The 71729-nt window shown below is 46.4% G+C and overlaps 2 protein-coding genes and 2 pseudogenes across 2 annotated transcripts; 1 reads left to right on the top strand and 3 right to left on the bottom strand.

Moving 5' to 3' along the window:
- Window positions 1-1212: 1212 nt before the first annotated feature.
- LOC127687852 (serine protease inhibitor A3N-like) lies at window positions 1213-6312 on the bottom strand (annotated as a pseudogene).
- Window positions 6313-12666: 6354 nt separating this feature from the next.
- LOC127687851 (serine protease inhibitor A3F-like) lies at window positions 12667-18450 on the bottom strand. Its single transcript, XM_052186691.1, has 5 exons — window positions 18333-18450; window positions 15875-16493; window positions 14890-15163; window positions 13800-13950; window positions 12667-12867 (listed from the first exon to the last, which is right to left on the bottom strand). The coding sequence occupies exons 2-5, from the start codon at window positions 16479-16481 to the stop codon at window positions 12667-12669; spliced, it is 1233 nt and encodes a 410-aa protein (XP_052042651.1). The 5' UTR covers window positions 16482-16493; window positions 18333-18450.
- A 5907-nt stretch (window positions 18451-24357) lies between these two features.
- LOC127687850 (serine protease inhibitor A3B-like) lies at window positions 24358-37980 on the bottom strand (annotated as a pseudogene).
- A 19133-nt stretch (window positions 37981-57113) lies between these two features.
- On the top strand, window positions 57114-64430 carry LOC127686989 (serine protease inhibitor A3N-like). Its single transcript, XM_052185159.1, is given in 6 exon segments — window positions 57114-57135; window positions 60619-61227; window positions 61939-62130; window positions 62133-62211; window positions 63150-63300; window positions 64230-64430. Coding segments are annotated over 5 exon segments (1230 nt in total). The 5' UTR covers window positions 57114-57135; window positions 60619-60620.
- Window positions 64431-71729: the final 7299 nt, after the last annotated feature.

Below are 71729 nucleotides of genomic sequence, written 5' to 3'. Positions count from 1 at the left end.
GTTGGCCTGTAAATTTTCTTAGTCCCATCATGACTGAAAAGCTGAAGACAGACATAACCAGAGTTTGGGGTTATGGCTGCCTCCGAGGCCCAGGCTTTGGGGTTGATGCAGATACAGGGGAGATAGCAGAGACAGGGAATAACACAAATTTCAGGTCAGGAACCTGAGCTAGTGTTGTCAGGATGAGATGACAGGGAGTTGCCACTGACCATCCACAAGCACTGGTGCATGAGGGAGTCACACAGTGTCACTGTGCAGTCAAGTTATGCTATAGTCAAGCAGAGAATGGAAATCAAAATGAGCACAGAGACCTACACACAGGCTCAGCTCCCAGCTCTTGGGAAGAAGACCCCACCCCGCAATTTGGGAAGTTCTAGTCTCCCTTAGGATTCAGGACTTTGGTTATTAAGTGTGGAATCTGAGTGTTTGAAGAACCGATAATAATCAGGAATGGCTTATTCAAATTCACTTTCACAGAGTCCAATTTTGCAATCAGTGGGATAGTTTTGGATCTTGTGGCAACATCTGCTTCTGTACCTGTCTCAGCCATGTCCAGCACAGCCTTGTGGACCACCTGTGGGGAGAGAAACACATCACTCACTGGAGAGGAGGGAGGGTCTGGAGCATGCAGTGAGTGCTGGCCTCATCTGCTGGGGAATTTCTTTGCTCCTTTCAAGATCTCTCACCCTGGTTTTCTAAGTCTCTGCTCAGGGTGTGAGATAAGGCACACCCTGGGTCCACTCAGAGTCTGAATACGTGCTGCCCTCTAATGCACTACAACAGGAGGACAGGAGTAGGCAATGCCGGGCTGTCGCCACAGGCAGCCTCCTAAAAGCACCACAGGGAACAGCCATTATGCTGGCCCACAGTGCAGGATTCAGCAGGCTCCCTCTCCAGCCTCCTTGGGATATGCAACAGCAATGCACAGGGCAGGCTTCACTTTCCCAGACTGTCACATCCTGCTGGTACAGATGTGAGCCCTGAGCTCCGAGTGGGCACTGGACAGAACATTAGGAACCAACATCCTAGGGCTGTATGATGAGGGTCTACAGGCATCTCCTTAGATATTACATAGTTAGTCAGTGTCACTGTCCATTTCAGGCATGCCACAGCCAAGCAGGGCATGGAAACCAAAATAAGCACAGAGACCTACAGACAGGCTCAGTTCCCAGCTTTTGGGAAGAAGACCCCCACCCCCCAATTTGGGAAGTTCTAGTCTCCCTTGGGATTCATGACTTTCATTATTAAGAGGGGTATCTGAGTATTTGAAGACTCGATACTAATCAGGAATGGCCTATTGAAAATCACTTTCACAGAGTCTAATTTTGCAGACAGTGGGACAATTTAGCATCTTGTGGCAGCAGCTGCTTCTGTGCCTGTCTCAGCCACATCCAGCACAGCCTTGTGGGCCACCTGTGGGGAGAGAAACACATCACTCACAGGAGAGCAGGGAGGGAAGGAGAGAGGCCTGAAGTACTGCTGGCCTCATCTGCTCATTTTGTGCTGCCCTCTAACCCACTACAGCAGGAGGACAGGAGTAGGCAATGCCAGGCTGTCCCCACAGGCAGCCTCCCCAAAGCACCACAGGGAACAGCCATTGTGGCCCACAGTGCAGGATTCAGCAGGCTCCCTTTCCAGCAACAGCAATGCACAGGGCAGGCTTCACATTCCCAGACTGTCACATCCTGCTGGTACAGATGTGAGCCCCGAGCTCTGAGTGGGCACTGGACAGAACATTAGGAACCAACATCCAAGGACTGTATGATGAGGGTCTATGGGCATCTCCTCTCCTCTCCTCAGGGTTTTCTTCAGAACTGCTATTGATCCCTTCTTTTTACATTTACCGATGCTATTCTGTGTGCTGGTAAAATAGTAATGGCCTGGCGCTGCATTGAAGAAGCTAAGACCAGAGTTGCTTTGGCTGTACAGTAGATTGTGAATGGCAATGCACTGGATTGTAGGTGTCCCTGCAGTAGATTGTAGGTGTCCCTGCAGTGGATTGTAGGTGTCCCTGCAGTGGATTGTGGGTGGCTCTGCAGTGGATTGTGGTTGGCCTGCAGTGGATTGTGGGAAGCCTTGGAGTGCAGCATGGACTGGGAAGCATGTGGACTAAAACCAAGCACAGGCGCTTTCCCCATCATTGACTTTGGATGAGTTCAAGTCCAGAGGGTAAAGGAGTGACTGGCTGCACACTCTGAGAAGGAGTATCTGAGGAATGATTTTTCTCTCCCAGGCATGAGGGATCTCAGGCGTGCAGGTTTTCTCCCACATTGAACATCCCCACATGCCCACATGGCCTTCACTGTCTACACTCAGGACCCAAAGTCAATGACCCCATGTTTCTTGTTTTACCTGAGAGACTCTTACATCCTTGGCTCCAGTGATCCCAGACAGGTCAGCCTGTGTGGAGAAGAGTTCCCTGATGCCCAGCTCTGGAAGGATGCTCTCTACTGTGTAGGTTTTGGATACGGAGAACCTGGGCAAGTAGAGCTCATCTATCATCCTGAGAACAAGGAAGAGAAATGTAAGTCACTGTAATCTGTGTCCAGCTCAAACCAAATTATGTCTCAGGAGCAGCGTTCTATAAGAATCCTCTCACCGGAGCAGAGTTCTTTTTCTACCCACGCCAAGACCATGAGGTTTTGCTCTTCCTAAGGTATATTAACTCTCCATCAGAGCTTGACAGTGTTTACAGTGGACAGGCAACCTGGCCTGAACTTTCAGCTGTTCCGTGACTGAGAATGCTTTTCTAATAGATCCACAAATGCAGGTCTTCCCTGTTGTGTCCACCTTCAGACATCACCTAGTGGCCCTTCTAGTCACACTGGACACTGCATCCCTCTCCAGCTCTCTTTGCCATGGCTGTCTTCTTCTCGTCTGCCACGGCAATTCACTATCATCTCCAAATTATTAAATAATGATTAGTTCTATTTTCATCCCTCTACTGTCTCTTTCTCAATTACAAGGTAGCCCACAAGGATGAGAATTTTGGTCCATTCTTCTCTGATTCTGGGTCTAAGTCAGAGCTTTGCAAACGTTAGGTTTTCAAGTCACCATTCCATGAATAGTGAATGAATGACTGATAAGTGGATGAAAATCTACACAGGACACAGGTGATTCTCAAAGTTAATATCGCACCACAATTCTCTCTGCCTTCCAAAGACACATTTCAACATTCCCTGTCATTTTCCTCCTTTTAGAGACACAGGACACCCCATTCCTTGTTCTAGCAGATCTTATCTTGTCAACAACAAAACCCACAGTAAAATCAGGCCTCATACAACTGAGACAGAGGAGAGGAATTCATCTCAACTCCACATGTCCCCAGCTGACACTTTAACCATTACATTGGGTACAAGTGAGACTCTGAGGTACAGGGACACTGGCCATCAGGACAATTGCAGGACAGGAATCAATGACAGTTTTGGGTCCTGAGGACATGCACCTGGGCCTCAAAGATTTCCTCCACTTCCTCAGGGTCTCTGGTTGCAAGCTGGTTTCCACCTGTTGCATGTTGCCCTGGTCAGGGAGGATGAACATGGCCTTGCCATTGCCTGAGTAACTCAGCTCCACCACAGTGCATTCCAGCTCTTCATCCCGGAAGTAGGGTGTGGTCAGGTCCTCAATTTTCTTCATGGGCACCATCACAGGCCTCATCCTGTCCAATATGAAATTTCCCATGAACGTGTCATCAGAGTCAAAGGGCTCCTTCCATTTGCCTAAAGATGAGGCAAATCATCAGATTGTAACAGCAGCAGAGACGCTCCTCCCCCTCCCCATCTATGCTCAGCTTCTGAGTTGTGACAGCAATCCATGCATCTTCAGTCACTCGGAATGTCCCTCAGGGTGGCACATGCCTAACTAGAAAAATCTCAGCAGGTAGACAAAGTGTTAGCAATGATGATTCAGGCTTAGTTTGGAAAGGAGAACCTCAAAATGACAGCCTGGCTGGTTGGGCTCCTGACACAATGAGGGAATTAGGGTGGAGTGTGTAAGAGAGACCAGAGTGACGGTGGTGAGACTTGAGACAAGGGAGAGTTGAGGGTGCTGCCTTCCTTAGGGGAGCCATGTCTAGAAGGTGGTGGCTTATGGGACAGGTTTTCGTGAAATAGAACAGTGCATACTGAGTATTCTCATATCAAAATCAGTTCACAGTCCCATAGATTGTGGCTAATACATGGGTAATGAAGCCTCATTCAAAGCATGGACTATGGCCACCACCAAAAACAATAGGTTCAGCTCAGGCTTATCTCAGATTTCTAATGTATGTCTGCTCAACCAATGCACACTCTGGGAGTTGGTGACAAAAGAATTTCTTGCTCTTGGTATCTCTTAGCCTAGACATACATCCAACCCCACACCAGCAGCCTGGAGCTGGTGACCAGTGAAGAGTTTAGAGAGCCAGGTTCTTCAGTCTAACCCTTCAGGATGTCACTCTGCCTCCACCATACCCTGCCCACAGCAGCTCTGGGCCCATCCTGTCCTGTCCTCTGTCCTCTGTCCTCTGCCCTCTCCTCTGTCCTGTCCTCCTGTCTTCTTTCCTTCTGAGTCCTGAGGACATGCACCTGGGCCTGAAAGATCTCCTCCACTTCCTCAGGGTCTCTGGTTACAAGCTGGCTTCCACCTGTTGCATCTTGCCCTGGTCAGGGAGGATGAACACGGCCTTGCCATTGCCTGAGTAACTCAGCTCCACCACAGTGCATTCCTATATTTATGTGCATTGTCAGTCTGATTTTCTGCCGAGAGCCCAGGCCTGCCCTCCCTGTATCCTGGACTAACTTAAATTTATACCAAATGACCCAAGGCCTATTACATCACGAACTCTGTCAGGCAGAACTTTCTGGGATGTCACCTTGCTCCCTGATCTCTATCAGAATTTCCTCCAACTACCCTTACCTATGATGCCTCCAGGTGAGTCTCTGACTAGCATGGATCCAAGTCCCAGCAAATTCCCTGTCCTAGGAATGTGTCTTGGGAATTCTGACCCTTTAAATATTAATTTTATAAAATTAAAAATCCAAGAAGCTGCCAGGCATTAACACAGAACACTGCCTGGCCAACATTTCTCTTTTCTGATGACTTTTCCCCAATCCCTGCTTCTCCATACCCCAAACCACCAGCTCATGACACAACAGACTCAGGGGAAAGTCCTGTGTAGGTGCTGCCCACAGGCCTCTTCACTACTTTTGGGTTATGATACTTTCCTCATTAAGATTGCTATTGCTAGTCTCCTTTAGGTCAAGAAGTCCCAGACCACCAGGGCCCTGCTGGAGACCTAGGCTCTACAGAGGGATAAATACCTCCTAGAGGCGCATACTAGAAATGCCTGCTCTGGACAGACCGAGGGATACCATTTGTGTATAGAGTAGCCATGGCTTCAGCCTGTTCAAGAGGGCAGGCAGTGGAAGACATGGCATTCTGACAGTCATTAAGTTTAAGTCACAGCCCAGATGGCCTTCCTAGATCGACAGTCCAGGTTTTCTGTTGGACTTGTCCCAGTGATTACATCAATAACTTAAAAAGATATCAGAGTAGAAGTAAGGGCTTTGTGTAATAAGCAGTTAGACACACATGGCTCTGAGGCCATGAGCACCTTCTTTCCAGTGGTCAGGGTAAGGGCACAGGTTACCAGGCAACATCCTCTCCCTCCATTCACCAACCATTCTCCACTCTCACCTCTAAAGAGGAGATAATTCACTGCCACCATGGATGTCCTCTTAACCAGATCTAAGACCAGTTCCTTTATCTTCCCCTGGGTCTCATTCCTCACATAGTCATTGATGAGCTTTCTGGCCTCAGGAGGCTGCTGGAAGTCTGCTGTGAAGGCGTCAGTTTGGTACAGAGCCGTGGACTTCTCTTTAAACTCTGTCAGGATTTGCAGGCATTTTTCAAGAAACATGGCACTGCCTGCGTTAATCTGTACCTGGTCCCCAGGCTGGCTGAGCTCCTGTAGGAGTTGCCTAAATCCCTGGTGGATGTCTGCCTCAGGGGTCTCTGTGACATTGAACTTGAGACCTTCTAGAATCTCTTCCAGGGTGTTGCCCTTTGCTCCCAGAGACACAGAGGCCAAGGCAGTAGCAATGCCCAGTGGGGAGAAGACAATATTTTTATGTATATTATTCAAATTCAGCAACTTGTAAAGGATGAAGGCAAAGCTTTCGTTGACAGAGGCCAATGTGAGACTGTTCAGTTGTTTTTTAGTGTCTTGGCCTTTCTGGACCACAGTGTGACTCCCTAGTGTTCCATCTGAGTAGCAGAGGACAGCAGGGCAGATCCCTGCTATCAAGAGCCCAGAGATGCAATGAAGGCCATCTTCTCTGTTCTCCAGGCTGAAAGGAAAACATCCTTTGAGTCTGGGACTTCAGCTGGTGCTCCGACCATCTCCTAGTTCTCCCAACCTGGCCAGCATTGTGCCCTGTTCTGCTGCCCTTCCTGCCTCTATGACTGTCTATGAGAGATGCTCTGGCCTCTCAGATGGCAGTTCTACATCATGAGATCCCTACTACCATGGAGGAAGTGCTGTTGCAGAAGCCAACTTTTCTTTTTTTTTAATTTATTTTCTATATTCTTTGTTTACATTCTAAAAGCTTTCCCCTTTCCCAGTGCCCCCCCCCATATGTCCCATAAGTCCTCTTCTCTCCATCCATTCTCCTATCTTTCCCCCTCCCTTTTCTCTGTCCTGGTACTCCCCTACAATGCTGGATCAAGCCTTTCCAGAATCAGGGCCCTCTTCTTCCTTCTTCATGGGAATCATTTGATATGCTAATTGTATCTTCAGTATTCAGAGCTTCAGGGCTAGTTAAAATCCACTTATCAATGATTGCATTCCATGTGTATTCTTTTGTGATTGCGTTACCTCACTTAGGATGATATTTTCCAGTTCCATCCATTTGCCTAAACAAATTCATGAATTCATTGTTTTTAATTGCTGAATAGTATTCCATTGTGTATATATACCACATTTTCTGTATCCATTCCTTCATTGAGGGATATCTGGGTTCTTTCCAGATTCTGGCTATTATACATACATAAGGCTGCTATGAACATAGTGGAACATGTGTCCTTATTGCATGCTGGGGAATCCTCTGGGTATATGCCCAGGAGAGGTATAGCAGGGTCCTCAAGAAGTATCATGTCCAGTTTTCTTAGGAACTGCCAGACTGATTTCCATAGTGGTTGTACCATCTTACAATCCCACCAGCAGTGAAGAAGTGTTCCTCTTTCTCCACATCCTTGCCAACACCTGCTGTGTCCTGAATTTTTAACCTTAGCCATTCTGACTGGTATGAGGTGAAATCTCTGGGTTGTTTTGATTTGCATTTCCCTAATGACTAATAGCTTGTGCTCTAAGATCAAGAATTGACAAATGGGAACTCATAAAATAACAAAGTTTCTGTAAGGCAAAGGACACCATCAAAAGGACAAAATGGCAATCAACAAATAGGGAAAAGATCTTCACCAACCCTACATCCGATAGAGGGCTAATATCTAATATATACAAAGAACTCAAGAAGTTAGACTCCACGGAACCAAATAACCCTATTAAAAATGGGGTACAAACCTAAACAAAGAATTTTCACCTGAAGAAATTCGGATGGCCGAGAAGCACCTTAAGAAATGCTCAGAAGCCAACTTTTCTATTTAAGAGAACCAGCATCCAGAAAGGGAAGGGGTCATTCTACTCTCACAGATAAATGGAAAGAAAAACCTGGAGCTGGGCACAAGGCATATCTCTTCTCCCTTTCTAGATTGGCATAAGGCCCCCTTAGAAGGCAGGGAGTGCTCTTCCTCTGCACTTGTATCCTCTCCCATCAACAACCCCTAGTGCAGACTGAAGGAAGGAACCTTGCATGAATTCTGTAACACTAATTTCCGGGAGTAGGGAGATTAATTAAATGGAAACACTGGAGACATCTGGCTCAGTGTCAAAGCTCCTTTAACCTTAGAATATCTATTTGAAGGGCCAATAGGGAGAGGTCCTTTAAACCTAACCAATGTTCTACGTGGCTTAAGGATAGGAATGCCTCCTGACCAGAAGAAAAACCATTTTCAAGTCTCTAATGCCTTGTTCCAGACTTCAATTCATCGGTTGGGGTGGCTGCGCGGTGGCAAGCAAATATCTACACCTCTGTGGACAGCCTGTTGTGTGACCCAGTGACATAGTTGACAAAAGAATCTGGCTCATCACAGATGTCAGAGTGCATGTGGAGAATGTCCTGAGGGCCAACTCATCTCTACTCAGCTTCACTAGTGAGCACATTTTGAGTCCTGTGATCATGGGAAACATGGCTTTCCACTTGTTGTCTTTGTCCATGCTGGAAGGGAGTTTAGCTGTGAAAGTTGATGAGAGAGGAATGGAAAGGCAAGGAAGGACAGGAAAGAGAAGGGACCAGAAGGGTTATGGGAGAAGGAGGAGGGGGAAGTGCAAGGAAGAGAGGGCAGAACTACAGGAAGGAAAGGAGGGGATAGGATGAGGGAGCCAAGGAGAAAATGGAGGAGAGAGGAGAGCAGAAGAGTGTAGGAGAATGGAGAGCAGGGGGAGGGAGGTGCTGGAGCTTTGCTGTCTTTCTGGTGAGTTTTTCCTCTCACACACTAATGTCCATTTATCCCCAGGGACTCCTCTTCTTATGAAATACATATCAAGATAAGCTGTGCTCTGTGCTCACACTTGAGATGGGCAGACAGGATGATTTGTGGTGAGAATGACTTACAGGCTATATCTTGCAGAAACCCCTCCTGCTGTGAAATCCCTAACAATGTTCTAAACAACAGGCCCAGTGGATGTCCTCATTGTGGCTTCTCTTTCTGTAATAGTTCAAAGGTCAGTATGGAACAGGTGAACATTCAAGTCTTAAAGACAGGGCACCAGCCCTGACCCACTTGTCACCAGGGAGCTGCAGCTAAGCTTTGTTCTGGGATTCCCAAGTTCCTTCAAAGAGGATACAACTCTATGTCTGTGCGCCTTGGTCTCTTCATGGAAACTCACAGAATAATAAACACCCACCTCAATGTTGACTGGCTTTTGCCATCCTTTCTCCAAGAAAGACTTTCTGAAGGGAAACCACCTCTGCTTGGCAGTGGAGGATATCAAAAAGTGTCTGTGTCTGCCAAGACTGACTGGCTGATGAGAATTTCAGTTTGGCGGAGAGATTGGAAACCTGAAATTCCTGAGGCCATGCTGAAGCCTATGATCTTATCACGTACTACGTTCCCTGCAGAGAGAATCTCTTGTGTACTGCATGAATGGAAGCATCAACTGTCAACAGAAAACTGGTGGCCTATCAGCTGAGTCAGGATATAGAAGCTGAGCCTTTTGCTAGGGAGAGAGGAACTCTGGGATAGAGTCAGGTGGGGGAAGAGATTCACCGTGAACTTTGAGGAGATAGATCTCAAAACAGAGGACAGATTGCCAGCCTCCTGGTAGAATTTAGACTAGTTTAAACAGGACAATTGAGTTACAAGCTAGCTGAAGTGATCCAAAGCTTGTGACCTCTGCATTTTATTCATAAATAATGTCTCAGAGCCACTATTTTGGGAACTGTGGCATGGAGGAACAGTTCACAGTCACAGTTCTGGCTCTGTGGAACATTCATGTTCTGCCTCCCTGTGTGTCAGAACCAGTGCCTGTGACCATAGAGACGATGACCTCAGCAGATGACTAGCTGCAACCCAAATGCTAAGAACAGCAGCGGATGACAGTTTGAGAGAAGCTTCCCCCATCTTGATGCAGCTGCCTCTCTCTGGAATCCACCCATATCTCTTAAACCTGCCTTCATCTGTGACATTCTTTCTTTTGTAAAGCCATAAAACTTTTGTGAAACTGCTTCAATGCTTGGTTTTTATGGAAAGGAAATCTGTGTTCTCTGATCACTGTCTCCCAAATGGCTCCAGACTGAAGGATCTTGTTCCCTTTTGGATGAGAGTTGTGGTCTTTTTGTCAACACTGCTGTGAGAGACTTAGTAAGACACGTGTTAGGTCCAAAGTTGCTGTCCCCCAAAGGGAAGTGAGGGTCCTAACCAGAAGAAGTAAGGCTGGGGAAACAAGGTCTTTTTTGTAAATTTATTTATTTATTTATTTATTTCACTTTACATCATTTTTATTCAATATTTTCTTTATTTTTTTTTAATTTTTTTATTCGATATAATTTGTTTACATTTCAAATGATTTCCCCTTTTCTAGCCCCCCACTCCCTGAAAGTCCCGTAAGCCCCCTTCTCTTCCCCTGTCCTCCCACCCACCCCTTCCCACTTCCCCGTTCTGGTTTTGTTGAATACTGCTTCACTGAGTCTTTCCAGAACCAGGGGCCACTCCTCCTTTCTTCTTGTACCTCATTTGATGTGTGGATTATGTTTTGGGTATTCCAGTTTTCTAGGTTAATATCCACTTATTAGTGAGTGCATACCATGATTCACCTTTTGAGTCTGGGTTACCTCACTTAGTATGATGTTAATATTTTCTTTATTTAAATTTCAAATATCATCCCCTTTTTAGGTTCCCTCTACCCCTGAAACCTCCTATCCCATTTCCCCTGCCCCTGCTTCTATGAGGGTGTTCCCCCGACTCACCCACTTCTGCAGCCCCTCCCTCACATTGCCCTACATTGGGGCATTGGGAATTCACAGGACCGGGGGCCTCTCCTCCCATTGATACCCAACAAGGCCATACTCAGTTACATATGCAGCTGGAGCCATGGGTCCTTCCATGTATACTCTTTGGTTGATGGTTTAGTCCCTGGGAGCTCTGAGGGGGGTTCTGAATGGTTGATATTTTTGTTCTTCCTATGGGGTTGCAAACTCCCTCAGGTCCTTCAGTCCTTTCTCTACCTCTTGCATTTGGGGACCCCATGCTCAGTGCAATGGTTGGCTGCAAGCATTTGCCTATGTGCTTTTCAGGCTCTGGCAGAGACTCTCAGGAGGCAGCTATATCAGGCTCCTGTCAATAGGTGGTTCCCCTCTTTTCTCTCTCCATGGTCCTATGTGTGGTATCTCAGCGCTCACTGGGAAGGGAATCCTGTGTGTGATTCTCTGCTGACCACAGGTCCACCTGTCACTGTGTGTTCTCAGGAGCCTTGAGGCTCAGGTGTGTCTCATCCTGGATGGACAGCTTTCCCTCAGCCTGCAGCCTCTGGCTGTGTGTCCATGCTCACAGGATTCTCCATGGATGTCCAGCACCTGACCCAGATGCACCTTGGCCTGCTCTTCTCCTCTGTCTAGGCTCTAACCTGTCTCAGCCCTTTAGACACCCCCTCCTCTCTCCACTCTTGTCCTGATGTTCCCTAAAGCTTCTCTCAATGACAATTCCCAGAAACCCTTCTCTGCCAAGTTCTCTGCCTTGTAGCCACCCATGTTACATTCCTAAGACAGGAGCAATGGTTGACCCCTGCACTGCTCCCTGTGTTTCTGAGACACTAGAGTATCACACAGGGCCAGGCTCCTTACCATCTAGTATCTCTTCTGCCCTTTTCCTAATTTGACTTTATCTCAGATTCTAACAAATGGCTCCATTTTCTTTGCCCTGCACAAAATACTCATTTTTTTGTCATCATACCACCACAACTGCCTCTTCCTCCTATTCTTCCCCCTCTTCCTCCTCCTTCTCCTCCTCTCCACCACCATTATCCTCCATCATCACCACAGGCTAACTTCCTAAACCTATGTCTCTTTGGGTGCTCTATGTGAAACAGGAGCGGTCTCAGTGCTGGATGAAGCTTGTCCCTTGTCATCAGGAAACTTGGAATACCATAATGTCTAGCTGTGCGTCACGGGGAAATAGCTAAACTTCTCTGTGCCTCAGTTTCCTCATCCACATTGGGGCTCATAATAGCATGTAGGTCAGAGGGCCATCCCAGGAGCCTCAGAGTATGAATGACAATCTATTCTGCCTTGTTGTCACTAGAGGCCACCCTCTGCTAACAGGAGCCCAGTGAATTCTGCCTGGACACTTTCTGTGCAGGTAGACATTTATTGATCCTTTGCTCCTACCTGTTCATTTTGGGTCATGAAAGTGGAGGTCTCCATATGTCCTGTGAGGTTGGTCAGCTGGAACCTCATGGTAAATCTACTTCTCTGCCCTAGGTAGGAGTGTGAGGGGGAAGTGAGCTGGTTTGACCCACATGCCTTATAGAACTGTAGGAGTGAAGGCTCCAACTGTCTGGGTCTGGAGACTCTACAAGGGTCAGTGATTGGCAGAGTCTGGAGGAGGGAAAGAGGAAGGCAGAACTGGGCACCAAATGGCCCCAGATGCTGCAGATAGACACAGAGCAGCAGGTTCCCTTTTTAGTCCACATGAGTTGGCCTGTAAGCTTGCATAATCCCATCAAGGCCACAAAGCTAAAGGCAGACAAAACCAGAGCCTCAGTTGGAACCAAGTCTTCCTGCAAGGCCCAGGCTTTGGGGTTGATGCAGATACAGGGGAGAGAGCAGGGACAGGAAATCACACATATTTCAGGTCAGGAACCAGAGCTAGTGCTGCCAAGGACAGGGAGCCTGCCTCTGAGAAGCCACAGGCTTCTCTGCATGGGGGAGTCACAGAGTCAGTCAGTCAGTGTCACTGTGCAGTCCAGGCATGCCACAGCCAAGCAGAGCATAGAAACCAAAATGATCAGACAGACAGCAGGCTCAGTTCCAGCTCTTGAGAAGAAGACCCCACCCCCCAATTTGGGAAGTTCTAGTGCCCCTTGGGATTTGTATCTTTGGCCATAAAGAGGGCAATATGAGTGTTAGTGTCAAAGAAAACCATCAGGAATGGTCTGTTGAAATGCATTGTCATATCGTAGTATTTTGCACATAATGGGACTAATTGGACTCCAGTGGCAGCAGCTGCTTCTGTGCCTGTCTCAGCCACATCCAGCACAGCCTTGTGGACCACCTGTGGGGAGAGAAACACATCACTCACAGGAGACCATGGAGGGCAGGAGAGGGGTCTGGAGGAAGCAGTGGCTGCTGGCCTCACTGCTGGGGAATTTCTCTGTTCCTTCCCTGAGCTCTAACTCTGAATTTCCCAAGTCTCTACTCAGGGTTGGAGATAATGCATGTCCTATGTCTGCTCAGTGTCTGAATCTGTGCTGCCCGCAAACCCACTAAAATAGGAGGACATGAGTGGGTGATGCCAGGAATTTTGACACAGGCAGCCTCACAAGTGCCCCACAGGGAACATCCAGTGTGCTGCCAGCCAGGGCAGGAGTCATCATCCCTCCTGCCTCCTTGAGATATACATCAGCAATGCACAGGGCAAGGTTTCACATTCTGAGACTGCCATGCCCTGCTGGTACAGATCTGAGCCCAGGGCTCTGAGGGGGCACACAGCATAACATTAGGCTCTGCCAGGCTGTGTATCTAGGAATGTAGTATGAGGATCTAAGGCATCTTCTTTCCTATTCCTAGAGTTCTCAGTGCAACAGTCATAAGTCCCTTGCTATTAACTTTACTGCTACTAGAGTATATGGTAGAGAAGAAGTATTGCCTGCTGCAGTGAAGAAGCTGAGGGTGGATGTGCTTTGCCCCTGCAGTGGACTGTGGGAGGCACATGCAGTGCAGCACAGGTGGGTACCCATGGTGATTTAAGACCAAGTACAGGCACTTCCCCACCATGGGTTCCTTGGTGATTCCAGTCTTAGGGATAATGTAGGGACTGGCTGCATGCTCTGAGCAAGAGTATCTAGGATGGGATTAAACTCTCCCCAGCTTGAGGGAAACAGAAATACAGGTGTTCTCACACATGAGCCAATCCCAAATGCACACATTGCCTTAACCATCCACATTCAGGACATAAGCTGGACCACCTGCTGTTTCTTGTCTTACCTGAGAGACCCTCAGATCCTTGACTCCTGTAATTGCAGACAGATCAGCTTGTGTGGAGAAGACTTCCCTGATGCCCAGCTCTGAAAGGATAGCCTTCAGGCTGTAGTCAGTGGAGACTGAGAATTTGGGCAGGTGTAACATATCTATCATCCTGAGAATGAAAAAGAAACAAATCGCCCTGGGACTGTGTGGCTCCTTCAATCCACCACTTAGCTGGGGCGCCTCTCCACAGACAGCCCTTTCCCCAGAGTGAAGACCTCTTCCAACCCATGCCTAGACAACATGATTTTGTTCTTCCAAGTGAAATAATTGTCCATGAGTGACTGAGAGTGTATACATGGACAGGCATCCTGACTTGGTGCTAGCTGTTCCTTGACTTAGAATGTTTTCCTCATAGATCCAGAAATATAGTCTTTCCTGCCACGCTGACCCTCAGACCTCAGACATCACTGACCAAGCCTTCTATTAAACACAGTGCACTGCATCAGACTCCAGCTGTCCTTATCCTCTCACACCCCCTCTCCACCTCACCACTTCTCACCTGTATTCAAATACAGATTCCCTGTATTAGCATTCCCACACTTTTCTTTCCTCAATTACAACAAAGCCCATAGGATAAGAATTTGGGGGCTTTAATCTCTGATATACTCTAAGGGTCTGAATCACAGCTTAGCACATAGTAGGTCTTGAAGTCACAGTTCCATGGATGGTGAATCAATGACTCATAAGAGGATGGCAGCATGGGGCACAACTGATGCTCAGAGCTCATCTCCTGTCAATCACAATTCCCTCTGCCCTACAAATAATGACTCACTCAAGATTCCATGTAATCTACAGCCTGTTAGAAAGGAAGGACACCTCAGATCCTGGTTTGAGCTGGTCTCATATTGTGAAGAACAGAAGCCACAGTAAAATCAGGCCCCCAAGCAACTAAGACAGCAGAGGGGAATTCAACTCAACTCCCCCATCTTCTGCTGACACTTTAACCATTATACTGGGTACTAGTGACACTCTGAGTTACAGGGACACTGGCCATCAGGCAACAGCAGGACAGGGATCCAGGTCAGTTCTGGGTCCTGAGGACACGCACCTGGGCCTCAGAGAGTCCTTCCACTTCCTCAGGGTCTCTGCTTGCAAGCTGGCTTCCACCTGCTGCATCCTGCCCTGGTCAGGGAGGATGAACAGGGCACTGGCATTTCCTGTGTACTTCAGCTCCACTACAGAGCAGGACAGCTCCTCATCCTGGAAGTAGGGTGTGGTCAGGTGCTCAATGCTCATCATGGGCACCTTCACAGACCTCTTCTCATCCAGGTAAAACTCAGAATGTAAAGTGTCATGGGGGTCAAAGGGCATCTTCCATTTGCCTAAGTGTGGAGCAAATAATCAGAAAGTAACAGAGACAGCATCTCCACTGTATTTCTTCCCAACTGTTTAGTTTTGTCAGCTGCCAATCCATGCTTAACAGCATAGTGTCCCTTAGTGGTTTCTTATTCTGGATAGGAAATCATTGGCCAATACAGAACTATGAATGGGAAATGATCCACAGGCTTGGTGTGGACAGGACAACCTCTAAACCTCAGCCTGGTGAATTGAGCTCCTGAGACCCAGCTGTGTCAGCAAGAGATGAGAGAATAAACAGTGAGATCAGAGCCTGCAGGGAGATTGGGAGCCTCTTGTCCTCGTGGGGAAGCCTGTCTAGAAGGCATTGGAAATCAGCAAGACACTGAGTCCTCCCTCTCTGAGGCCTGGTGATGTTGCTCCTCAGTGTGAATTATGTTAATGGAAGTCAGGACTCAGAGCCAGGAGTGGGCTGAGAGTGAACTCCTGGGTCCTGCAGTCAGACTTGGATTACCAGGTTTCCATTGATAGTGGGCCTAGTAAGGCATGGATAACGTGCATGTACCAGGAATTATAATTATATCTAAATAGTTTCAGAGAAGAAGGACCTGTATGTGACAAAGTTTAGGTACTCCGATTTTGGCTTCAAAGAACACCTTTAAAATGGGCAGCATAAAGGACACAAGTTACCCCACCAAGATCCTCTCCCTCCACTCCCCAGGCTTGACCCCTCTCACCTTTCAAGTAGATGTAATTTGCCAGCACCATGCATGTCTCCTTCTCCAGGTCTGAGATCAGTTTCTGGATCTTACCCTGGGTCTGTCTCCTCACATAGTCATTGATGAGATTTTTGGCCTCATGAGGCTGCTGGAAATCGGCTGTGAAGGCCTCAGCCTGGTACAGAGCCCTTGCCTTCTCCTTGAACTCTGCCAGGATCTGCAGGAACTTTTCAATAAACATGACACTGCCTGTCCTAATCTGCACCTGGTCCCCAGGCTGGCTGAGCTCCTGTCGGAGTTGCCCAAAGCCCTGGTGGATGTCAGGCTCAGGGATCTCTTTGAGATTGAACTTGAGACCTTGTAGAATCTCCTCCAGGGTGTTGCTCTTTGCTCCCAGGGACAGGAAGGCCAAGGCAGTATAGAGGCTGAATGGGGAGAAGACAATATTTCTATCCGGATTCTTCAAAACCAGCTCCTTGTAGAGGCTGAAGGCAAAGGAAGTGTTGCAGGAGGACAGTGTTAAGCTGTCCATGTGCATCAGATTGTCCTGGACTTCCTGGATGGCGGGGACCCTCCCCAACACGCCATCTGGGCAGCCAAGGACAGTGGAGCAGAACCAAGCCATTACTGTGTTCTCCTGTGTGAAAAGAAGATCCATTAAGCCAATGAGAGCCGGTGTTGTCCTGACCATCTCCTAGGTCTCCCATCCTGCCTGCATTGTGTCCCTGATGAGCTGCACTCTGTTGCCTTGTGACCATCATGGGAGATGCTCTGGGCTCTCAAGTGAGTAGTATGTGCCCTGTTTCCTTACCAATGGAGGAACTGCTGTTGCCGTAGCCATTTTCCTAATAGAGATTCATTATCCTGAGAAATGAAGAGACTTGCCAGGGTCACAGTGAAAAGAAGAGAAGAATGTGGGGCGGAGCAGGAGCCTGTGTTGTCTAAATGTCTCCTCCCCTTTCCTAGATTTCCACATGGGCTCACTAGGAGGCTGATGCCATCATGCTTTGCAATTGTGGGCCAAAACCTCATCACCACCCTTTAGTCTGGACTCGGGGGAGGAATCTTGCTCCGGTGAAGAGGACAGGACCCAGCCCAACCTCCAGGTGACTTGTCTAAGAAATCTCCGGGCACTGAGCTGAATACAGAGCATGTTTCTGCGAGTGGGGATGTCAACTGAGAGGAAGCACTGTAGATATCTGGCTCAGTACCAGAAATTTGGGACCTCTGAGAACAGGTACTAATTAGAAGGACCAATAGTGGAAAATTCTTCAACTCCTGCCAAGGTACCACATGGTGGTATGTACCTCGGGCCTAAAAGTCTTTCTAGTGGGAAGAAAACTGAGTGAGTCTAAATCTTTTCATACCTGGACCAGATATTATTCTGGCTGTGTGTATTTCTGTGTGGTAGCAAGCAGATGGGCAGCCCTCTCTGGGGAAGCTGTGGAGGGGCCCAGGTTACATAATTAGCAGTAATATCTGTATTATCATCAACATGGCAGTGGACATGGCAAATGTCCAAAGGATCATCTACACACACAGCTGGAGTGGGGTCACAGGTATCCTAGAACGCTACACCTGATGGCGTGTGATCATGTGAAACACAGCTGCTTCCCTTCAGGCTCTGTCCACACTGTAGGTGAGCTCAGAGGGGATACAGATGCCATAGGAATGGGAGGGAGAAGAATGGAGAGGGGAGAAGCAATGGGAAGGAGAGGAAGCAATGTAGAAGTGGGGCAGGGGCAGGAGGATGTGACCAGGAGAGGAGAGGATGTAGGAGCCAAGAGGAAAGTGGAGAAGAGACTGGAAGACTGTAGGAGAATAGACAGCAAGAGAGGGAGGTGTTGGAGACCTGCCTTATGTCTCTAGGGCAGTGGCCTGTCTGCAGAATACTAGGGGTTTCACAGTCTGTCAGACTGAGAACCATTTCTTTGGAAAATCATAAAATAATACATTTTTTCAAAATTATTTCCCCAGAAAACAGGCCAGTCTGTTTGTGGAGCAGTGGAAAGGACTCAGTAGCTGAGCAGTTGTCTTCCCCTGCCATGGAGAGAGCCTGGACCTTCTACCCTGCCCATGGGATTTACAGGGGAAATGGGGTCCCTAGATCTGAGGTCTGTGCAGGTAATGGTAGTGGTGCTGATTCTGCAGAGAAACTCTGTGACAGTCCTGTCCTGTCCTGGACCCTGTACCAGAACCTCAATTAGCACGGTCTCAGTGTGGACTTGTGGAGGTCAGAAGGTCAGGCTCCATTCACTTTCCGGGAGCATAGCCCACGGCACCTGCACCTTCCATATCCATGGGGACCCAGACTAGAGTGAAGATTTTCATGCACTGCAGAAATGTCCATGGAATCTAAAGTAATGCCCCAGATAAAACTCCTCACCCTCTCAAAACCAAATCTCCATGGCATAGACATACCACCCAGTCCTGGGAAGACTCCTCCTGTCCCCAGAGAGAAGGGTCAGGGCTTTACCTGCAGAGCCGAGCCAGCTGCCGGTGTCTGTGGTCGCTCACTCCTGATGCTGGTGTTCAGGGTTGTGCCTTCCTGGTCTGTTGTTCTCTCCACTGCATGCTGATGACTACTTATCCCCACCAAGGACTCCGCCTTCTTCTTAGGAAATGCTGGTCCAGAAAACCTATGGTCTGTGCTCAGATGGGAAGTAGAAAGACTGGGTGATTTCTAGAAACAAGGATTTACAGATTTTACATTGTAGAAACATTCCCGCCTGGGATAACCCCAACTCTGTGCTAAATAACACACCCAAGGGATGTCCTGGTGTGGCTTCTGTTTCTCTAATTGTTCAAAGGAGAGTGGGGAACAGAGATGTGTAGATATGGCAAATAGACTAGGCACAAGCCCCGACTGTATGTCACCAGGAGGCATGAAGTTGACATTTGTCCTGGGCTTTCAAAGTCACATCAGAGAGAATACAATCCTATGTCCATGCTGCCAGGTTTCTATAGGAACACATAAATAAACGTGTTCCTAAATATTGACAGGCCTTTGCCTGCAGCTATATAACTGTCCTGTAGTGCTAGAGTGTGTAAATACTGAGGAGAGATGTGCTCTCCACTGTTTGTCTGTCTGACTTCTGAAGGGAAGCTGCCTGTGTCTGGTAGTGCTGGATATCTGAGAGGAGCCTTGTGTCTGCAGACACGGACTGGCTGATGAGAATTTCCATTCTGTAGAGAGACTTGAGCATTGCAGGTCTATATAGAGGCTTACTAATACCTTATCTTGTGCTAGGTTCTATCTCTAAGGGACACCCATGTACTACTGCCTGCCTTTGTCTGAACTGACACCTGCGTACAAATACAGTCATTAACTTAGGGATACCAGCTGCAACCCAAGAGCTAGGCATGACATCAGGTGACACCTGGAGCCTGTGGAGAAGATACCTCCATGTTGGTGCAGCTGCCACTCTCAGGTAACCACCCATCCCTTTAAACTTGCCTTGATTTGTGACTTTCTTTCTTTTGTCAAGCCATAACATTTTTATAGAATTGTTTCCTCATTGGAACATGGAATTTGGATAATGGAATTCTGTGTTCTCTGACAACTGTCACATGATCTGGCTCCAGAATGAAAAAATCTCTTACTCTCTTTAGGATGAGAGCTGTGTGTTTTGTGTCAACAGTAGGGTGAGGGAGTCAGCAGCTTGCTTTTGGTCCAAAGCTGCGTTCCCCCTAATGGAAGTGCAGATCCTAACAGAGAGGATTCTTCATGCCTAAGGAAAGCCTCATGGTTTACATGTATTAGACAAAACATTGTCTGTGGTGCATTCCTGTTTGCCAGTAGGAACCTTACATTCCCTCAAATATCAGCTACCTCAGGGAGGGACCTAGTTCCCCTTCCATGCAGACAGCCTGAATCAGCTCAAATCAGCCTACCCTGCTGTCATTTAAAATCTATTTTCTTCTTTAGATGTTGCTTCTTCTCTGCCTGCAGGCATGTGTGTGTGTGTGTGTGTGTGTGTGTTTGTGTGTGTGTGTGTGTGTGTGTGAGAGAGAGAGAGAGAGAGAGAGAGTGAGAGGGAGGGGGAGGGGAGAGAGAGGGAGGCAGGGAGGGAGGGAAAGAGAGAGTGAGAGAGACAGAGATAGAGAGAGGGAGAGAAAGAGAGAGAGAGAGAAAGAGAGAGAGAGAGAGAGAGAGAGAGAGAGAGAGAGAGAAGATAGGTTGCCAATTTGATCCCCAATAAGGTCTTCTTCCTGACCACAGACATTCTTTTAATGCCTTCACTGCTTCTTTGCCTGGGACAGAACACTGGGCACCTTTCACAGGGCCCCATCCACCCTAACTTAAATGCCACTTTTGACACTTCTGGATGTTTCTGCTTGATTCTGTTGGCTCCAGTTGTCCACCACATTCAACATCAAATTTTAGAGTTGGCCTTCCCAGCTGTTCCCCTTCCACTGTGAAGGCTAGATTCATGTCAACTTTAAACAAAGTGGAGCCTCCTGACAGGAAGGTATCTCAGTTGAGATTTGGACCTGGGCCGCAGCGTTCAGAGAATTTTCTTAATTAGTGACTTAATTATATTGAGCGATTGCAGATGTCCCAGATGGTTCATGCACCCAACTTGGAGGATCTCATTCTAGGGTTCCATGCCCCTGCCTCAGATCACAGGCACTTCTCTAACCCATTTCCATCTCCCACTATCATAAACTAATGCCCCTGCAGTAGTGGTTACTGTGTTTGGCTTTCTTATTGCCAGAACTTGTCACCATGCCAGCATATTCCCTGATGCCATTCTTCCATGTGACCTTGGGCAGTCTGGAACTTTCTGGAACCTGGTTCATATCTGTGTAGGGGGAGCCCAGAGAAGCTCAGGCCTTCTGGAAGCTGAGCTTGCCAGGAAGCCTATGGTCATCAGGGCCTCCTCCATGAAGTGGACCTGTCTGTTTTTTCATTGCATGGCCTTCTGCCTCGGTGCATGTCCTTGCTTGCTGAAAAGATGTGGCTTCATTGTCATCATATTAACAATCATACACTCCTCATACATGCATGCCTGCATTTGTTCGTAAGTTCCTGCACTCATTCATATTTTCCTGCATTCATTCATATATTCCTGCATTCATTCTTTCTCTGCTGGTCTTCATCTGTGTATGTGATGCAGACAAAAGGCTGGGCTTAGTGCCATAGCTGCTGGCCTTTGGTCGTGGGTCTGGGAGGTGTGAACAGAGGCATGGAGATTGTAATGGTTTGGTAGCTACTGTATAGTAATGGTGATGATAGAGCATCTAAGTCTAGTGTTCTGCCAAGGGCTTATGCTCTCCTACTTAAGTGTGTCTTGTTGGGAAGTTCTGGTTGTAGACAATGCATTCTTCATGGTTTCCAAATATCAGAGCCTTTGAGTCAGACCTGCCTTGCTCAGTGAAGCTCAGTGAGAAGCTGCTCCCTTCCCCACTGAGCCCCTCCTTAAGTGGACGCTCAGCAGTCATGGCGGGAGGCGTGGCCGCCTGCATCTTCCTGGCAGCATCTGTCCTGGCAGTCACCCTATGTCTCTGTTAGTATGGGAAATGGCAGAGAGCTGGTCAGCACTCTGTGAGGGGAAGGCAAATGCAGTGTACTAAAAGGAGGGCAGAGGCATGGTGGGTAGGGAGCTCCAGCAGGCTGCCCTGAGGAGGAGTCTCTCTGCTGAGAAGTCTAGAGGAAGGGAAGGGTGAGGGACTTCATAGGATGTGGGCACATGCTGGAGGCCACAGGACAGGGGGAGCAGCCATCACTGTCTGTGGTGTGCAGCTGGGAGTATGGGGACTTTTGGTTCAAGGTATGTTTTTCTCCTGTGAGAAAGTAAAGGAGAGAGAGGGGAGGGAGCCTTTACCCCTTCACCTGTCTTCCTCCCTTTTCCCTCCCTCTCCCTCTCCTCCTCTATCTCCCTCTCCATCTCCCTGTCCCTCTCCCTTTCTCTGTCTGTGTACACAGGAGTTGAGCTGTGGTGGACTGTTTCATGATGATCTGGCTGAGACATCCTGGCTCCTTGTCCAGTTGAAGTGAATTTTTAAATGAAGATTGCAAGGATCAGCAAAGACTCAGGAGGAGAGCATGGCCTACACAGAGGTTTGTTTGCAGCACAGTGATGGCAGGCTGGACAAGTGCAGAGGTTGAGCAGAGCCTCCACCTGGTTCAGAGTCCATAGCACACACATGCTGAGGACAGCAGCCCTGCCCTGCCCCTTCACATGACAGCTGGGGAGCCTGGGCACTTTTGGGTGAGTGCTGAGCATGAGGCACAAAACAACCTCTTGCTTGCTGTTTGATGCACTCTTGATCCTCCTGCTCCAGGCTGCCATGAGGATTACATCTAGGGACACTCACATCCTGAGCCGCCAGTGTCACCTCTGCTGGCTCCCTTTATGCACTGCACACTGTGGATGCCTGCTGCTCATGCCTGGGACAGAGCTGCCTGGGCCCATGTTCTTGTGTTCACTTAGATCTGCGGCTCTTAAAGACATGTCCTAATGTCTCATCTCCCTGGGCTCTTGTGTTTTCCACAGTGTGATGGGGGTTACATAACAAGCTAGTGATGGAAAAGGACCAATCAGTAGGACTTGACCCTCAGATGCAGAAAAGTGAGTATGTACTTGGAGAAAGGGGAGAATCCTCAGTAGGCCTTCGAGTGACAGAGAGGAGCTCTGCTCCCCACTCCCAAAGGCCCTGGGTGGAGGCTGGTATTCCCCACTCCATACTTCACAAAAGTTCTCCCTGCAGCTGGGCCTTCCTCTGCTGCCCAGCCCTTTCACATCCTTAAAACTAAGAGAACCTCCCCTCAGGACTCACATTTCATTCCTGCTTGGCCTTGTGTAATCACCTTACCTATCCACCTATGACATAATTTTTCCAGTGTCTTGTTTCAACCTACTTTAGTTACTTCTGAACAGATTGGATGGCGTTGTAAGACTCTGGTGAGTCTTAGCTGACCAGGGACTGCCTGAGTGAACAACGCAGAGTTGGTAACTGATGCAAAAAGCAAGAGGAATTCATTATTCCAACATGTTGGAGTCTCCCTGCACATGGAGAGAGAGGACATCCCTGTGCAGGCCCTCTGACATGCAATTATAAAATTCTAAAAGCAGCAGCCATTAGCCACAATGTGATTGGCAGAACAGTGTGACTTTTAAAGTGATTAGTCTTTAGTGAATGAAGTTGGTGTCCAACGGTGGGGGAATGTGTCCGTGAGGTATGGGCCTCCACTACCCACAGGTGGCCTGTGGTCAGTTCTTACTCCCTCTGGTCTGAGGAATGTAATTAGTCTCTCCATTCTGGACAGGAGGGGAACCTATGATTTTTATGACCTTTCATTTCCAGGAGGGGAGAGCTCTGGTGGAATTTTCCAAAGTTCCTGAGTTGACCTCATCAGCATGCCCATTGATTAGTCACCCCATCTTCCCCTTTCTACTCCCGTAAGAGGTGGACTCAGAATTTGGCCACAAGTTTTATATCTAGCCCATAGTCAAAGGAGACATGTTCAACACAATGCTCCTCAGACAGATGGGCTGAAGTCTCAAGAGGATGGAGGGATACAGTAGGGTCATGTCAATACTCGTGGAGTGGATGTGGTGTCCAGCTCAGGGCCTTGACTGAAAGGCACATGGTCATTGTGGGGACACTTGCTGCTGTCAATAGATGGGTCCCTTCTTCTCTCACCCCATGATCCTATGTATGGAATCTCAGTGCTCACTGGGAAGGGAATCCTGTGTGTATGATTCTTTGATGACCACAGGACCACCTGTCTATATGGGTTCTCAAGAGTCTTGAGGCTCTGATGTGTCTCAATCCAGATGGATACCTTTACTTCTGCATGTAGGCCTCTGGCTGTGTTGCCAGGGACACAGGATTCTTCCTGGATGTCCAGCCCCTGACCCCAACACACCTTGGCCTTCCCTTCTCTACTCTGCTCTGATTAGGAATGTTAGCAGGAAAGGAGCTGGTGTGACCAACGGAGGCCGTGCAGCTGCAGAAATGAGGGCTCCGATTGTGTGGAGAGGGTCAGTAGACCTGCAAGGGTCAATAGGACATATAGACCGCAGTAGGGAAAAATGAAGCAGAAATTGAGCACCAAGTGTTCCAGATGCTGCAAATAGACAGGGCAAAAAATTCCTGTCTTGTGCCTTGGCCTGATGTCCACATGGGTTGTCCTGTAAGCTTTCACACTTCCGCCCAGGCTGCAGAAGTGTAAGGCAGACATGTTCAAAACATATCTGGGGCATGGGCATAGTTGTTGGGTTCAGGCTTTTGGTAGAGGCAGGTAAAAGGGAGTAAATAGGGGAGTGGAAGAAAGGCAGAGTTCAGGCTCAGGAATGTGAGCTAGTGTTGCCAAGAGGCCTGGGAGCCTGACACAGACCATGCACAGGCTCCTGTGATGTGTGACTACTAAAGTTAGTCAAGGTCACTGTTTAATTACAAGCATGTCACAGCCTATCAGAGGATGGAAGTCAGAACAGCACATCGAGACTCAACCTGTAAACTTGGAAAGAAGTCCCGCCACTAAGGAAGGTCTAGTTTTCTAAAGGGTTGATAACCTTGCCTAAAAACCAGATAAATTCAGAATTTTGTTCTAAAACAATGTATATAAACTTGCTATCAATGTTTACAAACGTAGGATCAATCTTTGCAGATAGAGTATTATATTTGGCTACTGTGGCAACATCTGCTTCTGTGCCCATCTCAGCTATGTCCAGCACAGCGCTATGGACCATCTGTGGGGAGAGAAACACATCATTCACTGAAGACCAGGGAGGGCAGGAGAGAGCCCTGGGGCAAACAATGACTGCTGTGCATGTACCGGGGAATTTCTTTCTTCCTTCCATGAGCTGAATTTCTCAAGACTCTGCTTAGGGTGTGAGATGAGTCATGCCCTTGATTTTCTCATGTCTAAATCTGTGCTGCCCACAAAGCACTACAACAGGAGGGCAGGAGTAGTCAATGCCAGGTGTTTCCTCATAGACAGCCTGCCAACAGCCCCACAGGGAACAGCCAGTGTGCTGGCAGACAGTGCCGGTTCTGTTGAGGTTTGGTCTTTTGCTATCTATTATAATGCTCAGTGTGGGCCTCCGGGACCAGGTTGTTCCAGAGAAGATAGAACATACATGGAGAATAAGTGAACCTGTCCCCACATTATTTTTGTTGAGTAAATAAAGATGCCAAAAACCAATAGCTGAGCAGAAGAGACAAAGTTGGGGTTTAGGTTCCTGGGCTTGAGGTCCAAGGAGAAGGACAAGGAAGAAGCAGTGCAGGAGGAGGAAGGAGAAGCCACCACCATGGGTTCACAGTCAAGAGAAATATAATGTCTTGAAGTATATAAGGAGAGAGCGATATAAGTATATTTATTAACAGAGATATTTATGTCCAAAGAAGGGAGAAATAAAAATTTGATATACTTGTTTTAAAGAAAGAAGGGGGTAATAAGAGTGACTGATGCAGAGGCGGCGGCAGCAGAGGTGGCGGCAGTGCAGCAGTGGCTGGTCCAGCTGAAGGGCCATCAGCAGTGGAACCAAGGCGACACAGGGTCCAGTTAGGCCCTGTGCCCACGACCACTGACCTTCACTGACCAGCTGGGCTGCAAGCAGCTGTGGATTTGCGGTGCCTTTTGCTCTACTGAAGCCACTTCGGAACTCGGCCTCCCGCCAGTCAGGAGAGGCTCACCTCCATGTTGGTTTCGGACTCCAGAGAGATCGGACAGACTGAGGTACACAAACATAACCCGAGGCCAACATTGCGGGGGTCTGAGCCCGACGGGCATTGGCCTGCACCCAGGCCCTGGGCTGTTTGGGGGGCCATCGGGGTGCCAACCCAGCCAGGAGGTTTTTTTGCCCAGGCCGGCGTGCACGCTGCCATTTTGCCTACAGGACGCCAGAGAGCTCTGGCGGGCAGAGACGGCTAACAAGCATAGCCAGAGGCTAACAAAGCGGGGTCTAGGCCCCAACAGGACCTGGACTGACCCCAAGAACTGGGCGGCTTGGTGGGCCATCTGTGTGTCAACCCGCCCAGGAGTTTGTTAGCCCAGCAGACTCTCCCAGCGCTTTTGAGAGCGCGAGCGCGCACGCCCGCCATCCTGGTCACCTGGTGGACCCCGTTGACAGTCATAGCACGAGGGGAACTTTGCTTAGACCTTGGCCTCCCAGGCTTTTGCCTGGACCTAGGGCCTGGGCGGCCAGGCTAACCTTGTGTGAGCCAGCCCGGTTGGGGGATCAGCTGCCCAGCGGAGTAATCAGCACACGGGGGAGGTCCCGGCAGCATACACCTTCTGCACTCCCTGGGGGTGCACACGGGCTCCATCTGGTTCACAGACACAATCTGGGGCAAAGCACACTAGAGCTGCAAGGGCACCCAAGAGCACATCAGCAATCTGCTACAGGGGAAACCCAGCCATATAGTGTTGCATTAATAGCCCCAGAGCCCCTCAGGAGGCCCAAACACCAGCCAGGGACAAGACCAAATAACTCCAGAGAACAAGATGGCAAAGGGCAAACGCAGGAACGCTACTAACAGAAATCTAGGCAATATGACAGCATCTGAACCAAACTCTCCAACATCAGCAAGTCCTGGTTATACCAACACACCAGAGAAACAAGATTTGGATTTAAAATCACTGATCATGATGCTGCTAGAAGAACACAAAAAGGACATAAATGAATCTCTTAAAGAAATACAGGGGAACATGAATAAAAGCTAGAAACCCGTATAATGGAAACACAAAAATCACTTAAAGAAATGCAGGAGAATAAGGCTCAAGAGATAGAAGCCAATAAAGAAGAAAGGCAAAAAAACCTTAAAGAAATGCAGGAGAACTTGAGTCAAGAGGCAGAAGTCATGAAAGAGGAAACGCAAAAATCTCTTAAAGAATTACAGGAAAACACAAACAAACAAATGATGGAACTGAGCAAAACCATCCTGGATCTAAAAACAGAAGTAGAAACAACTAAGAAATCACAAAGGGAGACAACTTTGGAGATAGAAAACCTTGAGAAGAAATCAGGGGCCATAGATGCAAATGTAAATAACAGAATACAAGAGATGGAAGAGAGAATTTCAGATGCCGAAGATACCATAGAAACCATTGATGCAACAGTCAAAGAAAATGCAAAATGCAAAAAGCGTGTATCCCAGAACATCCAGGAAATCCAGGATATAATGAGAAGACCAAACCTAAGGATTATAGGTATAGATGAGAGTGAAGATTTACAACTGAAAGGGCCAGCAAATATCTTCAACAAAATTATGGAAGAAAACTTTCCCAACTTAAAGAGAGAGATGCCTATGAATATACAAGAAGCCTACAGAACTCCAAACAGACTGGATCTGAGCAGAAACACCTCTCGCCACATAATAATTAAAACCCCAAATGCACTAAACAAAGAAAGAATATTAAAGGCAGTAAGAGAAAAAGGCCAAGTAACATATAAAGGAAGACCTATCAGAATCACACCAGACTTCTCACCAGAGACCATAAAAGCAAGAAGATCCTGGGCAGATCTCATGCAGACTCTAAGAGAACACAAATGTCAGCCAAGACAACTATACCCAGCAAAACTCTCAATCACAATAGATGGAGAAACCAAGACATTCCATGACAAAAACAAATTTAGACAATATATTTCCACAAACCCAGCTCTACAAAGAATAATAGGAGGAAAACTCCAATACAAGGAGGGAAACTACACCCTGGAAAAAGTAAGATAGTAACCTTCCTTCATCAAACCCAAAAGAAGATAATCACTCAAATATAAAAATAACATCAAAAATGACAGGAAGTAATAATCTCTATTCCTTAATATCTCTTAACATCAATAGACTCAATTCCCCAATAAAAAGACATAGACTAACAGACTGGATAAGAAAACAGGACCCTACATTTTGCTGCATACAGGAAACACACCTAAATGTCAAAGACAAAAACTACCTTAGAGTAAAAGACTGGAAGATAATTTTACAAGCCAATGGTCTCAGGAAACGAGTCGGAGTAGCCATTCTAATATCAGATAAAATTGACTTTCAACCTAAAGTCATCAAAAGAGACACTGAGGGACACTTCTTGCTGGTCAAAGGAAAAATCCACCAAGAACTTTCAATTCTGAACATCTATGCGCCAAATGCAAGGGCACCCTCATTCATAAAAGAAACTTTACTAAAGCTCAAAGCACACATTGCACCTAACACAATAATTGTGGGGGACTTCAACACTCCACTCTCCTCAATGGACCGATCAGGAAAACAGAACCTAAACAGGGACACAGTAAAACTAATTGAAGCTTTGGACCAATTGGATTTGACTGATATTTATAGAACATTTCACCCTAAAGCAAAAGAATATACCTTTTTCTCAGCACCTCATGGTACCTTCTCCAAAATCGACCATATAATTGGTCACAAGACAGACCTCAACAAATACAAGAAGATCGAACTAATCCCATGCCTCCTATCAGATCACTATGGAGTAAAAGTGGCTTTCAATAGCAACAAAAACAACAGAAAGCCCACATACACGTGGAGGCTGAATAATACTCTACTCAATGACACCTTGGCCAAAGAAGAAATAAAGAAAGAAATCAGAGACTTTTTAGAATTTAATGAAAATGAAGGCACAACATACCCAAATCTTTGGGACACAATGAAAGCAGTGCTAAGAGGAAAACTCATAGCCCTGAGTGCCTCCAAAAAGAAAATGGAGAGAGCATATACTAACAGCTTAATGACACACCTGAAAGCCCTGGAACAAAAAGAAGCTATTTCACCCAGGAGGAGTAGAAGACAGGAAATCATCAAACTCAGGGCTGAGATCAATCAAGTGGAAACAAAGAGAACCATACAAAGAATCAACAAGTCCAGTAGCTGGTTCTTTGAGAAAATCAACAAGATAGATAAACCCTTAGCCAGACTGACCAAAGGGCACAGAGAAAGTATCCAAATTAACAAAATTAGAAATGAAAAGGGAGATATTACAACAGAAACTGAGGAAATCCAAAAAATCATCAGATCCTACTACAAAAGCCTATACTCAACTCAACTGGAGAATCTGGAGGAAATGAACAATTTCCTAGACAGATACCAAATACCAAAATTAAATCAGGACCAAATAGATCATCTAAACAGTCCCATAACCCCTAAAGAAATAGAAGGGGTCATAGAAAGTCTTCCAACCAAAAAAAAGCACAGGACCAGATGGTTTCAGTGCAGAATTCTATCAGACCTTCAAAGAAGACCTAACACCAATACTCTTCAAACTATTCCACAAAATAGAAACAGAAGGAACCCTACCCAATTCCTTCTACGAAGCCACAATTATGCTGATACCAAAACCACACAAAGATCCATCAAGGAAAGAAAACTTCAGACCAATCTCCCTTATGAACATCGATGCAAAAATACTCAATAAAATTCTTGCCAACCAAATCCAAGAACACATCAAAACGATCATCCACCATGATCAAGTAGGCTTTATCCCAGGGATGCAGGGTTGGTTCAATATACAGAAATCCATCAATGCAATCCACTACATAAACAAACTCAAAGAAAAAAACCACATGGTCATTTCATTGGATGCTGAAAAAGCATTTGACAAAATTCAGCATCCTTTCATGCTTAAAGTCTTGGAAAGAACAGGAATTCAAGGCCCATACCTAAACATAGTAAAAGCAATATACAGCAAACCAGTAGCCAGCATCAAACTAAATGGAGAGAAACTTGAAGCAATCCCACTAAAATCAGGGACTAGACAGGGCTGCCCCCTTTCTCCTTATCTTTTCAATATTGTACTTGAGGTACTAGCTCGGGCAATTCGACAACATAAGGAGGTCAAAGGGATACAAATTGGAAAGGAAGAAGTCAAACTATCATTATTTGCAGATGACATGATAGTCTACCTAAGTGACCCAAAAAACTCCACTAGAGAGCTCCTACAGCTGATAAAAACCTTCAGCAAAGTGTCAGGTTATAAAATCAACTCAAGCAAATCAGTGGCCTTCCTATACTCAAAGGATAAGCAGGCTGAGACAGAAATTAGGAAAATGACCCCCTTCACAATAGCCACAAACAGTATAAAGTACCTTGGGGTGACTCTTAACAAACATGTGAAAGATCTGTATGATAAGAACTTCAAGACTCTGAAGAAGGAAATGGAAGAAGACCTCAAAAAATGGGGAAAACCTCCCATGCTCATGGATCGGCAGGATCAATATAGTTAAAATGGCCATTTTGCCAAAAGCAATATACAGATTCAATGCAATACCCATCAAAATCCCAACTCAATTCTTCACAGAGTTAGAAAGAGCAATTATCAATTTCATCTGGAATAACAAAAAACACAGGATAGCTAAAACTATTCTCAGCAACAAAAGAAATTCCCGGGGAATCAGTATCCCTGACCTCAAGCAATACTACAGAGCAATAGTGTTAAAAACTGCATGGTATTGGTACAGTGACAGGCAGGAGGATCAATGGAACAGAATTGAAGATCCAGAAATGAACCCACACACCTATGGCCACTTGATCCTTGACAAAGGGGCTGAAAACATCCAATGGAAAAAAGATAGCCTTTTCAACAAATGGTGCTGGTTCAACTGGAGGTAAGCATGCAGAAGAATGGGAATTGATCCATCCTTGTCTCCTTGTACTAAGCTCAAATCCAAATGGATCAAGGACCTCCACATAAAGCCAGACACTCTGAAGCTAATAGAAAAGAAACTGGGGAAGACCCTTGAGGACATCGGTATAGGGAGAAAGTTTCTGAACAGAACACCAGTAGCATATGCTCTAAGATCAAGAATTGACAAATGGGACCTCATAAAATTACAAAGTTTCTGTATGGCTAAGGACACCATCAAAAGGACAAATCGGCAACCAACAAATTGGGAAAAGATCTTCACCAATCCTACATCAGATAGAGGGCTAATATCCAATATATATAAAGAACTCAAGAAGTTAGACTCCAGAAAACCAAACAACCCTATTAAAAACTGGGGTACAGAGTTAAACAAAGAATTCTCACCTGAAGAACTTCCGATGGCAGAGAAACACCTTAAAAAATGCTCAACTTCATTAGTCATTAGGGAAATGCAAATCAAAACAACCCTGAGATTTCACCTTACACCAGTCAGAATGGCTAAGATTAAAAAATCAGGAGACAGCAGGTGTTGGCGAGGATGTGGAGAAAGAAGAACACTCCTCCACTGCTGGTGGGGTTGCAAATTGGTACAACCACTTTGGAAATCAGTCTGGCGGTTCATCCAAAAACTGGGCACCTCACTGCCAGAAGATCCTGCTATACCACTCCTGGGCATATACCCAAAAGATTCCCCAGCATGTAATAAGGATATATGTTCCAATATGTTCATAACAACCCTCTTTATAATTGCCAGAAGTTGGAAAGAACCCAGGTATCCCTCAACAGAAGAGTGGATGCAAAAAAATGTGGTATATCTACACAATGGAGTAATATTCAGCCATTAGAAACAATGAATTCATGAAATTCTTAGGCAAATGGATGGAGCTAGAGAACATCATACTAAGTGAGGTAACCCAGACTCAAAAGATGAATCATGGTATGCACTCACTAATAAGTGGATATTAATCTAGAAAACTGGAATACCCAAAACATAATCCACACATCAAATGAGGTACAAGAAGAATGGAAGAGTGGCCCCTTGTTCTGAAAAGACTCAGTGAAGCAGTATAGAGCAAAATCAGAACAGGGAAGTGGGAAGGGTTGGGTGGGAAAACAGGGGGAGGGAAGGGGACTGATGGGACTTTCGGGGAGTGGGGGTCCAGAAAAGGGGAAATCATTTGAAATGTAAATAAATATATCAATAAATTAAAAAAAATAGAAAAAAAAGAAAGAAGGGAGAATTTAATGGAAGTTGATGAATGAATAAATTCATGCCTTTGATCTCAATGTATAGGAGACAAAGGCATGGACACAGGTAGAAAGAAACCCTATCTTAATAAATAATAATAATTATTTTAAATTGTTTTAATTATTAAGATGTAGGTGGTTATAAATTCAGCGGTTATATGGAATTACAAATTCTCTGAGAGAGAGGTCAAAATAGAGCCAGACTAGTTAAAAAGGAGCCTGCAAAGTGAGTCAGTGTATGCTTCTGATGACTTTGGCTTGCTGGACCAAGCAGAGAGTCCCTGCATTTGTGTTGACAGGATAGAAAACAGGTATTAGACTCCTTCCAAAGTCATAAGATTTGATTGAGGAAGAGTCCCTGAAGATTTTGGCTGCAGACAGGAAGCAAAAAATCAAGAAGACCAAACAGGACAGGTGACATGATTTGCTAATGCCTCTACATGGGAACAGCGCTGAAACTGGCTGAGACTTAAAAACATCTCTAGCCAGAACTTCAGCTATATGCATCTTATAAATCTTGTTGGCTATAGAATCCTCAAAATTCACCATGTTACCCTTTCATATTGTATGAATGAAGATTTATTAATTAATGACTTGGTTATTAATTATATTAACTCATACAGGGACAGTTGACTTTCAGCTGCTCAAACAAGGAGCAAAATTTCATCTTTAACTGATCTGTGCACTTTGCACATTCGAAAGAAATATCTGTCTAGAAGTAAATATTGGTTATAAGTTCATATATTACAGAGTGAAATACCAAGAGTGCAGCCCTGACAAGATTCAACACTGAGATGCTAAAATGACCCGATGTTCCAGCTTCCTGCCTGATCCTTCCTCAACCTATGCTGTTTCCAGAGACTTGCTTTGAGAACAGCTTCCCAACTGGCTGCTTATCCCCAATGACTTCGGTTCATCCAGCCTTTCCGATGGCTTCAGTCAAGACTTCACTTAAGCTCTGAACTTTTTCAACACATAAAGACTGGACAACAAACAATGCCAGCTAGCTTAATTTTGATTTAACCATTTTTTCAGTTTCCTTTAGGGCTAGGAATTTTATTGCCCCGATTCAGCAGGAAGCAGATAATAATTGTTATAACTGTCTTCAATTTACATCTGAGAGAAAAAGAGCCTTTTATTGGACTGAAAACGGGAATTGTTGAGGTTTGGTCTTTTGCTATCTATCGTAATGCTAAGTTGTGGGCTCCCAAGTCTTGGTTGTCCCAGAGACAAGGTGTGTAGATGCTAAGTTATCCCATCACCAAATTATTTCAGGTTGGTAAATAAAGATGCCAAGCTTAGCAGAAGAGAATAGGTGGGGTTTGGGTTTTCCTAGGCTTGGGTTCCGAGGAGAAACATGAAAAAGAGGAAGTACAAGAGGAGAAAAGATAAGCCACTATGTGTTAGGAGTCAAAAGAACATGGCTGCCAGGCCTGACCAATTGGAGTTAAGAGCAGCCCAGATGAAACATAGCAAGCAATAACTTGGGGTATGGATAGGAAAGTAGATTTAATAGTGTAGAGGCTAGGCCACTGCACAGCTATTGTGCTATTTCAGGCTTATTGTAAATATAAAGGTTATTTTTTCTTTTTATCCCAGGAATTAAATAGTGGAGGTGGGATAGAAAACATGGCTTGGATTAAATAATTTCTACAGAGAGTTTCAGCATCTCTCCTGCTCCAGCCACGTTGCAATATACAACAGCATTGCAAGGGCATGGCTTCACCACTACTATAACCTGGTGGTACAGATCTCAACCCAGGGCTCTGCATGGGCATTGGACAGAACACTAAGCACCAAGAGGCTGGGCACCTAAGGATGTGGTCTGCGGGTCTAAGGGCATCTTCTCTCCTATTCTCAGAATTTTCATCAGAGCTGCCATTGATCTCTTGTTATCACCTTTACTGATCCTATTATGTGTTCTGGTCAAGTAGTAATGGCCTAGCCCTGCATTGAAGAAGCTGAGGACCTGGAGAGGATTCTGGGTGGACCTCCAGTGGATTGTGGGTGGCCCCCTTGTGGAGTGTTGGTGCCACACAGTGGGATTCGGGTGGCACTGCAGTGGACTGAGAGAAGAAGCCCTGTAGCCCAGCACAGGATGGTACCCATGTGGCCTAAAACCAAGCACAGGCACTTTCCCCATCATTGATTTCTGAATAAGTTCAAGTCTGGGGGTAAAGATGGACTGGCTGCACACTCTGAGAGGACTTTCTGGGCTACGATTTATCTCTCCCAGGCATGAGGGATCTCAGGCACGCAGGTTTTCTCCCACATTGAACATCCCCCACATGCCCACCTGGCCTTCATTTTCTACATTCAGGACCCAAAGTCAATGACTCCATGTTTCTTGTCTTACCTGAGAGACTGTTATGTTTTTCACTCCTGTGATCCCAGAAAGGTCAGCCTGTGTGGAGAAGAGTTCCCTGATGCCGAGCTCTGGAAGGATCTCCTCCAAGTTGTATTTTTTGGATATGGAGAACTTGGGTAGGTGGAGCTCATGTATCACCCTGAGAATAAAAATGAGAAATTGAAGAGCCACTGGAATCTGTGTCCAATCAACACAACTTATGTCTGAGGGACACCCTTCTATGAGTGCCCTCTCGCTGGAGAGGAGTCCCCTTTCCACCCATGCCTAGACCTTGTGATATTGGTTTTCCTAATGCATTAAATCCAGCCCTTTCCTGTCGGGCTGACCCTCAGATATCACCTAATGACCTTTCTATTCACAATGGGACACTGCATCAGACTCCAGCTTCCTTTACCCATAGTTGTCCATCTCAACATTACTACAGCATCCAACCTGATCTTCATTAAATAAGATTAGTTCTATTTTCATCACCCACTGTCCGTAACTCAATTATAAGAGAGCCCACAAGGATGAGAAATTTTGTTCATTCTTCTCCATTACTCTCTTACTGTCTAAGCCATAGCATACCACATAGTAGGTCTTCTAGGCACCATTCCATGGGTGATGAATAAATGGCTGATAAGGGGATGAGAGATCTACACAGGACACAACTGATTCTCAAAGTTGATATCCCAACCCTCTGCCTTCCAAAAACTCACTCAATATTCTCCGACATTTATAGCTGGCTTGAAACACCAAAAATCTCATCCTTCCTTGAGGTCATCTCATTTGCTCAAAAACAATACAAACAAACAAACAACACAGGAAAATGAAACTCCAAATAACTGAAACAGAGGAGGGTAATTCAACTCAACTCCACCTGTTCCATTCTGACACTTTAACCATTGCCCTGGCTGCAAGTGAGAATCTGAGGTACACAGACACTGGCCATCAGGACAACTGCAGGACAGGAATCCAGGCCAGTTCAGGGTCCCGAGGACATGCACCTGGGCCTGAAAGATCTCCTCCACTTTCTCAGGGTCTCTGGTTGCAAGCTGGCTTCCACCTGTTGCATCTTGCCGTGGTCAGGGAGGATGAACATGGCCTTGCCATTGCCTGAGTAACTCAGCTCCACCACAGTGCATTCCAGCTCCTCATCCCGGAAGTAGGGTGTGGTCAGGTCCTCAATTTTCATCATGGGCACCATCACAGGCCTCGTCCTCTCCAATATGAATTTTCTCATGAATATGTGATTAGGGTCAAAAGGCTCATTCCATTGGGCTACAGATGAGGCAAATCATCAGATGTAAGAACAGCAGAGATACTCCTCTTCCTCCCCATCTCTGCTCAGCTTTTGAGTTGTGACAGCAATCCATGCATCTTCAGTCACTGGTAATGTCCTTCAGGGTGGCATACACTGAACTGGAAAAGTCTTATTAGATCAGCAATCTAATAGCAAAAAGATGTAAGCTTAGTTTGTAAGGGGATCCTCAAAACCACAGCTTAGCTACTTGAGCTCCTGACATAGTCAGGGATCTGGGGTGCAGTGTGTAAGAGAGATAAGAGTGAAGGTGGTAAGACTGGAGTCTGGGGAGAGTTGAGGGTCCCATCTTCCTCAGGGGAGCCAAGTCTAGAAGGCAATGTCTTGTGGAACATGTTTTAGTGGAAATAAACAGCACAGACTGAGATCTCCCACACTGTGAGCAGTCTGCTATCTCTTTGGTAAAACATGGGTAATTAGTCCTCATGGTACACATGGGAAATGACCACCCTGGCAATCAGAGGTGTCTCCTCAAGCTTATTCTAGAATTATGCCCCCACTAACAATGACATGCAGGACTTGATACTGAGACAATACCTTACTCTTGGCACTTCGCAGCCTAGATATACATCCCACCTCACACCAAGCAGCCTTGAGCCTGTGTCATGTGGAGAGTTGGGAGATCTATGTCCTGCAGTCTAACCCTTCAGGATGTCACTGTGCCTGCATTATCCCCTGCCCACAGCAACTCTGGCATCATACTGTCCTCTTGTCCTCTGTCCTCCTGTCCTTCTGTCCTCTCTCCTCCTGTCCTCTCTCCTCCTGTCCCCCTGGTCTCTGTCCTCCTGTCCTTTTCCCTCCTGTCTTCTGTTCTCTTGTCTTCCTGTCCTCTGACTTTCTGTACTCCTGTCCTTCTATCCTCTAGTCTTCCTGCCCTCCTGTCCTCCTCTGTTCTCTGTCTTCTGTCCTTCTGTCTTCTATCCTCCTGACCTCCTGTTCTCTGTCCTATGTCCTCCTGTGCTAAGAACTCCTTTCCTATATTTTTTTTGTGCATTTTAATCCTGATTTTCTGCCTATAGCCCAGGCCTGAACTTTAGTCTAGGATCCACCCAAGGTCTGTTTACATCATGAATTCTCTCAGGCAGCAATTTCTGGGCTGTCACCATGCTCCCTGCTCTCTATCAGGCAGGGACTTGTGGGTGTGGATTCCCTAGATTATCTCCAACTACCCATAATGTCTCTAGTTGAGTCTCTAACCATCATGGACCCAAGCCCGAGCAGATTCCCTGCCCCAGGAATGTGTCGTGGGAATTCTGAGCTTTCACATATTAATTTTATGAAAGTAAAATTTCAAGAAGTATCCAGATATCGACACAGAACACTGCCTGGCTGACATTCAGCATTTCTAGTGACTTTTCCTCAGTTTCTGCTTCTCCATGCTCCAAACCAGCTCATTACACAATAGGTTCAGGGTAGAAGTCCTATGTAGGAGCTGCCTGAGGGCTGTTCACTAGTTTTGGGTTATGATACTTTTCCCTCTTGAGATTGGTGTCACTAGGCTTCTTTAAATCAAGAAGTCCCAGATCACCAGGACCCTATTTTAGACCTAGACATGGGCTACTTCATGAAGGAGCATATTAGAAATGCCTGCTCTAGTAAGACTGAGGGATCCCATATGTTAGGGAATAACCATGGCTTGGGCCTACTCAGGTTACTGGCAGTAGTAGACATGGCATTCTGTTAGTAAGTTAAAGTCACAGCCCAGATCAACCCTCTTGGATGGACAGTTCAGTGTTTCAGTTGGGCATGTCCCAGGAATAATAATGATATCTAAAAAAAATTATTAAAGGATAATTAAGGGCTTTGGATAATAAGCAGTTACACACACACACACACACACACACACACACACACACACACACATGGCTGTGAGGCCCGGAGCACCTCCTCTCCAGTAGTTATTATAAGAACAATGATTCACAGGTAACATCCCCACCCTCCATTTGACAACCAATGGCCGCTCTTGCTTGTAAACAGGAGGGAATTCATCATCACCATGGATATGATTCCAACAATGTCTGAGACCACCTCCTTGACTTTTCCCTGGGTTTGATTGCTCACATAATCCTTGATGAGCTTTCTTGCATCACGAGGCTGCTTGAAGTCTACTCTGAAGGCCTCAGTCTGATACAGAGCCCTGGCCTTCTCCTTGAACTCTGTCAAGATCTGCAGGTGCTTTTCAACAAACAGGGTGTTGCCTGTGCTGATCTGTGCCTGGTCCCTTGGCTGGCTGATTCTCTGTAGAAGGTGCCCAAAACACTGATGGTTGTCTGTCTCAGAGGTCTCTGTGACAGTGAACTTGAGATCTCCTATAATCTCTTTCAGAGTGTTGCCTTTTGCTCTGAGACAAGGAGGCCAAGAAAAGTGCAATGCTAAGTGGGGAGAAGACAATATTTTTTATCTGGATTCTGCAAAGACAGCTTCTCATAGAGGCTGAAGGTAAAGTCAGTGTTGATGGAGGCCAATGTTTGACTGTCTAATTGTTTTCTAGTGTCTTGGTGGACTGAAATTTTCTTTCCCTGTGTGGAATCTGAAGAACAGAGGACAGAAGGGCAGATCCCAGCCATCAAGAGCCCCAGAGATGCAATGAAGGCCATCTTCATTGTACTCCAGGCTGAAAGAAAAATATCATTTGAGTGTGGGAGGACCAGCTGGTGCTCTGACCATCTCCTAGTGACCTGGCCACCAGTATCTCCTGCTCTGCTGTCCTGCCTGCCTCTGTGACTGCCCACAGGAGGTCCTCTTGCGTCTCAGATGTCAGTACTACATCATGAGTTCTGTACTACCATGTAGGAAGTGCTATTTAAGGAGACAATTTTCCTATTTGAGAGAACCAGCATCCAGAAAGGGGAACAGCCACATAGATAGAGGGAGAGGAACCCTGGAGTGGGACACAAGCCATGTGTAATCTTAATGTCTCTTCTTCCTTTCTGGATTGGCATTAGGCCCCAGTAGAAGGCAGGGAGCGCTCTTCCCCTGCACTTGTGCACGTCCTATCCACAAGCTCCAGTCCAGACTGAAAGAACCTTGGACAAAATTTGTAGCACTAAATCTAGTGCATGTTTCTGGGAGTGGTGACATTGAGAGAAAACACTGGAGACATCTGGCTCAGAGCCTAAGCCCTGCCACTCCTATGAACAGGTATTAGAAAGACAAATAGGGAGATGGCTTTTCAATCCTGCCAAATTTCCTCAGGGCTTCAGGCTTGAAAGGCCTCCTAACAAAACAAATACAAATGGTGTTTAAGGCTCCTGACAATTGTTCCAGATTTTAATTTATCTGTTGGGTTGGCTGTGTGGTGACAAGCAAATATCTAGACTTCTTTGAGCAGCTGTTGAGTGGCCCATTGTCATAATTGGCAAAAGTTCATGGCCCATCCCAGGTATCAGAGTGGACAAGGAGAATGTGCAGAGGGCTAACTCATCCATACTCCCCTGCAATAGTGAAGACAGTTAAATCCTGTGATCATGGTAAACATGGCCACCCAGCTATGGCCTCTGTCAAAGGCCCTAGGGATGTCCAGATGGGAAAGCAGATGAGAGAGGTATGGAAAGGCTAAGCATAGCGAAGAGAGAGGACAAGATGTGTTATGGGAGGAGGAGGAGTGAGGAAGTGCAAGGAAGAGAGGGAAAATCATAGGAGGGAGGAGGGGATAGGATGAGAGAGCCGAGGGAAGATGAAGGGAGAGGAGACAGGAAGAGTGTAGGAGAATGGAGAGCAGGGGAGGGAGGTGTTGGAGCTTCGCCTCATGTCCCCAGGCAGTGACATGTCTGCAGAGGAGCCAGGGGCTTCAGCCTCCTTCATCCTCTGCAATCATTTTTGGGAAAACATTTAACAATATTTTATTTAAAAATGATTTCCATGGGGAGCAGGTTAGTCAATTTGTGCATGCGAAGGCCTGGATCTGGGGCTGAGCTGCTGTCTTCATTTCTCTCTAGGAGACAATGTAGCCCTTATTCTTGTCCATGGATTTACCAGGGAATTGTGGCCCACAACCCTGTCTGATGTATGCCTGGCAGTGATGTCACCTCTCCCAGAGTGACTCTGTAACAGTCCTGTCCCCTCCTGGATCCTACATCAGCACCTGGACTAGTCAAGGTCTCAGTACTTCCCCTGTGGAGGTTAGAAGGAGTAGACTCAATTCAATTTCCAGGAGCATAGCCCATGCCACCTGCACCTTCCATAGCCATGAAGACCCAGACAAGGGACACATTTTTATGCACTATTGAAATGACCCCTGATTCAAGGCAGGTTTTCTAAGAACAAGTTCTTCCCTACCTCAAACCAAGACTGCAGGTCACAGGCAGTAACACAACTCCTGGGCAGGCTCCTTCCTCTGGCCCCACGCAGGTTTCCTGGGCATTCATTACCTGAAGCCAGCTGCCCGTGTCTGTTAGGTGAGTTCTAATGTGTGGCTTTGGTGGTGCATTTTTTCCTCTCGCACACTAATGTCCATTTATCCCCAGGGACTCCTCCCTCCTCTTAGGAAATACAAATCAAGATAATCTGTGCTCGGTGCTCACACTTGAGATGCACAGACAGGATGATTTGTGGTGAGAGGGACTTACAGGCTCTATCTTGGAGATACATCTCCTGGTGGGAAAACAGCTGCAGTGCTGTAAACAACAGGCCCAGTGGATATGCTCATTGTGGCTTCTGTGTCTGGAACAGTTCAAAGGTCAGTATGGAATAGGTAAATGTTCATGGTAAAAAGACAGGGCACCAGCCCTGACCCATATGTCAGCAGGAAGAGTGCAGCTGACCAGACTTTGTTGTGGGCTTCCCAAGTCCCTTTAAAAAGGACACAGGTCTATGTCTGTGCTCCTTGGTCTCTTCATGGAAACTCACAGAATAATAAACACAAATCACTGCTGACAGGCCTTTGCCTGCATCTATATTACCTTCCTTTCTGACTGGCTGATGATAATTTCAGTTCAGTAGAGAGATTGAAGCCTTGCAGGTCCATTCTGAGGCCTGTTACCTTATCGTGTGCTAAGTTCCCTGTAGAGAGAATCTCTTGTGTACTGTCTGTATGGAAGCATTTCCTGTCAACAAAAAGCTGATGGCCTATAAGCTGAGACAGGAAATAGGAGGTGAGCCTTTTGGTATGGGGAGAGGAACTCTAGGAAAATCAGGTACAGTTAGAGATTCACCCTGGATTTTGAAGAAAGGGATCATGAAAGAGGTGAGTGGTAACCAGGCTCCTGGAAGAACTTAGACTAGTTTAAATGGGATTTTCAATCGAGCTACAAGCTTGTGGAAATGACCCAAAGCTTGTGACCTAGGCATTTTATTCATAAATCATGTCTCAGGGCCATTATTTTAGCAACTGTGGTGTGGAGGAACAGTTCACAGTCACAGTTCTGGCTCTGTGGAACATCCATGCTCTGCCTCCCTGTGTGTCAGAACCAGTGCCTGTGACCATAGAGACGATGACCTCAGCAGATGACTAGCTGCATCAAATGCTAAGTAGACAGCAGATGACTTTTTTTTTAATTTGCCAAGCAGAAAATGTAACAAACATGTGTGGACTTCAAAGGGAGTATATGCAAGGTGGTAATGAAAGGACAGTGATAGACTGAGAGAATGAGAGAAGGATATAACTTAAATAGAAGATTGTCCACAGAGAGAGAAGATGGCATAGGAAGCAGCAGATGACGTTTTGAGCATAGAGAGAAGCTTCCTCCATCTTGATGTGGCTGCCTCTCAGGTTTCCACCCATGCCTCTTAAACCAGCCTTCATCTGTGGCACTCTTCCTTTTGTAAAGCCACAATGTTTTGTTTGTTTGTTTGTTTGTTTGTTTGTGAAACTGCTTCCACACTGGAACACGATATTTGGATAATGATTTGGATCCTAATCTGTGTTCTCTGATTATTGTCAGCCAAAATGGCTCCCGAATGGAGGATCTCATTCTTTTATGAATGAGAGTTGTGGGTTTTGTGTCACCAGTGCTGTGAGAGTCTCAGTCCACACTGGTTAGGTCCAAAGTCACTGTCCCCCCAATGGAAGTGCAGGTTCTCACAAGAAGGAATAGATACGGCTTGGGCTCTCTTCATACCAAAAAAGTAGATCACCTGTGGCCATTCCTGTTTCCCAGGAGGCACCCTAACATGCCCACAAAATCTGATCCTTCAGGCAGGGACGCCTGCTTCAATCCTCCATCTATGGTGATTGAGAGTTTTGCTGGATATAGTAGTTTTGGTTGGCATTTGTGTTCTCTTAGAGTCTGCATGAGATCTGCCCAGGACCTTCTAGCCTTCATAGTCTCCGGTGAAAAGTCTGCTGTGATTCTGATAGGTCTTCCTTTATATGTTACTTGGCCTTTTTCTCTTACTGCCTTTAGTATTCTTTCTTTGTTTAGAACATTTGGTGTTTTGATTATTATGTGACGGGAAGTATTTCTGTTCTGGTCCAGTCTGTTTGGAGTTCTGTAGGCTTCTTGTATATTCATGGGCATCTCTCTCTTTAGGTTAGGGAAGTTTTCTTCCATAATTTTATTGAAGATATTTGCTGGCCCTTTAAGTTGTAAATCTTCACTCTCATCTATGCCTATAATCCTTAGGTTTGGTCTTCTCATTGTGTCCTGGATTTCCTGGATATTTTGGGTTACAAGCTTTTTGCATTTTGCATTTTCTTTAACTGTTGAGTCCATGGTTTCTATGGAATCTTCAGCATCTGAGATTCTTTCTTCTATCTCTTGTATTCTGTTGTTGATATTTGCATCTCTGTCCCCTGATTTCTTCCCAAGGCTTTCTATCTCCAAAGTTGTCTCCCTTTGAGTTTTCTTAGTTGTTTCTACTTCTGATTTTAGATCCTGGATGGTTTTGCTTAGCTCCTTCACTTGCATGTTTGTGTTTTCCTGTAATTCTTTAAGAGATTTTTGTGTTTCCTCTTTCATGAGCTCAGCCTGTTGACCAAAGTTCTCCTGTATTTCTTTAAGAGATTTTTGTGTTTCGTCTTTCATGACCTCAGCCTGTTGACCAAAGTTCTCCTGTATTTCTTTAAGTGTTTTTTGCATTTCCTCCTTGTTGGCTTTTGTATTCTCCTGGATTTCTTTCAATGATTTTTGTGTTTCCCTTGCAAGGGCTTCTAACTTTTGATCCATTTTCTCCTGAATTTCTTTAAGTATGTCCTTCATGTGTTCCTGTACCAGCATCATGACCAGTGATTTTAAATCCAAATCTTGTTTTACTGGTGTGATGGGGTATCCAGGACATGTTGGTAGAGGAGAATTGGGTTCAGATGTTGCCATATTGCCTTGATTTCTGTTAGTGACGTTCCTGCGTTTGCCTTTTGCCATCTAGTTCTCACTGGTGTTAGTTTGTCTTGTCAGTGCTGGACTCACCAGTGCAAGCTGCCCCTTCCCAGTTGGCCTCTGGTGCACAGCTTACCTCCTGCGCTGCTTGTAGACAGGGTGCTGCTGCCCAGGCTGTTCAGATCCCAAAGCAGGCACCCGAAGGCTCCCGCTGGGGCCCGCTGGATTCACTGGAGCACACTGACTTCTCCCAGCTGGCCACCCGGAAACCCAGCTAGCCACTTGCAGGACTTGGAGATGTGGTGCTGCCGCCCAGGCTGATCTGGGCAGCAGAACTCCCAACCGGGTTGGTGCACACAAGGCTAGCCTAGCTGCTCAGGCCCTGAGTCTAGGCAAAAGCCTGGCAGGCCAATGTCGGTGCAAAGTTCCCCTCAGCTGTGGGTGTTAATTGGGTGTGTCAGGTGGCTAGGATGGTGGCGTGCTCGAGTTCCCTGAGAGTGCTGGGAGAGTCTGCTGGGCTAACAACCTCCTGGCTGGGTCAGCACACAGATGGCCCAAATAGCAGCCAAGGGCCTGGGGGCAGTCCAGAGCCTGACCGTCTGAGATCCCTGCTATGTCCGCCTCGGGCTATGCCTGTTAGCTGGTTTGGTTTTGCCTGCTAGGTCTCTCTGGCTTCCCGTAGGCAAAATGGCGGTGGTGCGCAAACTGGCCCGGATAAACAACCTCCTGGCCGGGTCGGCACACAGATGGCCCACCGAGCAGCCCAGGGCCTGGGGGCAGTCCAGGGCCTGACCGTCTGAGACCCCTGCTTTGTCCGCCTTGGGCTATGCCTGTTAGCTGGTTTGGTTTTGTCTGCTAGGTCTCTCTGGCTTCCCGTAGGCAAAATGGCAGCGGTGCGCGCCGGCCCGGGCAAACAAGCTCCTGGCTGGGTCGGCACACAGATGGCCCGCCGAGCAGCCCAGGACCTGGGGGCAGTCCAGGGCCTGACCGTCTGAGACCCCTGCTATGTCCGCCTTGGGCTATGCCTGTTAGCCGGTTTGGTTTTGCCTGCTAGGTCTCTCTGGCTTCCTGTAGGCAAAATGGCGGTGGTGCGCAAACGGCCCCGATAAACAATCTCCTGGCTGGGTCGGCACACAGATGGCCCACCGAGCAGTCCTGGGCCTGGGGGCAGTCCAGGGCCTGACCGTCTGAGACCCCTGCTATGTCCGCCTCGGGCTATGCCTGTTAGCCGGTTTGGTTTTGCCTGCTAGGTCTCCCTGACTTCCCTTAGGCAAAACGGTGGTGGTGCGCGAGCCGGCCCGGGAGAAAAAAAACCTCCTGGCCGGGTTTGCACCCCGGTGGACCCCCGATCAGCCCAGGGCCTGGGTGCAGGCCAACGCCCGTTGGGCTTAGACCCCCGCGATGTTGGTCTCGGGTTATATTTGCGTACCTCAGTCTGATTTCTCTGGCGACCGAGAACCAATATGGAGCCCTCGTAACTGACTGGCGGAGGCAGAGTTCTGATGTCTGCTTCAATCCTGACAGCCTCAGTCAGCTCACAGGTCCCTACCTGCTGTCCCAGAACATCTGTTGTGTACCTCTGACATTTTGCTTCTTCACACACACACACACACACACACACACACACACACACACATACACATACACACAGAGAGAGACAGAGACACAGAGACACAGAGGCAGAGACTGAGAGACTCAGAGAGAGAAAGGGAGGGAGAGGGAGAAGGAGAAGGAGAGGGAGAGGGAGGAGAGGAGTGCCATGGTGATTTCATCCCCAATAAATCTTTGTTTTTACCCACACATTGTCTAGTTTGGTGACATCACTGCTTCCTGGCTGATGGTTGGCTCTAACTGAACTGACAACCATGTTTCTACCCTTCTCAGGGAAGATCACTTGGTTCAGCTGCCTGCTGCTGCCCACCATATTCAACTCCAAATTTAGAGTTGGCTTTTCTAGCTGGTTTTCTCCTCCACTCTTCCTGCTAGATTTATGCCAACTCAGTGCAACTATGGCTAAGTTGAGAGGAAGGAATCTTAACTGATAAATACTTTCATAAGACCTGGTTGAAGGCAAGCCTATAGGGCATTCTCTAAATTGTATTAAATTAGAGATCTCAGTCCATGGTGGGTGCTGCCATCTCTGGGTGGCAGTCATGAGACTTTATCAGTAAGCAGGCTGAACAAACCATGCAAAGCAAGCCGGTCAGCAGCGCCCATCATGGCTTCAGCATCAGCTCCTGCCTCCAGGCTCCTGCCCTGTTTGAGCTCCTGTCCTGATTCCTCCCAAAGATGAACATTGTGTAAGCCACGGAAACCCTTTCCTCCCTAACTTGCTTACTGGTCGTGGTGCTTCATGACAGCAATAGAAACCATACGTGAGACATCCCCCTACTCTGTCCTCTCATCTCTCCACCCCTACTTGGTTAGGTGACAGTTTGTGGCTGACTCATCAGGGTCTGTCTCCCTCATATATTCATTGGAGCCTGTTCTCTCTCTCTGTCTCTCTGTCTCTCTCTGTCTCTCTGTCTCTGTCTCTCTCTGTCTCTGTCTGTCTCTGTGTCTCTGTCTCTGTCTCTGTCTCTCTCTCTCTCTCTGTGTCTGTCTGTCTTTCTGGACTCCTGGATCCTATTGAACATAAGTCCATTGAATGCTTCAGGCAGCTCCCTGTTGCACTCCTGGACACCCCACACTGAACAAAGGGATGCTGTGCCATTGGAGTGCTGGGCATCTTTCTGGGACTCTCTCTTTTGGGGGACACACTTAGATTGAGCCTCTGTCCCTAAAGCACTTAGAGCATCTCCCCCACCCTGTCTCAGTTCCTAAGCTAATGGAGTCTGCCAACTGGTGGGATTCCTCCAGACTCTTTCCTAAGTCTCTCCCACTTCCTCCTTCCTCTGAAGTTTTCTATTGCCACCTTTCCTAGGTTGTCTTTCTTCTGCTTTCTCTCTCTCTCTCAGTTGCTCAGTCCTGGGCTCTTCCCATTCCAAACTGGAATCTTCTAATCCACTAGTTTGTTGCCTTAAGTCTCTATCCTACCTCAGAACCTTAACTGTCATTAACATTCCCCACCTTCTTTTTGACTCTGATATGTCTCAGCCACAATATAAGATTGACAAATGTTCTCAACAGGCAGTAAATGTCTTATTTGACCAACAGATTTTCGCTGATTTTGACTAATTCTTCCAACATTGCAACAAGTGGTCTTAGACATCCCTGTGTCCAGGCTTTCTTTGGCTGCCATTCTTGGCACCCTGCTGGTTGGCATACCACATTCACTGATTATCCTGGCAAAAGTCAAACCTCCTCCAAAGCTGATCAGAACCTGAAGATTCTGGCTCCCCCTTCTTTCACCTTTGATACACAAGGCACAGCCCATCCTCAGGCCCCAGTGAAGTCTTTAACCTTCCCATTGAATCATCACCAGCAAGGCTACAGTGGAGCCTGAGCTTGTCTTTGGCTCCCTTCACTGAGCCTTTACAGTCCTTTAGAAAGATCCATGTGATTCCTCCACTCTCACTGACACATCTCGTGGCCCTGTCATGTGCAGGAGGAATCCTATGCTCTGAGTTGCATGATCTGCTTCATGTCAACCTTCTAGAACCATCCGTCCCCTCATTCCCGTTGCTGTAATTTACCAAGTGTTTCCTGCCTCAGGACCTTGGCTCTTGCTGTCAGTTCCCAGGAGCCCAGATTCTATGTCCATTTGCATAGCTCAGTTGCTCATTCTCTTGAATTCTGGGCTCATGTGGAGCTGCCTCACTTCTTTTTTTTTTTTTTCATTTTTTTTAATTCGGTATATTTTTTATTTACATTTCAAATGATTTCCCCTTTCCTAGCCCCCCCACTCCCAAAAAGTCCCGTAAGCCCCCTTCTCTCCCTCTGTCCTCCCACCCACCCCTTCCCACTTCCCTGTTCTGGTTTTGCTGAATACTGCTTCATTGAGTCTTTCCAGAACAAGGGGCCATTCTTCCTTTCTTCTTGTACCTCATTTGATGTGTAGATTATGTTTTGGGTAATCCAGGTTTCTAGGTTAATATCCACTTATTAGTGAGTGCATACCATGATTCATCTTTTGAGTCTGGGTTACCTCACTTAGTATGATGTTCTCTAGGTCCATCCATTTGCCTAAGAATTTCATGATTCTGCTCTTGCTGTCCCTCTGTTTGTTTTTCCTATGTACTTCTGGAGTGCTGTGTTGTGTTGGTCAAGTTTTCCCAGGGAGATGGTAAGTGCACAGGGAGGTGCTCTCCTACCTCATGCATGACTTGTGCGTATTTGGCATTGACTGGAAGCAGATGTCTGCAGGGAGCCTACCAGCCTTGAGAGGGTAGTGGTGGGGACACAAAGTAGGACTCTGGCTTTAAAGTCTGAAGTTCTCTGGTCATTCTAGCTCTCTAACACTACTGAAATGCTGATGATAATATTTAAAAAAATCCTAAAAACTTTCTTGCAATTTCTGAGGGTAAAAGGCTGCTGGTTTAGGAGATTAAAGCTTGTAGTTTAACAGTGGAGGATTAAGTAATGTGGCCTTTGTCCTATCTCAGCAGGAAATGCTTGGCTCCAACTGTCAGCCTCCTAGTTGGAAATTGAAGTAAGAAAAAGGGATGCTTTGAAAAGTGAAAGTTACTCCCTGACCTCAAGCTGTACTACAGAGTAATTGTGATAGAAACTGCATGGATCTGGTACAGTGACAGGCAGGTAGATCAATGGAATAGAATTGAAGACCCAGAAATAAACCCACACACTTGATCTTTCACAAAGGAGCTAAAACCATTCAGTAGAAAAAAAGACAGTATTTTCAACAAATGGTGCTGGTTCAACTGGCAGTCAGCATGTAGAAGAATGCAAATAGATCCATTCTTATCTCCTTGTGCAAAGCTCAAGTCCAAGTGGATCAAGGACCTCCACATAAAACAAGATACGCTAAAACTAATAGAAGAGAAAGTAGGGAAGAGACTCAAGTACATGGGCACAGGGGAGAATTTTCTGAACAGAACACCAATAGCTTATGCTCTAAGATCAAGAACTGACAAATGGAAATTCATAAAATTGCAAAGCTTCTGAAAGGCAAAGGACACTGTCAATGGAACAAAATGGAAACCCAACAGATTGTGAAAAGATCTTTACCAACCCTACATCTAATAGAGGGCTAATATCCAATATATACAAAGAACTCAAGAAGTTAGACTCCAGAGAACCAAATAACCCTATTAAAAATGAGGTACAGAGCTAAACAAAGAATTCTCAACTGAGGAATACCAAATGACTGAGAAGCACCTGTCTTAGTTAGGGTTTTACTGTTGTGAACAGACACTATGATCAATGCAAGTTTTATAAAAGATAACATTTAATTGGGGTTGGCTTACAGGCTCAGAGGTTCAGTTTATTGTCATCAAGGCAGAAACATGGCAACATCCAGGCAGATATGGTGCAGGAGGATCTGAGAGTTCTACATCTTCATCTGAAGGCTGCTAGTAAAAGACTGACTTCCAGGCAACTAGGATAAGGGTCTTAAGGCCACACCCACAGTGACACAACTACTCCAACAAGGCCACACCTCCTAATAGGGTTTCTCCCTGAACCAGTTATATACAAACCATCACAGCACCTAAAGAAATATTCAATATCCTTAGTCATTGGGGACATGCAAATCAAAACAACCCTGAGATTCTACCTCACACCAGTCAGAATGGCTAAGATAAAAAACTCAGGTGACAGCAAATGCTGTTGAAGATGTGGAGAAAGAGGAACACTCCTCCATTGTTGGTGGGATTGCAAGCTAGTACAACCACTCTGGAAATCAGTTTGGCAGTTCCTCAGAAAACTGGACAAAATTACTCCCTGAGGACCCAGCTATACCACTCCTGGGCATATATCCACAAGATGTTCCAACATGTAATATAGACACATGATCCACTATGTTCATAGCAACCTTATTTATAATAGCTAGAAGCTGGAAAGAACCTAGCTGGAATGTCTTTCAACAGAGGAATGGATATAGAAAATGTGGTACATTTACACAATGGAGTACTACTCAGCTATTAAAAACAATGACTTCATCAAATTCTTAGGCAAATGGATAGAACTAGAAAATATCATCCTGAGTGGGGTAACTCAGTCACAAAATAACACACATGGTATGCACTCACTGCTAAGTGGATATTAGCCCTAAAGCTCAGACTACCCAAGATACAATTCACAGACCACATGAAGCTCAAGAAGAAGGAAGACCAAAATGTGGATACTTCGGTCTTTCTTAGAAATAGGAACAAAATACCCATGGGAGGAGATACAGAGACAAAGGATGTAGCACAGACTGAAGGAAAGACCTTCCAGAGACTGGATGCTCCACCTGGGGATCCATCTCATATACAGTCACCAAACCCAGACACCACTATTGTGGATGCCAACAAGTGCTTGCTGACAGGAACCTGATATGGCTGTCTCCTGAGAGGCTCTGCCAGTTTCTGACAAATATAGAGGTTGATGCTCACAGCCAACCATTGGACTGAGCACAGGATCCCCAATGGAGGAGCTAGAAAAAGACCCAAGGAGCTGAGGGGGTTTGCAGTCTCATAGAAGGAACAACAATATGAATTAGCCAGTACCTCCAGAGCTCTCAGGGACTAAACCACCAACCAAAGAGTACACATGGAGGGACCTATGGCTCCAGGCACATATGTAGCAGAGAATGGCCCTGTCAGACATCAATAGGAGGAGCAACCCTTGATCCTGTGAAGGCTCCATGTCCCAGTGTAGGGGAATGCCAGGATAGGGAAGCGGGAGTGGGTAGGTTGGTGAGCAGGGGGATGGGATAGGGGGTTTTCTGAGGGGAAACCAGAAAAGGGGTAACAATTGAAACATAAATAAAGAAAATATCTAAGAAAAAAAGAATAGAGGGCCTCGTTCTGCATCTTAATGAGGCAAAGGCATCAGCAGAGCAAAACAAACATTCTAGTTCTTGCTTTATAAAGCCACCAACACAATTTTATGATTTCAACTTCATTTTCTTATCCAATCCTGTTTACTTTCTAAGTACCTTTCTAAGTGGCATTGAGACATGAATGTGGGATGATTGTTTCTAGCACATGGACTTTGGGGTAAACTTCAAACCTAGCAGTAAGGACCAGACATCCATCTTTGTGCAGGACCACATATGGTAAATATGTTATGATTTACTGATCATATGGTAACCTTGCAAGTATAAAATTCTCCATTTACTGTGAAAGCAGCCACATCACGCTAAGTAGTTGGCCATGGTTGTACTCAAGTAAAGCATTATTTATAAATAGAGATAGTGAGGTATTGTTTCCCTACTCTGGTAAACAGAATAAAGAGGAAACTCTTGCACTGGAAACAACACCCTACTCCTTCGATAAACATTTCCTTACCCACACCTTGGAATCTCTGTGATTGTTCTTCTCTGGTACATTTCCTTCAGCCTTCATCTGAAGGCCTTGGAATTGCTGTCCTTTCCCTATTTGTCTTTCTGTTTTGGACACAGGTTCATGTAGCTGAGACTACATAGCCTAGCCTGGCTTCAAACTCCTATGCTTCCTCTTCCTAAAAGCTGGACTTAGAAGTATATTCAATCACAGTTTCTTTACCTATTTTTTTCTTTTTATAAAAACTTCATTTGAGTGTAGTTTGTAAATAATACATTTAAATTGTGTTGTTTAATTAGCCCTAAGAACTTTACTTTTAAATATATTTTCACTGTGTTCCATAAACAAATAAAATAAAAAATAAAAATATAAATCAAAGCAAATAAAAAAGACAAGTGAGTATAGCCTTTATTACTAAGTTGTAAAAAGTTTTCTATTAAAGCTATCTAAGAAAAAGTGGAAAAGCAGAAATATCCTAAGCAGAGCAAAAGAAAATTTCTACTCTAATCGGGGAAAGGGAAAAAATTTCTTTTCTCTTTTCTCATCTCTTTGTCCTCAGTACTTATACATCTTTCAGAATACATATTCTCATGTTAAAAAGTTCATCACAAGTTCACACAAAAAATCAAATCATAAACAGAAATAGAGTTTACGACAGAGAATATTTACATGCATATCTGTTAGGAGTAATTATCTGGCTAAACATCCAACGCCTGTCACAGTTCACTGAAAGTCAAAAACTATAACTAAGTTATTAGTGAAATTTTGTATAGATAAATTTTGTATAGTGTATTTTGTATAGATATAGTCAATATTTTATTTTCTGTCTTAGCACCTATAAGAAATCATTGGTTCCCTCTTAATGACCTCTGTTTAGTTCTTTTACAACCTCTTGGAATGTGCTCTGAGCAGGAGAAAGTCTGGTTACTATCTAAGACCAATTAACTGGTGGCACATGGGAGACTGTCAGAGTTCTCATTGCAGTTTTGACTAGCAGAAAAGGACCTACTAGCAGTCCCACTATAAAAGAGCTTCAAAATCACTGATATAATTTTAGGAATTCTCATAGGATTATCATTAAGACTTAAGTCATCTATTTGTCTACATAGCTTCACTACAAGACTGTACATCTGTAGTAAGACACCCTTTGTTCATCTCTATTACAAGATGGCGCTGGCCACATGCATCTCCCTGGTAGTAAATCACTTGAGTACATGTGCAGTGTGCTGTATTCCTTATCACACTTACATGGTAATGAAGAACTCACTTAGTTCACCAATGAGGAAATGGCTGGCTATCTCCCTTGGCAGACGGGGCTGAGTAGGAGATATAAGGTCTGGCTGGGAGAGAGCCCGGGGCCGCCAAAAGAAGAAATAAGCTTAATTCAAGGTTTCCTGAATAAACCATAGAAGGAAGAAATTCCCTGGTGTTGCGTCCTCTTTACTGGCGAGGGTGGATGTGACAGCAGAGATCTGATCGAAAGGGGTGGGGTAATATCTAGTGGTTGTTATATACGTTTAATAATAGCAGGAAAAGCACTATTACTCCCTGTCCCATAGTGCTGCGTGACAGACATTCTCCCATCATTCATGTGCAGACCTGAGACCCTGGCAATGACCTCTGTCAGGTAGTTGGATTAAAACCTCAAGGTGACTCTATGTCAGAGTTTCATTAGATCCAGTAGGTCATTGGCAGAAACAAGGAGGGAAGGACACATGTGTGTGTGAGACCCCCACCCCTCAGTTACTTCCCATTGTTCAATGTAAGAACTGGATGCTCAACATGCAGAACCCACTGAGTCCTGCAGGAAGTCCCCAGGCACTGGACCGCAGTGCTGCACAGGCGCCTGTCTTTCCCTCCACAGTCTGTCACCTCTATAGTGTGCTGGGTCTCTCCCTTAGAGGCTTCTTCACCAAGCTATTTCCTGCTGCCCTGTGTGTGAGCCTGTGTGTGAGCCAATGTGCTTACAGGGAAAGAACCAGACAGTTGGGCCTGTGAGATGTGACCCATAGACAAGTGATATCCAGAGCAGGGGGATTCATGAATATAACGTGTGTTCTATGGTTGTCGGGAGCTATGGGGAGGGAGTGCATAATGACTCATCAATGGATATGAAGTCTGTTCAGCAGTCACTAACAGCTTGAAACTAGACACTGGAAAACTGGCCCAGGCAGGAATGAAATATGAGTCCTGAGGGGAGGTTCTCTTAGTTTTAAGGATGTGAAAGGGCTTCAGAGGGAAGGCCCAGCTGCAGGGAGAACTTTAGTGAAATATGGAGTGGGGAATACCAGGCTCCACCACAGCCTATAGAGTGGGGAGCAGAGCTCCTCTCTGTCACGCCCAGGCCTGCTGAGGAGGCCTTGGCAGCTGCCTTCTCTCCTCGCCACTTCCCTGGCTTTGCCCTTTCACTGTGAGGAGAAACAGAAGTGCATTTTATCCTTTGAAACATTTCACCTTCTCGGGCCAAGGAAGAAATACCTGATAGTGAGCTTAAGATCAGTAGGTCAACCTAGTGAGGTGCTGTGTCAATACATATGTGTGTGTGTATGTATGCATGTATATTTATACACACACTCACAAAAACACATACATATGAAGAGGGCTGTGCACATGTGAGCACACACACACATTCACAAACACATAGACACATTACACACCTGCTCAAGGATAACCCAGTGCTTAGGCATTTTCTATTTGCCATGCTCTGAATTCAAATTCTAGTACTCTCCCCATAAGGAAAAGCCATCTCACGAGGATTGTGGAAATAATTTGTGATAGTTTTAATCTTGTTCTTCATAAATATTTTGACTTTGTTGCCACTGACAAACAGTTTGAGGGTTTTTGTTGCTTGAGGACAGGCCTGTGCTTTGCACCCTACCCCATACTGCTCCCTTCATATTTAATGGCTGCACAACACTGTGAACTCCCAGCAGTAAATGCCACCATGCCAAGGAATTCTGAACGTCTGCTTTCATTACCTGAGTCCAAACAGTGGGGAAGGGGGAAAATTCTGTTTGTTTGTCTGTTTGATCTTTACTTTTTTTGGGATAGCATTACCCTGTACAGTTCAGGATTTCTTGTAACTTTTTCTATAGACCAGGCAGGACTCAAAGAGACCCATCTGTGTCTGCCTCTCACGTGCTGGGATTAAAGGTGTGAACCACCACCGAGCAGCTTTGAAAATTTCTTGGAATCAAGAATATGTAGCATTTGAGTCAATATATTTCAGAGGGGTAAAGAGGTAGTGAATCATCATATATATGAGAGGCAATAACTGTGCACACATATCACACATATGTGATGTGATATATGCACATGATGTGATATATCTACATGTATATTGCATGTTGTGATGCAGATAAAATGATAGGAAGATGGTGGGGAAAAACACTGCCTCTCAGACTTCTCTCTGAACTTACTCAGCCACGGACATTTTATTTATCCCTGTACCAAAGCCAGCTATGCAAGGACCATTGTTAAGGATTCTCCCCTTTCTCAATGTACATACTCATTTTTCTGCATCTGAGGGTCAAGTCCTACTGACTGGTCCTTTTCTATCATTAGTTTGGTATGTAACCCCCATCACACTGTGGAAAAACACAAGAGCCCAGGAATATGAGCCATTAGGACAAGTTTTTAGGAGTTGCAGATCTAAGTGAACACAAGAGCAGAGGCCAGGCAGCTCTGCCCCAGGCATGAGCAGCAGGTATCCACAGTGTGCAGTGCACAAAGGGAGCCAGCAGAGGTGACACTGGTGGCTCAGGATGTGAGTGTCCCTGGATGTAATTGTCATGGAAGCCTGGACAGGAGGATCAAGAGTGCATCAAACAGCAAGTAAGAGGTTGTTTTGTGCTTCATGCTGACCACTCAACATGTTCCAAAGTGCCCAGGCTCCCCAGTTGTCATGTGAAGGGGCAGGGCAGGCTGCTGTCCTCAGCATGTGTGTGCTGTGGACTCTGAACCAGGTGTAGGCTCTGTTCAACCTTTGCACTTGTAGAAGTCCAGCCTGCCATCACTGTGCTGCAAACAAACCTCTGTGTAGGGCCATGCTCTCCTGCTGAGTCTTTGCAGCTCCTTGCAAGTTTCATTTAAAAATTCACTTCAACTGGACAAGGAGCCAGGATGTCTCAGCCAGATCATCATGAAACAGTCCACCACAGCTCACCTCCTGTGTACACAGACTGAGAGAGGGAGAGGGAGAGAGTTGGGGAGAGGGAGAGGGAGGGGGAGAGGGAGGGAGACAGAGAGGGAGGGAGAGGGAGAAGGAGAAGGGAGAGGAAGGGGAGGGGAAGGGAGAGAGAGGAGAGGGAAGGGAGAGAGAGAGGGAGAAAGAGAGGGAGGGTGAGAGGGGTAAAGGCTCTCTCCCCTCTCTCTCCTTTACTTTCTCACAGGAAAAAAAACATACCTTGGACCAAAAGTCCCCATACTCCCAGATGCACACCACAGACAGTGATGGCTGCTCCCCCTGTCCTGTGACCTTCAGCATATACCCACATCCTCTGAAGTCCCTCCCCCTTCCCTTCCTCTAGACTTCTCAGCAGAGGGGCTCCTCCTCAGAGCAGCCTGCTGGAGCTCCCTACCCACCATGCCTCTGCCCTCCTCTTAGTACACTGCACTTGCCTTCCCCTCAGGAAGTGCTGACCAGCTCTCTGCCATTTCCCATACTAACAGAGATATAGGGCGACTGCCAGGACAGATGCTGCCAGGAAGATGCGGGCGGCCACGCCTCCTGCCATGACTGCTGAGCGTCCACTTAAGGAGGGGCTCAGTGGGGAACCGAGCAGCTTCTCACTGAGCTTCACTGAGCAAGGAAGGTGTGACTCAAAGGCTCTGAAATTTGAAAGCCTGGGCAAATGCATTGTCTACAACCAGAACCCTCCCAACAAGACACTCCTAAGTAGGAGAACATAAGCACTTGGCAGAACACTAGACTTAGATGCTCTATCATCACCATTTTATACAGTAGCTACCAAACCATTACAATGTCCATGCCTCTGTTCACACCTCCCAGACCCACGACCAAAGGCCAGCAGCTATGGCACTAAGCCCAGCCTTTCCTCTGCATCACATACACAGATGAAGACCAGCAGAAAAAGAATGAATGCAGGAATATATGAATGAATGCAGGAAAATATGAATGAATTCAGGAAAGTATGAATGAGTGCAGGAACTTACGAACAAATGCAGGGATCCATGTATGAGGAGTGTATGATTTTTAATATGATGACAATGAAGCCACAGTCTTATCAGCAAGCAAGGACGTGCACCTAGGCAGAAGGCCATGCAATGAAAAAACAGACAGGTCCACTTCATGGAGGAGGCCCTGATGACCATAGGCTTCCTAGCAAACTCAGATTCCAGGAGGCCTGAGCTTCTCCGGGCTTCTCCTACACAGATATGAGATAGGCTCCAGAAAGTTCCAGACTGCCCAAGGTCACATGGAAGAATGGCATCAGGGAATATGTTGACATGGCGACAAGTTCTGGCAATAAGAAAGCCAAAGACAGTAACCACTACTGCAGGAGCATTAGTTTATGATAGTGGGAGATGGAAATGGGTTAGGGAAGTGCCTGTGATCTGAGGCAGAGGCATAGATCCCTAGAATGAGATCCTCAAAGTTGGGTGCATGAACCAGCTGGGACATCTGCAATCGCTCAATGCCAGTCAATGGATATAAGCAGTGCATGAGGCAGGAGAGTACCTCCCTCTGAACTTACCTTCTCATTGGGAAAGCTTGACCAACACAACACAGCATTCCAGAAGTACATAGAAAAAACAAATATGGAGACAGCAAGAGCAGAAGTGAGGCAGCTCCACATGAGCCGAGAATTCAAGGGAATGAGAAACCGAGCTGTGCGAATGGACACAGAACTGGGCTCTTGGGAGCTGAGAGCAAGAGCCAAGGTCCTGAGGCAGGGTGCACTTGGTAAGTTAGATCAAGGGAATGAGGGGACAGATGGTTCCAGAAGACTGACATGAAGCAGATCAGGCACTGCAGAGTGTAGGATTCCTCCTGCACATGATAGGGCTGTGTAACATGTCTCAGTGAGAGTGGGGGAATCACATGGTCCTTTCTAAAAGTGTGTAAAGGCTCAGTGAGTAGAGCCAAAGACAAGCTCAGGCTCCACTCTAGACTTGCTGGGGTTGATTCAGTGAAAGTTAAAGACTTGGTTAGTGCCCATGGATGGGATGTGTCCTGTACATCAAAGCTGAGGCGCCCCCTGGACTTTTGTTCAATAGGCCCCGGGAGTCCAGAAAGACAGAGAGAAAGCAGGCTTTGCTGATCCAATGTGGAGACAGAAACAGAGGATGCAGCTACTAAATTAAACAAGTAGTAGTGGACAATCAGACAGGGTAGGAGGAGATCTTAATTGAGTTTTCTATTGCTATGATGAAAGACCATGACCAATAAGCAAGTTGGAAAGGAAAGGGTTCCTGATACTTATACTTCCATAACAATGATCATCTTCGAAAGTAATCAGGAAGGAACCCAAACAAGGCAGAAGCCCGGAGGCAGGAGCTATGCAGGGCCATGCAGAGGAGCTGCTTACTGGGTCTCTTCACATGGCCTGCTCTGCCTCCGTCCTTACAGGACCCAGGATCTTTAATCCAGGGATGCCACCATGCACCATGGGATGGGCACACTTCATTAATCACTAATTAAGAAAATTCTCTGAACACTGCGGCCCAGGTCCAAATCTCACCTGAGATTCTTTCCAGTCCGAAGGCTCCACTTTGGTTCAAGTTGACATGAATCTAGCCTGCACAGTGGAAGGGGAACAGCTGGAAAGGCCAACTCTAAAATTTGATGTTGAATTTGGTGGACAACTGGAGCCAGCAGAATCAAGCAGAAACCCTCAGAAGTGTCAAAGGTGGCATTCAAGTTAGGGAGGATGGTGCCCTGTGAAAGGTGCCCAGTGTTCTCTCCCTGGTTTCAGAACCAAGTGCAGGCAAAGAAGCAATGAAGGCATTAAAATAATGTCTGTGAGTAGGAAGAAGATCATATTTGGGATCAAATTGGCAAGCCTATCTTCTCTCTGTCTCTCTCTCTCTCTCTCTCTCTCTCTCTCTCTCTCTCTCTCCCTCCCTCTCTCTCTCCGCCTCTCTGTCTGTCTCTGTCTCTCTCACTCTCTCTCCCTTTCCCTCCCTCCCTGCCTCCCTCTCCCCCCCCCCCTCTCTCTCTCTCTCTCTCTCTCTCTCTCACACACACACACACACACACACACACAAACACACACACACACACACACACACACACATGCCTGCAGGCAGAGAGAAGAAACAACATCTAAAGAAGAAAACAGATTTTAAATGAAAACAGGGTAGGGTGCTTTGAGCTGATTCAGTCTGTCTACATAGAAGGAGAACTAGGTCCCTCCCTGAAGTAGCTCATATTTGAGGGAATGTTAGATTCCTACTGGCAAACAGGAATGCACCACAGACCATGTTTTGTCTAATACATGTAAACCATGAGGCTTTCCTTAGGCATGAAGAATCCTCTCTGTTAGGATCTGCACTTCCATTAGGGGGAGCACAGCTTTGGACCAAAAGCAAGCTGCTGACTCCCCCACCCTACTGTTGACACAAAACACACAGCTCTCATCCTAAAGAGAGTAAGAGATTTTTTCATTCTGGAGCCAGATCATGTGACAGTTGTCAGAGAACACAGAATTCCATTATCCAAATTCCATGTTCCAATGAGGAAGCAGTTCTATAAAAATGTTATGGCTTGACAAAAGAAAGAAAGTCACAAATCAAGGCAAGTTTAAAGGGATGGGTGGTTACCTGAGAGTGGCAGCTGCACCAACATGGAGGAATCTTCTCCACAGGCTCCAGGGGTCACCTGATGCCATGCCTAGCTCTTGGGTTGCAGCTGATATCCCTAAATTAATGACTGTATTTGTACGCAGGTGTCAGTTCAGACAAAGGCAGGCAGTAGTACATGGGTGTCCCTTAGAGATAGAACCTAGCACAAGATAAGGTATTAGTGAGCCTCTATATAGACCTGCAATGCTCCAGTCTCTCTACAGAACTGAAATTCTCATCAGCCAGTTCGTGTTTGCAGACACAAGGCTCCTCTCAGATATCCAGCACTACCGGACACAGGCAGCTTCCCTTCAGAAGTCAGACAGACAAACAGTGGAGAGCACATCTCTGCTCAGTATTTACACACTCTAGCACTACAGGACAGTTAGATAGCTACAGGCAAAGGCCTGTCAATATTTAGGGACACGTTTATTTATGTGTTCCTATAGAAACCTGGCAGCATGGACATAGGATTGTATTCTCTCTGATGTGACTTTGAAAGCCCAGGACAAATGTCAACTTCATGCCTCCTGGTGACATACAGTTGGGACTTGTGCCCGGTCTATTTGCCATATCTACACATCTCTGTTTCCCACTCTCCTTTGAACAATTAGAGAAACAGAAGCCACACCAGGACATCCCGTGGGTGTGTTATTTAGCACAGAGTTAGGGGTTATCCCAGGAGGGAATGTTTCTACAAGGTAAAATCTGTAAATCTTTGTTTGTAGAAATCACCCAGTCTTTCTACTTCCCATCTGAGCACAGACCACAGGTTTTCTGGACCAGCATTTCCTAAGAAAAAGGAGGAGTCCTTGGTGGGGATAAGTAGTCATCAGCATGCAGTGGAGAGAACAACAGACCAGGAAGGCACAACCCTGAACACCAGCATCAGGAGTGAGCGACCACAGACACCGGCAGCAGGCTCGGCTCTGCAGGTAAAGCCCTGACCCTTCTCTCTGGGGACAGAAGGAGTCTTCCCAGGACTGTGTGGTAATGTCTATGACATGGAGATTTGGTTTTGAGAGGGTGAGGAGTTTTATCTGGGGCACAACTTTGGATTCTGTGGATATTTCTACAGTGCATGAAAATCTTCTCTCCAGTCTGGGTCTTCATGGCTGTGGAAGGTGCAGGTGCCGTGGGCTATGCTCCCGGAAAGTGAATGGAGCCTGCTCCTTTTGACCTCCACAAGTCCACACTGAGACCGTGCTAATTGAGGTTCTGGTACAGGATCCAGGAGAGGACAGGACTGTCACAGAGTTTCTCTGCAGAATCAGCACCACTACCATGCTCACATCACCTGCACAGGCCTCAGGTCCAGGGACCCCATTTCCCCTGTAAATCCATGGGCAGGGTAGAAGGTCCAGGCTCTCTCCATGGCAGAAGACAACTGCTCAGCTACTGAGTCCTTTCCACTGCTCCACAAACAGACTGGCCTGTTTTCTGGGGAAATAAGTTTGAAAAAAAGTATTATTTTATGATTTTCCAAAGAAATGGTTCTCTCAGTCTGACAGACTGTGAAACCTGTGGTATTCTGCAGACAGGCCACTGCCCTAGAGACATAAGGCAAGGCTCCAAAACCTCCCTCTCTTGCTGTCTATTCTCCTACAGTCTTCCAGTCTCTTCTCCACTTTTTCTTGGCTCCTATATCATCTCCTCTCCTGGTCACATCCTCCTGCCCCTCTCCCTTCTGCTTCCACATTCCTTCCTCTCCTTCCCATTGCTTCTTCCCTCTCTACTTCTCTCCCTCCCATTCCTATAGCATCTGTATTTCCTCTGTCAACAGTGTGGACAGAGGTTGAAGGGAAGCAGCTGTGTTTAGCATGATCACAAGCCATCAGGTGTAGTGTTCTAGGATACCTGTGACCCCGTTCCAGGTGTGTGTGGAGGAGATGATCCTTTGGACATTTGCCATATCCACTCTTATGTTGATGATAATACAGATATTACTGCTAATTATGTCACCTGGGCCCCTCCACAGCTTCCCCAGAGAGGGCTGCCCATCTGCTTGCTACCACACAGACATACACACAGCCAGAATAAACTCTGGTCCAGGTATGAAAAGATTTAGACTCACTCAGTTTAGTTCCCACTAGAAAGGCTTTTAGGCCCGAGGTACATACCACCATGTGGTACCTTGGCAGGAGTTGAAGAATTTTCTACTATTGGTCCTTCTAATTAGTACCTGTTCTCAGAGGTCCCAAGGCTCTGGTACTGAGCCAGATATCTACAGTGCTTCCTCTCAGTTGACATACCCACTCGCAGAAAAATGCTCTGTTTTCAGCTCAGTGCCAGGAGATTTCTTAGACAAGTCACCTGGTGGTTGGGCTGGGTCCTGTCCTCTTCACTGGACCAAGATTCCTCCCCTGAGTTCAAACTAAATGGTGGTGATGAGGTGTTGGCCCACAATTGCAAAGTATGATGACATCAGCCTCCTAGTGAGCCTGTATGGCAATCTAGGAAAGGGGAAGATACATTTAGACAACACAGGCTCCTGCTCCGCCCCACATTCTTCTCTTCTTTTTACTGTGACTCTGGCAAGTCTCTTCATTTCTCAGGATAATGGATCTCTACTAGGAAAATGGCTACAGCAACAGCAGTTCCTCCATTGGTAAGGAAACAGGGCACATGCTACTGTCACTAGAGAGCCCAGAGCATCTCCCATGATGGTCACAAGGCAACAGAGTACAGCTCAGCAGGGACACAATGTAGGCAGGATGGAAGAACTAGAAGATGGTCAGGACAACACCAGCTCTCATTGGCTTAATGGATCTTCTTTTCACACAGGAGAACACAGTAATGGCTTGGTTCTGCCCCACTGTCCTTGGCTGCCCAGATGGCATGTTGGGGAGGGTCCCTGCCATCCAGGAATTCCACGACAATCTGATGCATGTGGACAGCTTAACACTGTCCTCCTGCAACACTGCCTTTGCCTTCAGCCTCTACAAGGAGCTGGTTTTGAAGAATCCGGATAGAAATATTGTCTTCTCCCCATTCAGCCTCTATATTGCCTTGGCCTTCCTGTCCCTGGGAGCAAAGAGCAACACCCTGGAGGAGATTCTACAAGGTCTCAAGTTCAATCTCACAGAGATCCCTGAGCCTGACATCCACCAGGGCTTTGGGCAACTCCTACAGGAGCTCAGCCAGCCTGGGGACCAGGTGCAGATTAGGACAGGCAGTGCCATGTTTATCGAAAAGTGCCTGCAGATCCTGGCAGAGTTCAAGGAGAAGGCAAGGGCTCTGTACCAGGCTGAGGCCTTCACAGCCGATTTCCAGCAGTCTCATGAGGCCAAAAATCTCATCAATGACTATGTGAGGAGACAGACCCTGGGGAAGATCCAGGAACTGATCTCAGACGTGAAGAAGGAGACATGCATGGTGCTGGTGAATTACATCTACTTTAAAGGTGAGAGGGGTCAAGCCTGGGGAGTGGAGGGAGAGGATCTTGGTGGGGTAACTTGTGTCCTTTATGCTGCCCATTTTAAAGGTGTTCTTTGAAGCCAAAATCGGAGTACCTAAATTTTGTCACATACAGGTCTTTCTTCTCTGAAACTATTTAGATATAATTATAATTCCTGGTACATGCACGTTATCCATGCCTTACTAGGCCCACTATCAATGGAAACCTGGTAATCCAAGTCTGACTGCAGGACCCAGGAGTTCACTCTCAGCCCACTCTTGGCTCTGAGTCCTGACTTCCATTAACATAGTTCACACCCAGGAGCACCATCACCAGGCCTCAGAGAGGGAGGACTCAGTGTCTTGCTGATTTCCAATGCCTTCTAGACAGGCTTCCCCATGAGGACAAGAGGATCCCAATCTCCCTGCAAGCTCTGATCTCACTGTTTATTCTCTCATCTCTTGCTGACACAGCTGGGTCTCAGGAGCTCAATTCACCAGGCTGAGGTTTAGAGGTTGTCCTGTCCACACCAAGCCTGTGGATCATTTCCCATTCATAGTTCTGTATTGGCCAATGATTTCCTATCCAGAATAAGAAACCACTAAGGGACACTATGCTGTTAAGCATGGATTGACAGTTGACAAAACTAAACAGTTGGGAAGAAATACAGTGGAGATGCTGTCTCTGTTACTTTCTGATTATTTGCTCCACACTTAGGCAAATGGAAGACGCCCTTTGATCCCCATGACACTTTTCATTCTGAGTTTTACCTGGATGAGAAGAGGTCTGTGAAGGTGCCCATGATGAGCATTGAGCACCTGACCACACCCTACTTCCGGGATGAGGAGCTGTCCTGCTCTGTGGTGGAGCTGAAGTACACAGGAAACACCAGCGCCCTGTTCATCCTCCCTGGCCGGGCAGGATGCAGCAGGTGGAAGCCAGCTTGCAACCAGAGACCCTGAGGAAGTGGAAGGACTCTCTGAGGCCCAGGTGCGTGTCCTCAGGACCCAGAACTGACCTGGATCACTGTCCTGCTGTTGCCTGATGGCCAGTGTCCCTGTAACTCACAGTGTCACTACTACCCAGTATAATGGTTAAAGTGTCAGCAGAAGATGGGGGAGTTGAGTTGAATTCCCCTCTGCTGTCTTAGTTGCTTGGGGGCCTGATTTACTGTGGCTTCTGTTCTTCACAATATGATACCAGCTCAAACCAGGATCTGAGGTGTCCTTCCTTTCTAACAGGCTGTAGATTACATGGAATCTTGAGTGAGTCAATATTTGTAGGGCAGAGGGAATTGTGATTGACAGGAGATGAGCTCTGAGCATCAGTTGTGCCCCATGCTGCCATCCTCTTATGAGTCATTCATTCACCATCCATGGAACTGTGACTTCAAGACCTACTATGTGCTGAGCTGTGATTCAGACCCTCAGAGTATATCAGAGATTAAAGCCCCCAAATTCTTATCCTATGGGCTTTGTTGTAATTGAGGAAAGAAAAGTGTGGGAATGCTAATACAGGGAATCTGTATTTGAATACAGGTGAGAAGTGGTGAGGTGGAGAGGGGATGTGAGAGGATAAGGACAGCTGGAGTCTGATGCAGTGCACTGTGTTTAATAGAAGGCTCAGTAGGTGATGTCTGAGGTCTGAGGGTCAGCGTGGCAGGAAAGACTATATTTCTGGATCTAGGAGGAAAACATTCTAAGTCAAGGAACAGCTAGCACCAAGTCAGGATGCCTGTCCATGTATACACCCTCAGTCACTCATGGACAATTATTTCACTTGGAAGAACAAAATCATGTTGTCTAGGCATGGGTTGGAAGAGGTCTTCACTCTAGGGATAGGGCTGTCTGTGGAGAGGCGCCCCAGCTAAGTGGTGGATTGAAGGAGCCACACAGTCCCAGGGCGATTTGTTTCTTTTTCATTCTCAGGATGATAGATATGTTACACCTGCCCAAATTCTCAGTCTCCACTGACTACAGCCTGAAGGCTATCCTTTCAGAGTTGGGCATCAGGGAAGTCTTCTCCACACAAGCTGATCTGTCTGCAATTACAGGAGCCAAGGATCTGAGGGTCTCTCAGGTAAGACAAGAAACAGCAGGTGGTCCAGCTTATGTCCTGAATGTGGATGGTTAAGGTCATGTGTGCATTTGGGATTGGCTCGTGTGTGAGAACACCTGTATTTCTGTTTCCCTCAAGCTGGGGAGAGCTTAATCCCATCATGTATACTCTTACTGAGAACATGAAGCCAGTCCCTACATTATCCCTAAGACTGAACTCACCAAGGAACCCATGGTGGGGAAGTGCCTGTGCTTGGTGTTAGATCACCATGGGTACCAACCTGTGCTGCACTGCATGTGCCTCCCACAGTCCACTGCAGGGGCAAAGCACATACACCCTGAACTTCACTGCAGCAGGCAATACTTCTTCTCTAGCACATACTATAGTAGCAGTAAAGGTAATAGCAAGGGACTTATGACTGTTGCACTGAAAACTCTAGGAATAGGAAAGAAGATGCCTTAGATCCTCATACTACATTCCTAGATGCACAGCCTGGCAGAACCTAATGTTACACTCTGTGCCCACTCAGAACCCTGGGCTCAGATCTGTACCAGCAGGGCATGGCAGTCTCAGAATGTGAAACCTTGCCCTGTACATTGCTGATGTATATCTCAAGGAGGCAGGAGGGATGGTGAATCCTGCCCTGGCTGCCAGCACACTGGATGTTCCCTGTGGGGCACTTGTGAGGCTGCCTGTGTCAAAATTCCTGGCATCACCTTCTCATGTCCTCCTGTTGTAGTGGGTTTGAGGGCAGCACAGATTCAGACACTGAGCAGACACAGGACATGCATTATCTCCAACCCTGGGTAGAGACTTGGGAAATTCAGAGTTAGAGCTCAGGGAAGGAACAAAGAAATTCCCCAGCAGTAAGGCCAGCAGCCATTGCTTCTTGAAGACCCCTCTCCTGCCCTCCCTGGTCTCCAGTGAGTGATGTGTTTCTCTCCACACAGGTGGTCCACAAGGCTGTGCTGGATGTGGCTGAGACAGGCACAGAAGCAGCTGCTGCCACTGGAGTCCAATTAGTCCCATTATGTGCAAAATACTACGATATGACAATGCATTTCAACAGACCATTCCTGATGGTTATCTTTGACACTAACACTCATATTGCCCTCTTTATGGCCAAAGTTACAAATCCCAAGGAGCACTAGAACTTCCCAAATTGGGGGTGGGGTGGGGTCTTCTTCTCAAGAGCTGGAACTGAGCCTGCTGTCTGTCTGATCATTTTGGTTTCAATGCTCTGCTTGGCTGTGGCATGCCTGGACTGCACAGTGACATTGACTGACTCTGTGACTCCCCCATGCAGAGAAGCCTGTGGCTTCAGTGGCAGGCTCCCTGTCCTTGGCAGCACTAGCTCAGGTTCCTGACCTGAAATGTGTGTGATTTCCTGTCCCCGCTCTCTCCCCTGTATCTGCCTCTACCCCAAAGCCTGGGCTTTGCAGGAAGACTCGGTTCCAACTGAGGTTCTGGTTTTGTCTGCCTTTAGATTTGTGGCCCTGATGGGATTATGCAAGCTTACAGGCCAACCCATGTGGATTAAAAAGGGAACCTGCTGCTCTGTGTCTATTTGCAGCATCTGGGGCCATTTGGTGCCCAGTTCTGCCTTCCTCTTTCCCTCCTCCAGACTCTGCCAATCATTGACCCTTGTAGAGTCTACAGACCCAGACAGTTGGAGCCTTCACTCCTACAGTTCTATAAGGCATGTTGGTCAAACCAGCTCACTTCCCCCTCGCACTCCTACTCAGGGCAGAGAAGATTTACCATGAGGTTCCAGCTGACCAACCTCACAGGACATATGGAGACCTCCACTTTCATGACCCAAAATGAATAGGTAGGAGCAAAGGACCAATAAATGTCTACCTGCACAGAAAGTGTCCAGGCAGAATTCACTGGGATCCTGTTGGCAGAGGGTGGCCTCTAGTGACAACAAGGCAGAATAGATTGTCATTCATACTCTGAGGCTCCTGGGATGGCTCTCTGACCTACATGCTATTATGAGCCCCAATGTGGATGAGGAAACTGAGGCACAGAGAAGTTTAGCTATTTCACCATGACACACAGCTAGACATTATGGTATTCCAAGTTTCCTGATGACAAGGGGCAAGCTTCATCCAGCACTGAGTCCGCTCCTGTTTCACATAGAGCACCCAAAGAGACATAGGTTTAGGAAGTTAGCCTGTGGTGATGATGGAGGATGATGGTGGTGGAGAGGAGGAGAAGGAGGAGGAAGAGGAGGAAGAATAGGAGAAAGAGGCAGTTGTGGTGGTATGATGACAAAAAAAATGAGTATTTTGTGCAGGGCAAAGAAAATGGAGCCATTTGTTAGAATCTGAGATAAAGTCAAATTAGGAAAAGGGCAGAAGAGATACTAGATGGTAAGGAGCCTGGCCCTGTGTGATCTTCTAGTGTCTCAGAAACACAGGGAGCAGTGCAGGGGTCAACCATTGCTCCTGTCTTAGGAATGTAACATGGGTGGCTACAAGGCAGAGAACTTGGCAGAGAAGGGTTTCTGGGAATTGTCATTGAGAGAAGCTTTAGGGAACATCAGGACAAGAGTGGAGAGAGGAGGGGGTGCCTAAAGGGCTGAGCCAGGTTAGAGCCTAGACAGAGGAGAAAAGCAGGCCAAGGTGCATCTGGGTCAGGTGCTGGACATCCATGGAGAATCCTGTGAGCCTGGACACACAGCTAGAGGCTGCAGGTGGAGGGAAAGCTGTCCATCCAGGGTGAGACACACCTGAGCCTCAAGGCTCCTGAGAACACACAGTGACAGGTGGACCTGTGGTCAGCAGAGAATCACACACAGGATTCCCTTCCCAATGAGCGCTGAGATACCACACATAGGACCATGGAGAGAGAAAAGAAGGGAACCACCTACTGACAGCAGCCAAGTGTCCACACAATGACAATGTGCCTAATAGTCAAGGCCCTGAGCTGGACACCACATGTATTCCATGAATAGTGACATGACCGAGATGCATCCTTCCTCCCTTCCATTTGGTCCTCTAACCAGGTATCTAAGGAGCCTGGGGATGAATGAATCTCATGATATCCATGGGGTGGCTCTGCAACCTGTGGCCAAAATCTATCATTTAAGGGGGTCTAGAACTTACATATCAAAGTTTATTTCTCCTCATTCCTTCAAGGCTGATATTTTGCATGCTTTTTGACAACAAAAAATTGTCCTGGTGAAGAAGCCTCTAAAGGGACTGACCAAGCATACTATAGAGGTGACAGAACGTGGAGGGAAAGCTAGGCGCCTGGAAACAGTGCTGCTCACTGTGGTCAGTGCCTGGGGATTTCCTGCACGACTCAGTGGGTTCTGCATGCTGAGCTTCCAGTTCTTATATTGAACAATGGGCAGTAACTGAGGGGTGTGGTCTCACACAGTGTGTCCTTCCCTCCTTGATTCTGCCAGTGACCCACTGGATCTAATGAAACTCTGACATAGAGTCACCTTGAGTTTTAACCCAACTGCCTGACAGCGGTCATTGCCAAGGTCTCAGTTCTACTCATCAATGATCAGAAAATATCTGCCATGCAGTATTATGGGATAGGGAGTAATAGTGTTGACAATAGTTATGACAACCATCAGTGTTGTGACTGCCACCTCCACCCTCACACTAGTCCAACCCCTGATTCCATATGCAGGCATATGAGCTGAACTTGTCTCTCTAGGTGATGTATGGTTGCAGGGCTATAATTCCAGGCCTTCTTGTGCAGCAGTAGAAATGGAGAATGGTTCAGCATCTTTGGAAAGGTTGATGCAGCAATTGCACTGCAGGCAGGGTTTCAGAGGAACAGGAAGCAAGGACACGGCAGGCAATGCAGCCAGCGTCCACCATGCTTCTTCATCGTCAGCAAAGGCTTGTGACTCAAGTGTCCCCAACAGATGAGTGGACGAGCAGAGCTTGCTCTGGACACACACTATTACTGCATTAGACAAACGAGGGAGGAGTCATTTCCTGCTGCCCTGTGTGTGAGCCTGCCAGTGTGCTCACAGGGAAAGAGCCAGACACAGTAGGGCCTGTGAGTGTGATCCACAGACATGTGATATCCAGACCAGAGGGAGTCATGTACATACAGAGTATTCTAATGGTTGTCAGGAGCTAGGGGGGAGGGAGGGCGGGTGACTTATCAATAGATATGGAGTCTGTTCAGCAGTCACTATCAGCTTAAAACTAGACACTGGAAAACCAGCCCAGGCAGGAATGAAATGTGAGTCCTGAGGGGAGGTTCTCTGAGCTTTAAGGATGTGAAAGAGTTGGGCAGCAGAGGAAAGGCCCAGCTGCTGGATGTGAAGTTTGTGTGTGTTGTTGGGCCATGGGGACAATAACACAACATGAAATAGGGAGCAAACACCAGATTCTGCCAGAGCCATGGGAGAGGGGAGCAGAGCCCCTCTGTGTCACCCGAGGCCTGCTGAGGAGGACTAGGCCAGCTGCAGCCACCTCTGGCCAATTCCCTGGCTTTGTCCTTTCACTATGAGGAGAAATTGAAGCGTGTTTAGTGTCACCTCATCCACTCCTACTTTTGTACCAAGGAGGAAATACCTGAAAGTGAGTTTAAGATCAGGAGGGTAAAATACTAAGACGCTCTGTCAGACCAAAAAAGTAGAAGAGGGCCATGCACATGGATGCACACACACATTCACAAACACACAAACACACATGAAATGCCTGCTCAGTGGTACGACATTTTCTGAGTACATGTCAGGCTCTGAGTTTAAACATATACATACATGTATATGTATATGTATGCACATATATGTGTGTGTGTGTGTGTGTATATATATATATATATACTTGTGTGAGTATGTGTATATGACTGTGTATGTATATAAACCTACATGCATATACACCTACATATATGTATGATATTTATATGCATATACGTATGTTGAAAATGGAAAAGTATGTTGACAGATATGAGGTTCAGTTTCTTCTAATCTTGCCCAGATTTAATTTGAACAAGGGGCCTTTGGCCTTGAACTTGAGCAATTCAAGTTGCCACAAGCAGATCATAAAAGAAGAAATAAATACAGGACTGTCATTGCAAACCCACATTTTCCCCAGAAAAATTCTGAGGCTTCTGGGACTCAGATAGACTGCCTAGGGCTGTTCTAGGAAGAACAGGGAGAAGGGGATACCTGGCCCACAGACTTCTCTCTGCACTTAGTCAGCCAGGTCACTTTTACTCCATCCCTGGCCCCAAGCCAGCTTAGGAAGAACCAGGGATGCAGTTGCTAAGGTTTCTCCTCTTCCTTAACACCTAAAGAAATGTTCAACATCCTTAGTCATCAGGGAAATGCAAATCAAAATTACGCTGAGATTTCACCTCACACCAGTCAGAATGGCTAAGATCAAAAACTCAGGAGAAAATAGGTGCTGGCAAGGATATAGAGAAAGAGGAACACTCCTCCACTGCTGGTGGGGTTGTAAGCTGGTCCAACCACTCTGGAAATCAGTCTGGCAGTTTCTCTGAAAACTGGGCACGACACTTCCAGAGGACCCTGCTATACCACTCCTGGGCATATACCCAGAAGATTCCCCAGCATGTAATAAGGATACATGCTCCACTATGTTCATAGCAGCTCTATTTATAATAGCCAGAAGCTGGAAAGAACCCAGATGTCCCTCAACAGAGAAATGGATACAAAAAATGTAGTATATATACACAATGAAGTACTATTGAGCCATTAGAAACAATGAATTCATGAAATTCTTAGACAAATGGATGGAGCTGGAGAATAAGTGGATATTAATTAGCCCAGAAGCTCTGAATTCTCAAGACACAATTAGCATATGAAATGATTCCCAAGAAGAAGGAAGGATAGAGCCCTGGTTCTGAAAAGACTTGATCCAGCATTGTAAGGGATTACCAGGACAGAGAAATTGGGGGGGGGGGGGGGTGATTGGGAAATGGGTGGAGGGAAGAGGGCTTATGAGAGCGATGGGGAGGGAAGACCAGGAAAGGGGAAGGCATTCGGAATGTAAACAAAGAATATAGGGGAAAAAGACACATACTTCAAAGTCAAGGGGAAAAAGAAGAAATCACAAAGGGAAACAACCTGGAAATAGAAATCCTAACAAAGAAATCAGAAGTCATAGATGCTAGCATCAACAACAGATTATAAGAGATAGAAGAGAGAATCTCAGGTGCAGAAGATACCACAAAAAATATGGACACAACAGTCAAAGAAAATGCAAAATGCAAAAAGCTCCTAACCCAAAACATCCACGAAATACAGGACATAATGAAAAGACCAAACCTAAGGATAATAGGTATAGAATAGACCCAAGATTCCCAACTTAAATGACCGACAAATACCTTCAACAGAATTGTAAGAAAACTTCCCAACCCTAAAGAAAGAGATGCACATGAATATACAAGAAACCTACAGAACTTGAAACAGACTGGACCAGAAATGAAATTCCTCCTGTCACACAACAATCAAAACACCACTTTGGTCCCTCTTAGAAGGTGGGACAAAATACTCACGGGAAGAAATACAGAGACACAACATGGAGAAGAGACTGAAGGAAAGGCCATGCAGAGTCTGCCCTACCTGGGGATCCGTCCTATATACAGTCAACAAGCCCAGACACTACTGTGGATGCCAAGAAGTACTTGCTGACAGGAGCCTGATATAGCTGCCTCCTGAGAGTCTCTGCCAGAGCCTGAAAAGTACAGAGGCAGATGCTTGCAGCCAACCATTGCACTGAGCATGGGGTCCCCAAATGCAACAGGTAGAGAAAGGACTGAAGGAACTGAGGGAGTTTGCAACCCCATAGGAAGAACAAAAATATCAACCATTCAGAACCCCCCTCAGAGCTCCCAGGGACTAAACCATCAACCAAAGAGCATACACATGGAGGGACCCATGGCTCCAGCTGCATATGTAACTGAGTATGGCCTTGTTGGGTATCAATGGGAGGAGAGGCCTGCGGTCCTGTGAATTCCCAATGCCCCAATGTAGGGCAATGTGAGGGAGGGGCTGCAGAAGTGGGTGAGTGGGGGAAAACCCTCATAGATGCAGGGGCAGGGGAAATGGGATAGGAGGTTTCAGGGGTAGAGGGAACCTAAAAAGGGGATGATATTTGAAATTTAAATAAAGAAAATATTGAATAAAAATGATGTAAAGTGAAATAAATAAATAAATAAATTTATAAAAAAGACCTTGTTTCCCCAGCCTTACTCCTTCTGGTTAGGACCCTCACTTCCCTTTGGGGGACAGCAACTTTGGACCTAACACGTGTCTTACTGAGTCTCTCACAGCAGTGTTGACAAAAAGACCACAACTCTCATCCAAAAGGGAACAAGATCCTTCAGTCTGGAGCCATTTGGGAGACAGTGATCAGAGAACACAGATTTCCTTTACATAAAAACCAAGCATTGAAGCAGTTTCACAAAACTTTTATGGCTTTACAAAAGAAAGAATGTCACAGATGAAGGCAGGTTTAAGAGATATGGGTGGATTCCAGAGAGAGGCAGCTACATCAAGATGGGGGAAGCTTCTCTCAAACTGTCATCCGCTGCTGTTCTTAGCATTTGGGTTGCAGCTAGTCATCTGCTGAGGTCATCGTCTCTATGGTCACAGGCACTGGTTCTGACACACAGGGAGGCAGAACATGGATGTTCCACAGAGCCAGAACTGTGACTGTGAACTGTTCCTCCATGCCACAGTTCCCAAAATAGTGGCTCTGAGACATTATTTATGAATAAAATGCAGAGGTCACAAGCTTTGGATCACTTCAGCTAGCTTGTAACTCAATTGTCCTGTTTAAACTAGTCTAAATTCTACCAGGAGGCTGGCAATCTGTCCTCTGTTTTGAGATCTATCTCCTCAAAGTTCACGGTGAATCTCTTCCCCCACCTGATTCTATCCCAGAGTTCCTCTCTCCCTAGCAAAAGGCTCGGCTTCTATATCCTGACTCAGCTGATAGGCCATCAGTTTTCTGTTGACAGTTGATGCTTCCATTCATGCAGTACACAAGAGATTCTCTCTGCAGGGAACTTAGTACATGATAAGATCATAGGCTTCAGCATGGCCTCAGGAATTTCAGGTTTCCAATCTCTCCACTAAACTGAAATTCTCATCAGTCTTGGCAGACACAGACAATTTTTGATATCCTCCACTGCCAAGCAGAGGTAGCTTCCCTTCAGAAAGTCTTTCTTGGAGAAAGGATGGCAAAAGCCAGTCAACATTGAGGTGGGTGTTTATTATTCTGTGAGTTTCCATGAAGAAACCAAGGCGCACATACATAGAGTTGTATCCTCTTTGAAGGAACTTGGGAATCCCAGAACAAAACTTAGCTGCAGCTCCCTGGTGACAAGTGGGTCAGGGCTGGTGCCCTGTCTTTATGCCTTGAATGTTCACCTGTTCCATACTGACCTTTGAACTATTACAGAAAGAGAAGCCACAATGAGGACATCCACTGGGCCTGTTGTTT

This window comes from Apodemus sylvaticus, chromosome 6, assembly GCF_947179515.1.
Source record: "Apodemus sylvaticus chromosome 6, mApoSyl1.1, whole genome shotgun sequence".
NCBI classification, from domain to species: Eukaryota; Metazoa; Chordata; class Mammalia; order Rodentia; family Muridae; genus Apodemus; species Apodemus sylvaticus.
The sequence above is the reverse complement of the archived record's forward strand: the minus strand, read 5'-3'. Positions and strand labels throughout refer to the sequence as shown.

Excerpts from the sequence above, each read along its gene's own strand:
- LOC127687851 (XM_052186691.1), bottom strand. The coding sequence starts at position 16,481 with ATGGCTTGGTTCTGCTCCACTGTCCTTGGCTGCCCAGATGGCGTGTTG. Across the intron at positions 15,164-15,874 it reads AAATTACATCTACTTGAAAG|GCAAATGGAAGATGCCCTTT; the intron begins GTGAGAGGGGTC and ends CTCCACACTTAG. Across the intron at positions 13,951-14,889 it reads AAGGACTCTCTGAGGCCCAG|GATGATAGATATGTTACACC; the intron begins GTGCGTGTCCTC and ends TTTCATTCTCAG.